Raw genomic sequence first — 62748 nt, 5'->3', positions numbered from 1 at the left:
AAGGATTTTACGGTGAGTACCAAAATCCTATTTTTCTGAAAATGCAGGTTGGTTGGCTTTCATTCTGACCATCTTGCTTCAGTACGTTAATTTACTGACCCAGAACAAGTACCGGTATGCAGATGAGGACATCTGACACCAGTACCACTTTTCTGATCAGCATAATTGTTCAAAGACGGTGACTAAGAAATGCCAAAGTGTGAGCATAGCGGTGAGTCAGCTAAACTTTTTAGAAGGTATTTGGGAAACGCAGCCTTCATTTTTCTCTTTTTACATTAAGGTTAACTGAGTCTACTTACTAAATTTAGCAGTATCCTGGAAGGTGTAGACCTGCGGTTCTCAATCGGTGGGTCGCGACCCCTTCAGGAGTAGAATTACGATTTTGCCAGGGTTCGCCTGAAGACATCTGAACTCTCCCCGATGCTCCGGGAGTCTCCCGCTATTAGTGGCTCCCCGCCGCCCGGTTATTGCATCCGCCCTCTGCTGCTGCCAATCAGCAGAGGGGGACCTGAAGTTCTCCATCAGGTCCTCTTCTAGTGATTGACAGTAGCAGAGGGCGGGTGCAATAGCTAGTTTGCTATTGCAATGTGAAATAGCTAATAGGAATCTAGCTAAGCATTCCTAATCTGCTTTTTTGTATTATTCTGACGGCGTACGCTTTACGTTTTACGTTGCATAACACGGTTCCAATTATTAATTAAATTGTCTACTTTTAAGCAATGGTTCTCAACCTGTGGGTCGCTGTGTGATTTCTACTGTGCTAGGTGAGAGTCCTCCTCAGCCCTCTCCTAACGCAACAGTGTCAGTTCTCCCGCCACGCCACCCAGATGTCGCTGCAGCATCCGCGTCATCCCTAAATTTTACCTTTGGGGGTCACCACAACTTGGCAAATGTTACCAAGGGGTCCCGGCCCTAGAGAGGTTGAGAACCAGTGTTGTAGACTAGGGCTGCAACAGCTAATCGACATAATCGATTATAATCGATTATTGAAAAAGTTGTCAACTTTTTCAATAATCGATTAATCGGCTTCCGATCAGTTGGCCCTGTTCACGGCTCCACGCGCTGCGCGCCGCACCTCACTCCCCAACTCACGCTCACCGCTGCCAGACCCGCCCGCATCCACGCTCTACACGCCGCACCTCCTTCCCGCCTCACACTCACCGCACGCCCACATCCACGATCGGCACAGGGACGCGGGGAGATGTAGTAAGGAGGAGCAGGTGTGGGGGGATGACAGCCGCAGATAGACAGGCCCGATCTCAGAAGCAAGTTGCTGGAAGACTGCTCAGGTAAGCCTGCACTTTCCCACACATGGTGCTCTATAATGTATTGCTGGGATTTGTATTCCTCTATAGCTGATGGTACATTGTGCTGTATATTATACATAGGAATACAAATCCCAGCAATACATTATACACTGTATGTATAATGTACTATTGCTGGCATTTGTTGTACTCCTCTATAGCTGGTGGTATTCTGCACTGCGCTGTATAGAGGACTACAAATCCCAGCAATAATACATTATACAGCGCCATGCGGAATTCCACCAGCTATAGAGGAGCACAACAAATCCCAGCAATAATACATTATACAGTGGTGCAATGTCGAATACCACTACCTATAGAGGACTACAAAACCCAGCAACAGCACATTATACATCGCAATGCAGAATACCGCCAGCTATAATTTACTATTGCTGGGATTTGTTGTATTCCTCTATAGCTGGTGATATTCTGCATTGCGCTGTATAATGTACTATTGCTGGTATCTGTAGTCCTTTTATAGCCGGTGCCATTCTGCATTGATTGCTATATAATTTTACACTTTCCATTTCACTATATTGCACACCACACTTTTTTTTTTTTTCTTTTTTACTTCCACCGCTCCAAACTTGCTCTTGTGATGAACTACACTCAATACAAACTAGTAGTCCCATCACTGGAGCCATTTTTTAAAATGTAATTTATTGTTTATCCGATTAATCGAACTTAATAATCGGCTAACTAATCGATTTTGAAAATAATCGTTAGCTGCAGCTCTATTGTAGAGGTTTGCTTTTTGATTACTATTGTTGCCTAAATTTGATTTTTTTTTTATAGTGATGATTGTAAAAGATCTTTTTCTTGGAGGTCTTTGTAAGGAAAACTAATCGTCTTAGTTAAAGAGGATTGTACTGTGGAAGTTGTGCTACAAAATGGCAGGCAGAAGACAAGGGACTAGTCACCCGTATGGTGTGTGGTCTCTATAAAGCAGATCTTTTCCCTATTGCAAACTTGCCATGTCTTGTGTCTCTGTGTGGTGGTGACCATCTTGGTAGAGGCAGGGCTTTGCTTTCTCATGTCAGAACTGCCTCATTGGTGACAAGTGATTTACTAGCTGCTGGGGTATTAAGAAGTGACAAGAAAGGGCACAGATTCACAGAATCTCCGGTACAGCTTCCTCTTCAGCAAGGAGAACTGTGAGCATCACAGTACTGACCTCACCAAATCTCACTCCCAGTCTGGTGAGACCAGCATTCAGAGGCATCAGTGCCTTAGATGATCTCGCACTGCAATTATATAGCTATGGGGCTAACGGCCCAGGAATTTCAATGATCTATTTTTCAGGAGGAATTCCAGACAAAGGGTAAATATTTTACGATATGATAAACTTCATATGTTTGCTATGAGATGAACTTTCACTTTTTTTTTGTGCTTTAACTGCAAGTGAGTTTGTTCCGAATGTCTCTTACCTGCTGTTGTCATTTGGATGCAATGAGAAAATCAAAGTCCATTGTCTTAAAATTTGCATTAGATGCAAATGATTGTAAGCTCCCACGGACACGACCCTCCTAACCATCTTGTTTTGAATTGTTATTGTAATGTCTTATATTGTAAAGTGTTGCACAAACTGTTGGCAATTTATAAATCCTGTATAATAGATTATACTGTATATGTTACAAGAATGTTTAAAGTGCAGCTGTCCTAACATTATGCTTATTAAAGCAATCCTAAGTCTTTTATAAATTTGAGAAAGACTTGCCAAAGTTCCCTCTTTGTTAACCAATAAGACGTTTTGATTGAACATTTTGAGCCATTGTTGGCCTTAAAATGCTCTCATTGGACAAAGTAGTGATTGTGTTCAGGGCCTAGCTGGACATGGTGGGACTTGGTTCTGAACTCAGGAAAGTTGAGCCCTTGGGTAACAATGGAGGGAAGGGTTTTTCACTAACTCGGATCATAGCAGGTTCCTTGTAGCACCTTCTTATACTGAAATTTAACTCTAATCAGATATGAAACACATTAATGTGGATTGTATTTTTTAGGTACAAGCAGTGATTGTACCTGAATTTGACCTCTTGCAATTCATTGTACAGCAAAGCTCAGAAGCAGCACAAAGAGCCAATCTGTCCTGCATTGCAAAGAGCATGCTGGTAGGACAAGGGAGCAGAGTGATGAGCTCATCGGTCTGCTGCTCCTCCTTTCACAAGTGCCTGCATTTGACTTCGTATGAGCCTCTTGGCTCCCCCTGTACAGCACTGCTCAGAAATGGCAAAATAAACACCCCAATTTAGGCAGTAATAGCTGACATGATTTTTTTTTTCTCTTTACAAGCAAACTTTAAAGTTTTTCACGTCTGCTTTCCTTTTCAGTTCTGTCGACAAGTCATCAGAGTCATTAAGTATAGGAAATGGCGATAACTTACAACAGGTAAGTGACAATACTCTGTTCTGGCAAAAATGGGTTTATGTCTTCCCACATGGCAAAGGAACACCCTTTATCGGCTTAGTGATAAGTTATTAAATTGTCCTCCCAGGCAAAATGGAGATTTATCGCTCACCTATCGTGTTCCTATTGTTTCAAGATGAACCCCCATGGATATATAAATACATTTGATGCTGCTCTGTAGTCATGAGAATGTCAAGTGTATTTTTAAAGTAAACAAGTGTAAGTGCATAAACTTGGATTGATATCAGCCTCTTGCAATCCCCTGTACAGCGCAGTTAATATTGGGAGGGGAGCAGCAAAATGAACTAATCAGGTGTGTTGCAGTGCTCATGTGTTACTAGGAGGAGAGAGCAGAGTGAAGGTGCCCACACACCTTACAATAATCGTACGATAATCACGGGAAATCCGCGATCGTACGATTATCGTAAGGTGTGTGGGAGCGGTGCGCCCTCTGCTAATGTAAGGCCACACGACTTTTATCTTAGGAACATGTTCGAAAACCCGCCGAGAATTGTACGATTTTCGGCGGGTGTGTAGCATGTTCGTAAGATAAAAGCCGGACGGGCCGGTGTACACAAGCGCACACTGCCCGTTCAGCATTGCGGTCATCGGAAGCGCGTCTTGCGATGGTTGTAAGGTGTGTGCCCAGCCTTAGATGAGCTAATCAGTCTGCTGCTTTTCCTTTCAGTCTGCCGGGGGAGAGACTGGGGGAGGTACTAGACCTGTAGATGTTACTAAATTGCAGCAGAGATAAGTCAAGTCTCCTGAAATGGCAGACCGGGTTGTGTTATGTGGCAGAGCTGCAGAAATCTCAGGTCCTGATGAACAGAAATGCAACTAGTTGGTTACAGCTATAGACATTCAAGTAATTAAATATTCTCGTCAAGCTGTACATGCACTTTAAAACAATTCCTCCCTGGCCTCTAGAGCTCCGGTTACTGCGTAGTAATTAGTCCTCAAAGTTCATCATAGAGGCACTGACGTCACTGCCTTCTCTGGCAGCCAACCTACCTTCTAATGTAAACGGAAAGTGCTGTAAACTGATTTCTAAATCTTTGGTGATCTTTAAGGATGAAATATTCCACAACACTGGCAGCTACAGAGGTCATTGAAGACTTGTTTTAAAGTTCATTAACTGCTTAAGAATATGTAAATGCTTAATGGCCTTAGCCTCACCACAGATTAAAGTGTGTGTGTGTGTGTGTGTGTACTGCAAGATGCCCACATAGTACCACCACAGCCTGTTTAATACTTTTATGATACCCACGGGGTTACTTTAAAAATGTCAAAAGACAGATGATTGATATAGTGTAACCGTGGTCAGAACGTAGTATGCTTGTTCTACATTTTTATAACCCAAAATATAGGATTAAAGGAGAATTCTAGACTACAGTTTCCAACAACTTGCCTTTCTGTACCCTTACAGCCATCTCCTAAGCCTCAAACAAGTATAGGGGGGCTTGCGCTTCCCTACGTTTAATTAAAAAAACAAAAAGCTGCCATTTATTATTCAGTGCTCAAGACAAGATTGGATTAATCTACATGGAAGCTTGCATATCTCAGTGCAAGTTCTGATAATCAAAACATAGACAAGAAAGAAATAGAAGAGCACTAGATTTTTTTTCTCTATAGGACAAGCTCTGGGTTTAAAGGAGATCTGTTCTTACACAGTGTACAATTTGTCATGTATATGTCCTTTCTTGAAATTGTATCTTTCCTGTTTATATACAAAAACGACAAGGGAAATATTTGAAGTAAATGTAAATCCTTACATTTAGTTTGCTTAAGGCACTTGTATTATTAACAGTTTGCTGATCTTCCGCAGCCTCTTTGCCTCCATTATCTGTGTTATGGCACTGCATTGGTGGTTGCATTGCATTTCACAGGAATAGTTTCCTGATGGTGACATCAGTGGACCCTAAGGCTGCACTGATTACTGAAATAGCTACCTGTAGTCTCCATCTGGGTAAGCAGGGACAGAGCATTGTCACTTTAACAGGAAGTGCCTAAACAAGGTTAATAAAGTGGTATTTTATTGAAAGCTGCAAATTGAAATGATTGAAAATGACTTAAAATAAACTAACAGGAAGCTTGTATGAAAATGTAGTGATTTGGCTTTACATATACTTTAATTGGAATGGCCATTTAATACACAATAGATCTTCAGTGGAAATCCAGTCTTTTTGTACATATCCTTTGTAGTTATTAGTTGCAAAAGATTGTTATAGTTTTGCTAACGGCATTTTGTTTTTCTCAATAGATATTAACAAGTGACACCCCGTCGCCTCCGCCAGGTTTATCCAAACCCAACACAACCATCCCCACCAGTTCAGCAAATCACAGTGCGCGGTCTCCCTTCGAAGATGCCATGACAGAATCACAGTCTCTGTTCTCGGACAACTTTCGGCACCCAAATCCCATCCCCAGTGGACTTCCTCCTTTCCCCAGTTCCCCACAGACATCAAGCGAATGGCCTACAACTCCAGAGCCACAGAGCCTCTTTACATCAGGTGCCTACTACTTTTAATGCAAAAAATTTTTTTTCTGCTCTAAGGTTTAGGTATCCTCCATAGCAACCAGACAGTCCAATTTGTCAGCCTGCTTAAGAATTAGAAGTGGAGCAATCTGGTTGAATAGTATAAACAGAGAAATGTTTTTAGTGATTGAGCCCATCCAGGTTTTTACTCCTTTAAATTCTTCATCACCTATAAACATCCAATGGAAGTCATGTATTTTTTTTTTATTAGTTTAGAAAGCTTCACTAGGGTCCATTTGTCATTCAGTACAATGTTTTTTCTCTCAATAGTCCTCCTTAATGACAAACTGGACTTTGTACCTAAAAACATAAATTAGCAACAGACTAGTCTCCAGTATTGTCTGTGATCTCCCTGCAACTGCACTCTATGTGTGAAGGTGAGCATTTTGGTTAGAGGCATGTTTTTGCTTCCTCTGTTCAGAGGCTCCAGCAGAGAGAACAGTGAGCAGCATAATAGTGACATCACCAAATCTCACTTCAACTTTCATGACTCTAGCAGACAGAGGCAGTAGTGCCTTAAAGGAGTTACCCCAAGGAGAACTATGGGGAAAAACACTGACCCCATAGTTCACCTTTAAGCTGCCCATACACTGTAATACTTTATTTGTTCAACCCACGGGCTGAACGAAAAAAAAGTATTAGATTTCACCATGGCTTACAAAGAATCGCTAGGTGTTTCCTTTGTATTCTGACAGTACCTGCTCATTGGCTGCCAGGCCTGTTCGCTTAAACATTTTCCGACCGGTTCCTTCAAATAGCTGATTGAGGGATGCTGGCCGAAATGGTGCCAACAGCGGCATCCACTGCGAATTTTAACCCAGCAAATTTTCACTTTCTTTCTAGTTCATTGAGTGTCACAAAAATTGATTGACTGTTGGGCTATACTGCCAGGTAAAATAGTATTTGGACACTGGCTAACAGTACTTATGTGCCAAGAATAAAAAATCAAGAGCTCAGTCCAGGAAAACTCATGACTCCTTGAAGTCCATGAAGAAATCCTTTAGTTACTTCCAGGCCTCAACCTCAAGTCTAGAGCTGCAGCTAACGATTATTTTCAAAATCGATTAGTTAGCCGATTATTAAGTTCGATTAATCGGTTAATCGGATAAACAATAAAATAAAGTTTAAAAAATGGCTCCAGTGATAGGACTACTAGTTTGTATTGAGGTTGTAGTCCATCACAGGAGCAAGCTTGGAGCGGTGGAAGTAAAAAAAAAAAAAAAGATAGTGTGGTGTGCAATATAGTGAAATGGAAAGTGTAAAATTATACAGCAATGAATGCAGAATGGCACCGGCTATAGAGGACTACAAAACCCAGCAAAAGCACATTATACAGCACAATGCAGAATACCGCCAGCTATAGAGGAATACAACAAATCCCAGCAATAGTACATAATAGCTGGCGGCATTCTGCATTGCGCTGTATAATGTACTATTGCTGGGTTTTGTAGTCCTCTATAGCTGGTGGTATTTAGCATTGTACCACTTTATAATGTACTATTGCTGGGATTTGTTGTAGTCCTCTATAGCTGGTGGTATTCCGCATTGCGCTGTATAATGTATTATTGCTGGGACTTGTAGTCCTCTATACAGCGCAATGCAGAATATCACCAGCTATAGAGGAGTACAACAAATCCCAGCAATACATTATACATACAGTGTATAATGCATTGCTGGTATTTGTATTCCTATGTATAATGTACAGTACAATGTACCAGAGAAATACAAATCCCAGCAATACATTATAGAGCACCATGTGTGGGAAAGTGCAGGCTTACCTGACCAGTCTTCCAGCAACTTGCTTCTGAGATTGGACCTGTCTATCAGCTGCTGTCATCCCCCCACCCCTGCTCCTCCTTACTACATCTCCCCGCGTGCCTTGCCGATCGTGGATGGGCAGGAAATGTGAGGCGGGGAGGAGGTGCGGCGTGTGGAGCGTGGATGCGAGCGGGTCTGGCAGCGGTGAGAGTGAGGTGGGGAGGAGGTGCAGCGCGCAGCGTGTGGAGCTGTGAACAGGGCCAACTGATCGGAAGCCGATTAATCGATTATTGAAAAAGTTGACAACTTTTTCAATAATCGATTATAATCGATTATGTCGATTAGTTGTTGCAGCCCTACTCAAGTCCAAGCCTGGCATTCAGTCTGCAAACCCTTTACTTCCAAGTTCCTAAAGCCCTCAGATCTTCATCTAAACTTTCCAAAAGTTGAGTGACGTCAGTTAGCCTTTATGGACATCTGAACAGCCAGCATCTTGGAGGCCTGGGTGCAGGAGGTAGTTTCCAGGGGCTACTAGCTACAATTCCGCCTTCAACTCCCTTCTCGGTTCATGTCTTCTAACCTGCCTATGTCACTGCGAGGATTAATATTCATGCCACCCACGCAAGTCTTGTGGAGCAAGCGGGCCGTTGCCCCAGTACTTTTGGCCAAACTGTTCTAGGGGTTCTACTCCAACCTGCTTACAGTTCCAAAACTATCTGGCCCACTTAGTTCTTAAGGTCCTAAATGTCTTTATTCAGACCCAGAAATTGCACATGGAATTGCATATCCCTGATTTTCTGCCACATCAGCGATTCCTTTGCTGTGCGCTATCTAACCCAGTTTGTGGCCCTGCCATTTGGCCTATCCTCTGCATCTCCAGTGTTCACCAAGGTTCTGCCCCATACTAGGCTTTCTGCGCTCCCAGGGCATCCCCAGTGTGTGGAATATTAGGACGATCACCTGTTGAGGGAACAGCTGGCACAGGTTATAATTCACTATGTAGCTTGAAACCTCCAGATATTGCAGAGGTTCAGTTTTGTCCTGGACTTTCAAACGTCAGCACTGGTACTGACCTATCACTTGGGATATTTGGGTATTATCCTAGACTCCGTTCAAACCATAGTTTTTCTTCCCCCTGAGAAGCCTCTAACTCTTTGTTCACAGACTGGGACCCTTGAGTCCAGAAGTCACCCATCCTTTTGTCTTCTGCTTGAGAGATTTGGGGATGATGGTAGCCTTCATCGAGGCAGCCCCATTCGGACTGATTGATTCACCTGGCACTAAAGAATAGGTTGTGGTGACCCTGAAATCCTGCTCTGTAGTTTGTAAAATCCTTTTTTCTGATCTCTTGGAAGAACCCCACAGCAGGTGCCAGCCTGTTGGGCTGAGAAGGAATCCTGGACACTTAGTTGGTGCAGGGGACTTAGTTGTCAGAGGAACCTAGGCTCCTAATCAACATTCTGGGAATATAGGCAGTTTGGTTGTCCCTGCAGTGCTGGACCCCCAACTGTAGAGTTATCCAATTAGATTCAATCAGCCAATGGCAGTGGCGTAGGTCAGCCATCAGGGAGGAGCCAGAAGTCTCCCTGCAGCAAGTGAGGTAAAAAGGATCCCGTCTTAGGCAGAACTCCACATTTCAGCCTTGTCTGCTATTTACATTGCAGGCGTAGGCAGTTGGCAAGCAGGCTACCTCAGCCAGCAGCTCCGGGCGGCTACCTGGTATTCTGTTTTCTAAAGTTTTACAAGATGGGTGTTGGACCTCCATCTCATGTAAGAGTCTTCAGTCAACTCCCGCTTTTACCACACCCCTTGATTGGACTGCTTTTGGACATCTCAACAGTCTCCTGTATCCCTAAAAAAGAAAATTGTTTTTTTGCACTTATTTTAAATCAATTTCGTTAATTCAGGGACACAGGTCCCACCTTTTCTTTCTATGGTCATGCTTTTGATACTGCTTTTCCACAAAATTAAGGCATGGTGACAGGAGCAGAGCTTATACTGGGCTTTTTTGTTTGCCAGTACCAAATACACTTGTAGGTGGCAGTATAGCCCAACATTCTCTGAATTCCTATGTCCCTCAATGAACTCCAAGAAAGTACAAAAATCCAGTTTTTTTACTTCAGGTCCTCTTTGAAGTGAACCTTGCGGTAAAATGTTTTAGTTTTTAGATTTTTCTTTTGAATTAGATAACAAATTTGCTATAGTTTTTAAATTTAGCCTCCTAACTTTTTGCCTTCTTATGGCTGGTTAGTAGTCAGAACTGAGACCTTGCAGGTATTGGGTTTGGCATTTAATCCTTATCTGGGTTTATTTTTGTAAAGCGTTTTTATGTCCTGCGTGTGTCTGTGGGGTGGGCACTTTGATTTACTCCCACAACTCCAAAAAGATATGGTGACTTGGTCGGCTGGTACACCTGTTCACGCTAGAATGGTGGTTACAATTAAATATTAGGACAGCAGGTAGGCTTCAGTGGAAAGGGACATACATAAGAGATTGCATGTTCTTTTGTAAAGCACTATTGAATGCGTGTACTTTGTAAAGCTCTATGGAATGAGTTAGTGCAACATGGATAAATCCGATGCTAACATTGTCCTTTTATTTTTGCAGAAACAATCCCGGTCTCCTCATCTACGGACTGGCAAGCTGCATTTGGCTTTGGCTCTTCTAAACAGCAAGAGGACGACTTGGGCTTTGATCCCTTTGATATCACCCGCAAAGCCTTAGCAGACTTGATTGAGAAGGAACTGTCTGTTCAAGATCAGCCAGCACTGTCCCCCAACTCTATTCAGAATCCTCACACTACTGCCAAAGGGCCAGGATCTGGTTTCCTCCATCCCACCACAGTCCCCAACGCCAACTCTATATCTAGCACCTTTCCTGTTTTACCACAGCGGTTCCCACCCTTTCAACACAGAGCTGTTTATAACTCGTACAGTTTCCCAGGCCAAGGAGCACGGTATCCGTGGATGGCCTTTCCTCGCAATAACATCATGCACTTGAACCACACGGCAAACCCAACCTCAAACAGTAATTTCATGGACTTGAGCCACCCTCAACACAACACAGGTCTGGGAGGGATTCCCATTTCAGGTACGTTGTGTTAAACCTTATGCCTTTCAGAAGATAGGAGTTTGAGAAACCCAGTTCTTGGTCGGTGAAATTCTTAATAGATCTGAAATATTCGTCAAAATGGTCCTTGGTTACTGAGCTTGGGTCTGCAACCTACAAAGTCACTTATTGCACTGGATTAAGCGGTGTCTTCTCTTGCTAAATTACACTTAACAGGGTTGTGTATTTTTTTGTAGAATGAGAAAAGGCAGAAACGGCCTACTTACATTGTTCCACATAGTATATGGCCAAAAGTTTGTGGACACCTCAAATTTGTCTTCAGTTGTTTTTTTTTTTTTTTATTGAAGGATACTGTTAATGCTACAGCTTACAAAGACATTTTAGACCATTGTGTGTTTCCAAACATGGTAAGTTTGGCTAAGGGCCTATATACACTATATTACCAAAAGTATTGGGACACCTGCCTTTACACGCACATGAACTTTAATGGCATCCTAGTCCGTAGGGTTCAATATTGAGTTGGTCCACTCTTTGCCGCTATAATAGCTTCAACTCTTCTGGGAAGGCATCCACAAGGTTTAGGAATGCGTCTATGGGAATGTTTGACCATTCTTCCAGAAGCGCATTTCTGAGGTCAGGTACTGAATATAGTGTTTTTCAGCATGTGTGCCTCTGTGCAGAAACCCAGCTTCATACAGATATGGTTTGGTGTTGAGGAACTAGTGGCCTGCATAGAACCCTAACCTCAACCCCACTAAACACCTTTTAGGATGAACACCAGTTGTAAGCCAGGTCCTTTCATCCAACATCAGTACCTGGCTTCCTGCAATGCATGAGTTTTTAGGTTATACAACCTCCAAAATGTAAGGTTGAATCACCGGCAGACAAAAGTATTAAGCCAGTCCCATATAACCCCTCTCCCCAGCATGCTTCACTCTTTCTGAATTTTTTTTTCCCCTTGGTGATCTAAATCAAAACTCCTTGAATACCATTGCTTGAGCTTGTCGCCACATAGAAGCTATTGATGGGCAGTTCCTCAGCAGTAGCTTTGGAATCCGTAAAATCACCCCATTGGATGAGTGTGGGGCTAGCATGAAATGTGTCCTTTTGGGTACTGGTTAGTTAGCAGCTTTCCTGGTCCAGAGTTGTGGCAGTTGAGACCCTGTCTTTGAAGACTCACCTTGGGATCAAGGCTGGTCGGACTGAAGCAACAGGAGCTACAACACTGTTGCACCATTGGGTGCCTTTTTAAATATCCTGCCACCAATACTATTTGTGGCTGGTGCACGCTCCTTCCCTTAACGCAGGAGGTCTGTGGAAGAGTGGGAGGAAGCCCGGACTTCTCCTTGCTATCTATTCTATTGCAGCCACAGCACGTAGCACACCTGTAGCTGTCAAGCTAAACCCCAAGTATTGACTCCATACTCGGTGGTCCCTCATCATTCTACCTTTAGGATTGTTTGCAAGTGCTATCTGCTCAGTCCTGTTTGTGCCCCCCATCACCTGGGACCTATGATTCTTCACTTGGCAGGAACTTGCCTTCAAGCATAGTATCCTTCTTCCTCGTGCACTCCTTTTACAGGGGAGTATTTTTAACTTTGGGAACTATTGAGCACTTTGTGGTATTTACCAGTCATCAGTTCTATCCTTTTTGTGAGGGATCCTCTAAACTACAAGGTCAAGAAGAATCAGGTCAGACTGGTTCTTATGATGGTAAGGTTTTTGCCCATTCAGCATTCCCCAGATGTATCTGCAACAGGCCTTATGTCCATCCTAATGCCCAATTGCAGAGCATCCAGGAAACCTCCTCGTAAGAGGGTCTATTTTCTGAACTTTTAAAGTCTGATTCCTTCTGCTGGACTTCACTCCTGCAGGCATCACGCTGATGCCTTTGGTTCACCTATGGGCTAGGTGGTTCATTTTAGAACCTCACTAAAGAGGTCCTCTTGGTGATTTTGTTTTGGGTTTTTTTTACTTTTCTTCCCTACCTGTCAAGGAAATTACCCTTCTACCATGGTCTCCACTTCTCTTGTAGGCTCTTTTAGCCTGTCCTTTTGGTGTCCGGTTTTCTGGGCTCAAGGAGTGACATCCAAATAACCCCTGTATAGTTAGTCCAGAGGTCTCTGGGGCACTTGTTCGCCAGGAGTAGGTCCTCATCTTCTGTTGTGTTTTTGCAGTCTTATGAGGAAGTTCCTCTGAGTTCATTCCTGCTCCCAAACATAAGGTTCATCCTCTATCCTCCCTTTGGTTGTCCCCATCTATGGTGATTTAGAAGTTGCTTCCTTTTAGATACTTCTGACTTGATAGGACAATAACGTTTAGAGGACTGTCATTGGCTGTTTCCTACCCCTCCGTTTGGACGTCCCAACTGCAATAGAATTCCAATGACCCTTAGTGGAAATTATCATTTTTGCATTTACCATTTTCTTGTGGCGCATTAAGAGACACGGGTCCCATTCTTCTATCATCTGTGGCCCTGTGTATTGCTTTCTCCCAAAAATGAGGCATTCTGTGTAGAGGAAAGGTTATTCAGGGGCTGGCTTACATTTTTCTGCCAGTCTCCCAACCTCCTGCAGGCTGCAGTAAAACCCAACTATAATAGAAGTCATGTCTCCTCAATGGACCACAAGAAAAAGATCTTATGGTAAGTAAATCTTATTTTTGGCTGAGACACTCCAAAATCTTGTGCAAACCCTTTCCAGAAGAGTGGTGTCCATTATAACCACAAAGAGAAGGCAACTTCATAAAAATGGATATGGAATGTCCATCAAGCTCATGTTGGTGTTATGGTCAGGTGAGAATAAACTTTTGGCCATATAAGGTATTTAAAAAGGATGATATGAAGGCCAGTCTCCACTATGAGGAAGTTTGTCTTTTCTCAGCACAGTACTCCTAGGAGGGGCTTTGGTAAAATGTGTTGAAGTAAACCTGTCATAAGAGAAATACAGGGCTGCCGTTGCTGACTTTACTGTGAAAAAACTAGCTGCCTAGCTGTTACGTTGACTTTCTGTCTTCATTACTTTTGGGTCACTGAAAAGTTAGCATTATCAACTAGGTCAGTACCTCTAAGCATTGAAACAAGTGTTGGCATGACATAGCCAACCAATATATGTCGAGGGAATGGTGTGCAATGGCAGTCTTCACGTTTTTTACATGACGGGTTTCCTCCAAAGCCCAATTGAAGATAGTTTTTATTAAATTTCCCTGTCTTGGCAACATGCTATGGATAAGGCATGCTTCTCAATATGGAACTCTGCTGTCCTGGTCTTCTGTGGCCCAACACACCCTCCGCACAATGCTTTAATCAATTGCAACGCTCGGGGAGCATGAGTGCCAGTGTTGATTCTTTAGAAGTTGACAGTTGAGTAGCAACTAATGTAACATTTGTGATCGCTTTATAGTGCACGAGTGCTGCCCAGACTATGAACATTTTAGAGCTGCAGCTAACGATTATTTTCAAAATCGATTAGTTAGCCGATTATTAAGTTCGATTAATAGGTTAATCGGATAAAAAATAAATGTTTAAAAAATGGCTCCAGTGATGGGACTACTAGTTTGTATTGAGATTTAGTCCATCACAGGAGCAAGCTTGGAGCGGTGGAAGTAAAAAAGAAAAAAAAAATGTGTGGCGTGCAATATAGTGAAATGAAAAGTGTAAAATTATACAGCAATGAATGCAGAATGGCACCGGCTATAGAGGACTACAAAACCCAGCAATAGTACATTATACAGCACAATGCAGAATACCGCCAGCTATAATGTACTATTGCTGGGTTTTGTAGTCCTCTATAGCTGTTGGTATTCTGCATTGCTCTCTATAATGTACTATTGCTGAGTGTTGTATTCCTCTATAGCTGGTGGTATTCTGCATTGGGCTGTATAATGTACTATTGCTGGGATTTGTTGTACTCCTCTATAGCTGGTGGTATTCTGCATTGCGCTGTATAATGTACTATTGCTGGGTTTTGTAGACCTCTATACAGCGCAATGCAGAATACCACCAGCTTTATAGGAATACAACAAATCCCAGCAATACATTATACATACAAATGTATTTCTGGGATTTGTATTCCTCTATAGCTGATGGTATATTGCTCTGTATAATATACAGTACAGCAGAATGTACCATCAGCTATAGAGGAATACTAATCCCACTATCCCAGCAATACATTATAGAGAACCATGTGGGGGGAAAGTGCAGGCTTACCTGAGCAGTCTTCCAGCAACTTGTTTCTGAGATCGGGCCTGTCTATAGGCGGCTGTCATCCCCCCACACCTGCTCCTCCTTACTTTTTCTCCCCGCGTCCCTGTGACGATCGTGGATGTGGGTGGGCGGTGAGTGCGAGGTGGTGCGACGCGTGGATGCGGCCGGGTGGGTCGACAGGGCCAACCAATCGGAAGCCGATTAATCGATGATTGAAAAAGTTGACAACTTTTCCAATAATCGATTATAATCGATTATGTCGATTAGTTGTTGCAGCCCTAGAACATTTAAAGTATTTGCATATTCTTAACAAAAGCTTTAAAACCATCTCTGGCCTCTCCAGCTGCTTTGATTTTGAAGTATTTCATTCTCAGGCATCCTCTAAGATCACAACAAAAACTCTGACATTGGTTTTAAGTCACTTTCTAACAGCTTAAAAACACCTGCTGTGTGCCGACACCTACCGACAGGCTGCCAACAGTTTGCTGTAGTAGAAATAATATGAAAAGAGGTAAGATTTCAGCCTTTTGTGAATTTTGAAGATGAATTTCTCCACAATGGCAGTATCTACTGAGCTTAAAGAGAATCATGTTTTAAATTGATTTTACTGGCTGCTCAGAATATGTAAATATTAGTGTCCATGTTATGGGCACAGGTTCCCTTTTAATAATGCTGGCTGGCAGTCACCTCATGTGGTTAGAACTACACTGGAGATTCTTAGTAATACATTTGTGCTGTGCTAGCAATTCATCACTAGGAGGTGAAAAAAAATTGCTAGGGCGGGGAGAACTAATGGTTTCCCATGGAGTAACCTACTCAAGCAGCATCTGGTAGCGATTTGTTAGACATGATCGGGGCATTGTGAGCAGTAATTTGAAATTGATGGGTACTACATATCTTCTTTTTTCCTCTAGCATTTAAAGCTGAATAAACTTTCAGTTTAAATTGGTGAAATACATTCCAAGTGCATAAAAAGGGTGTGCAGTCTTAAAAGTTTTTTTCCTTTTAGAATGCAACCACAGCCTCCAGTATAGAAGCCTGTCCCTTGTCAACATGCTGTAGAGAAGGATCTTTGCTGTCTGTGTGGAAGCAGTGGTCTCTGCAAAGGTTTGACAGTCCCGTTCCTGAGTTAGACCAATATCTCTGCAGTCAGCACAAAAATCATGCTCCCTATTGATTAATCTGTGCTTGGTCAGCTTCAAAGCACTGCAGAGGTGACATTAGGGGGTCTTATGTCTGCTTAAAGAGATCCCTGCCCTATGCTATTTTTTTAATAAAGTTAAAAAAAAACACAATTATTTCGATCTAAACACATGCGTCAGTTGCACCTGCATACAAAAACACACATATTGGATATCGCTGTGCACGCTGGAGTGGTAGCAGCCATTCTGGGGGCCATAATTCACTGTTAACTCTAAATTGATGAGCTGCAAAGGTTTTTTAGAAATGTCACTTTTTGGGGTAAGCAATTTTGGGTACCATAGTTTTTTGTCATTTCTTAGGCATGCGCAATTTTAAGGGTTGACATCTAATACTTTTGGGGGTATTTTAATTGGGTATTGTGTTTATTTGCACTAAAATCAAGTTGAGTATATTTTTTATGAAAATGTGAGTTTGATGAACATTTGAGCTAAGATCGTGTAACAAAAATTGCAACTGTTCCCATTTTATTCTACAGCAGGGGTAGCCAAACTCCGGCCCTCTACAGGCTTTCAGAAAATATAAAATGTTTTGGAGGGTTTTAAGTAATCTTCAGGCCTAAAATGTACATTTTTGCATGTGTGCGAAAATGAAAAAAACTGTGGCCCTTCCCTATTCTAGCCAAAGCCAAAATAATTTTCTGACCATACATAATCTTTACATTTTCAAAAGGAAAATAATATTAAAGCTATGTTTGTGGGAATTTTGTTGGCACTTTTCCATTACTAAAAGTTCTGATACGAGTGATTTGATTTAACTTCATGGAACTTTGTAGGATGTGTTAATTTGATTTTCTTTCCTTTTGATCACAGCATTGATTCGACATGTTCATGTCTAGTAGAGAGGGGGTGCCTTGATAGTCGGACATAGGTACTCAAGTTTCAGGAATAAATGTGGAGTATGCCTCTTTAAATTGGAAACCATTCATAATTTCTTCATGTGGTAGATCAAAACAAAAATTTGAGCAGGTGCTGATTAAAGAAACTGAACTTTTAAAGTGCAAGGCATCAAGAATATATATGGATTCTGCCATTTAGCTTCACAACGAAGACCATCTTACCAGTTTTGTCATTTCATTTGCTTGAAAACCACTTTGTTGTATATTGAAGTCATACATGCTTAGATCCTGCAATGTCCAAGTGCCAAACCGTCCAGCACATAATTGTATTCCTTTACACAGTACCTTACTGACAAAGCACAGGCATGTTCTATGTCCAGCTCTGCTCAAAGGGGCAGCCTTTGGAAACCTTAATTCACACAGCATGTTGCACATGATTGTTCCTTTATAGAAACATTGCCGAAACAATGATTGCAAAAATATATATTTCAATTTTTTTTAAATCACAAAACTCCTCCCGTATTTGTTCACAACAAAATGTACAGGACAGTACTGTTTTGTCACATAATTTTTTTTATTTTTTTTGGTATGACAATATCAGCTTTAGGCTGTTGTATGGTTTGACGTTTGTATAAGGGTGACAGCCCTGAATTTGCACCTTTTTAAAAAAACAAGGTGGCTTTTACCGCTAGTAGATTTTCATAAAAAAACAAACTGTCAGAACACTATCGGAGGCCTCATGAATGTTTGACATTTTGTTTGGTTTCAACATTCGATTTTGAAATTAAGTTTCTTGAGCAAAAAAAACACATTCACTGAATCTAGTTCACTCCAGAAAACATTTTTCCATCCTGTTGCTTTGTTTTATTTTTCATCACTGCGAAAACAATTGTCGGCTTGACCCCCATTGACTATTAGAAAATTGAACAGAAAACAAATTTGAATGCAATTCTATTGATGTATGGCCAGCTTTAGACCCAGTGCACTCAGTAATGTAAGAGAGCTGGTCAAACACACCCCTCTCTTCCTCTAAAAGTCTCTGTGATGTGGGGTGTGGCTGTTACTCAGCTCTGCCAGGACAGAGTAGAGTGAGGGCTGGAAGCAGCATTTTACCTCAGATATTTTCAAAGTAGTTCCCAGCAAAATTCAGTCACAAATCATAATGTGGGTTACAGGACTACTAAGCGGAAAGTTTTAGATTGTAAGTTGGGCTTTAAAGCAGAATTATAGTTGCATAGTTAGTCAGGTTGAAAAGAATAAATGTCCATAAAATTCAACCTATAGAGATATGAAAAGAAAAAAAAGAAAAGCCTAAACGGAACGCAATGCCCCCAATTACCCCCTGTTTTTCCAGAGGATCTTCCTTTTATAATGCAACCACTCTGAAATTGCAAGTTAAAAATCGTGCATGCAGATCTTAAACTTTTTGCCCTATCCATATTTTATATGTAATCATAATAACCCTTACAGGAAGTCCTCTGTACAACCTGTTTATTCTTTACTATGAACTGGAAATGTAATAGGGAGGTCTATTCCCATCCATATCTTTGCTGCTTTTTTTTTTTAAATTTGTTTGTTACTTGTACCAAATGCAGCTGCAAGAAGGCAGAACACAGTGTAGGAGTAACCACACTGTTCAGGGATGGTCTCTGTTTTTGGCTTTTTGTTTACACATGTGGGAGCATAATACCAGAGAGAGATGTGTGGGAAGCCTAGAACCTCTGAGCTGTGCAGCCAGTGAATATTCGTTCCTGCTACTATGCCTGCACAACAGCTGGAATCCCTATTGAAAACGTTTTGCTTGCATGCATGCTCTATTCTGAACATGCAATTTAATAATGTTTGCATTACACAAAAAAAACTTTAGTTCTTGAAACGCCTCCCGGCCGTTGTACAAAAGCGGCCAGCTGGGAGCTTCCTGGATGTCACCAGCCATCTAAAGACGGCCGGAGGGCCCTGCTCACTTAAGCAAGCGGGAAACTGCCCAAATGTAAAAACAGTCAGCAATGCCGATTTACTTACACGGGATCGGCTGGCTATAGAGTCGGCGGATCACTTGTATAAGGTGCCGATCGTGCAGCCCCCCTCCGCTGGTCCCGAGCTACTCTGTCCCCGATGCGTTCCCACGACCAGCATGGTTGCCCTGTGACTGGATCAGAGGGAGATCGGTACATGATCTCCCTCCGGTGTCCGAATGCGGAAGTGATGTATATTACATCACTTCCACATTCTTGTGTCACTCTCCAGCTTCAGAAGCTGATGAAGCAGATCTCTGCTTTATCGGCTTCTTTGGGGTTCCTTAGGTGACATTAGGGGTCTTGCAGACCCCTGATGTCTCCATAAAGTGGACATGTCACACCTCTTTGCTATCACATAGAGGATTTCTTAGCCCCCTGTCATGATAACGTTAATTGAGGGGGGAAAAATTAAAGTTGCAAAAAAAAAGCCACCCATACATGCCCGCATGCAAACATGCGTTGGGTGGGCATACGTGTGAAAATGACGATTGCGCCCATTACGGGGCACGTGTTGCATATCACTGCGAACATCTGTGATGAACGCAATTATTTTAGGGCCATCAGTCACCGATGACACTAAATTGATGAGCGGTAAAAGCTTTTAAAGCGTCGCCTATGGTAAATTCTGGGTATGGTAGCCTTTGCAATTTCTCCGGTGCGCACAATGTTTCCAAGCATAATGTAAAAAAAACGTTTTTCTTTTTTTTTTTTTTTCAAAGTTTTCAGTAATTTTTCCTTAATATAGTAGAAAATAAACCCCCTCTTCCCCCCCACAGTGGTGAATAAATACCACCAAAAGAAAGCTCTTATCTGTCCCCAAACAATTGTATAAAATTCATTTTCAATACAGCGTTGCATGACTGAATAAATGTCAGTCAAAGTACCGCAGCGCTGAATACTGAAAAATGGCCGGGACAGGAATGGGGTGTAAACACCTGGTCAGCAAGTGGTTAATGTTTAAAGAAGAACTCCCGGTTTTAGACAAAGTAACCCATGCAGTGGGGCTACCCCTGTACTGCAAGGGTTAACCGCTAGTTTTTCTTTATGGGCGAAAATAAAGGATATACTCACCTGATCCTTGGTCCTGAGGCAGTGACCCGCTCCAGCTGTAATACGGGTAAATGGTCTGTATTAAACGTCATGTCAGTGGTGCTTAGACTGCCGAAACCTGGGAAGAAGAGGCTCTGGGGACCCGTCTAGAGGCCATTTCTTCTTTATTGAGCCTCTAATGAAAAACGAACAGTTAACCCTTGCAGTGCAGTATCCCCACTGCAGGGGTTGACTTCATCTACAACTTAGTTCTTCTGTAAGGTTAGATGTTAGCATGAGGTTAGAGGCATTTTTTTAAATCTTTTCAGGAATTTATTGACATGCCAAAATATTGGATACAACAAAATGTGCTCCTGTAATTTTATTGGTGGCAAAACTTCAAGTCCCAAAACGTTTGCATCATTGAACTCCTGCTAATTTCCAGAATTTACAATGAAATAGAAGAAATCAATCAGTTATATTTCATTAGCATGTTACTTCGTGCAGTGCATACTTAGACTCTGTACTGTATATCTTGATATGATATGGGCACTTAGGGACCTGTATGGCCTCTTGATTTCATAATTGGAAACATTCAGAAATATATACTGTGTGTCTTAGTAAAAGGCCCCCCTTTTAATCTAGTAAAGCAGTAAAGTTTTTATTGGTTTATTCGGTTGTCTTTAACAGAAATGATGTAATCTATTGTCCATGCTACAGTATTTTTCATATGTGCTATAGTTGGGCATTGCAACAAAATGAAATCCGGAAAATCTGATTTTGTTTCTTTTGTAGGCATAAATTACCAGCAGCCGAACAGTAACCCTATTTAACATGCAAATGCTGTCTTTTTACCACCAAGCTTTTTTTAAATTATAAACGTTCACACTGTTATGCAAACCTAATATTAGAAAAAAAAAAAAGTTTTTCTTGAGATTGGTTTAAAGGACAGCTCCTTAAATTTGGCATGGGGGAAAGGATTAGCTGTCAAGTCTTTACTGCAATTGTCCTGAACGCTTCCCCACTTATTAGCCTCAATGTTTCATGTCCTAGTAACAGCATTGTCACTGATTCCCTAGCCACAATACACTAACGCTCTCCACAATCAATTTAGCAGGCCGCGGTTATTGCCCCAGTATGTCTTTAGGTAAAAGCTAAACTGTATAGAGAAAAACCAAAACACAACAAAAAAGTATGCTTACTTTGCATAGATAGTCCATACCCAGGATAGCAATGTTGAAAAGGTAAAAATTTTAACGTGGGTATATAAGTACCTACAGGAGGTTTAGACACACTGCAAAACAACTGGTCAGACCACTACGCACTATGGAGGGGGGTACTTCCTGGGCTTTTAAACACCAGGCTTCAGTTTCCCCAGGTTTGGAAAGTTACCACCTGGTCCTAAACCTATACCTTTACAAAATTATATGGGGTGGTTGCGTTTTCATCGGTGGATGCTAGTTTTGGAAATAAGGTTCTGCAGGCACTCACTTTGTTTCTCTTTGTTCATTTGAAGGACTTGCTCCCCTTTTTTCTTCTGTTGAGTATCCTTGCTCATTGCTCCATTTGGGAATCATATGTTAACTTTCCACACATTGAAATTTGAAAGAATAGCTTGTCCTCCTATGAACTCTGGAGTAAATGGGATGTTGTACTTTTCTTTCTCATTTATTGAGGAACACGAAATCTTAAACCTTTATTTACAGTGCTGCCTACAGGAGGATTAGAGATGCAATCCTTTTCTCCACTAGTGCATTGGAGGACACAGTTCCCTTTCTTCTTGGGTTCTTTTGTACCGTGGCCTGTTGCCACTGTTAAATTATAATTTTCTCTGTGAAATTTTCCCCCTTCTGTTTACTGCTTGCTACAGCTGAGCTCTTAAGCAGGTGTAGAGGTACAGTGTCTACAGGGAGCTAGCCTCTTTTGGTTTGCATTGTGTCCAAACCCCATGTAGGCAGCAGAATACACACACATAGAATTCTAGAATCATTTTGTCCTCCTACAAATTACTGGGGAGAAGGATTTTACAGTGAGCAAAAAGAGTAAAACCCTCTAACAAAAAATATTCTAGGTAGTGGAAATCGGTTATTAATATATCTGGTTTCAAAAATCAGGGTGAGCATAAGGAATTTCAGTGATAAACATCAGCACTTAGTCGACATGTTTATGTAGGAAGCCATATTGCCATTTTACACTGTAAACATGGAGAGATTTTGTTGGCAATGCCTGCTATAAGAAATAGTCTGTCTAGTAAAATATTTCACCTGAAACAAGATCTCGGTCTGTGCCCTATCATGTCTGGATTTAATATAACCAAATTATATCCATTTTAACATCAGCATCACCTTGTATTACATATATGATGCATGCCCTTACTGCCACAGCTGCATTACTTCATGTAGGTTTTTGGGCAAGTTCTCATTTTCATTCCGATCTGTGTCCTAGTGTATGTGAACTTATTTCTTTCAGTTATTTCTTTGTTTTTTTTACTTTTACTATTTTGAAAAATACTCCCTTTTTAATCCAAAACCCCTGTTGCAATCGGTTGACGAATTGAAACAGATTAAATTTAAACCTAAATCTTAAAAAAAAAAAAAAAAATTAATGGAAACTTTTTTCTTTTTTTTTTCCCCTCCCCCTTTCATTTTGGATAAATCTCCCAGACCACAGCAATTCAATAGAAAGTATAAATATGAAGGAATGGCAGGATGGTCTTAGGGCCCTCCTGCCCAACATAAACATCAACTTTGGTGGTCTCCCCAATGCTTCTTCCCCTTCCAACGCCACCCACAGTGCACCAACGTCCAACACTGCCACAACCAACAGCCGGAACTGGGACTGCCCGGCCAGCTGGATGGATCCCGCTATCATTACAGGTAACTGCTTCTCCCTCCTCCCCTTCCCGCATGTCCTTCTAAGATTGACACACACCCCTCTGCCCAGACAGCTACAAGACGGCCATTTAATCAGCATCTGCAACCAAGCCCATAATTCCTTTTTTAGGTTTTGGTTGCAGTGGCAGAGGGACAATTCTGAGGGAATCGTTCTGATTTTATAGAGATTTAATTCTAATTTGGTTCTTTTTGTGTAATTTTGTACAATCACTGGGTAGCATAATGAAGCATCAGTATTTGCCCCAATGAGGCTGGAAAATTGATTTTGTGATCTGTGTAGCAATACTCCACATTTGTTCAGAATGGGATAGACTGCATGGTTTTAATATCCTTGAACAAACATGAAACTGAATCCAACATGTATTAGAAATTGTACATTTTCCATGAAAGTAGATCTAAAAATAAGTGCATATAAGCTGCAATATGTTGAAGTAATTCCAATAATTTGTTATTTCAAATCTACAAACGTTCATTAAAATGCCTGGTGATCCATGTTCAGCCATTTTGTATTATAGGTTAATACTTGTGTCCTAGTTCTCTAGCATTGTCAGCTTATCACATGCACCATGGTGGAGACCATTAGTCCTGTGCTGTCACATTGTGCCGGCATGGTCCACTGTTCTGGATCAGCTTCCTGATGCAAAAAAAGATGTCTAGCGGACAGTGGAGCAAGTAAATGTGATTAGGCAGTGGCTGAAATAGGCTGGAGAAGATCAGTAGCTCTACGATGGGGAAAAATTATGTGAAAACAGTATTTTCCAGGAAATACCATCTTTGGATACAGAAGGCAAACTAAATGTAATTCTATTTGGCATTTAGATCTACTCTGACTTCTATTTTCTCTGTCTGTACAGTGCATTCAGAAAGTATTTATGCCCCCTTCACTTTTCCAATTTTGGTATGTTGCAGCCTGATACTACAGATGATTAAATTCTTTTTTTTTTTCTCATTAATCTACACTCAGTACCCCATAATGACAAAGTGAAAACAGAATTTTAGAAATGTTTGCAAATGTATGAAAACGAAAAAATTGAAATATCACATTGACAGAAGTATTCAGACCCTTTGCAACAACACTCCAAATTTAGGTCAGGTGCCTCCCAATTCTCTTGATCATTGCCAAGATGTTTCTACACCTTGATAGAGTCCGCCTGTGGTAAATTAAATTGATTGGACGTGTTTTGGAAAGGCACACACCTCTCTGTAGAAGGCCTCACAGCTGACAATGCATACTGTATCAGAGCAAAAGTCATGAGGTCACATGAACTGCCTGCAGAGCTCGGAGACAGGATTATTGCAAGCCCCAGATCTGGGGAAGGCTACAAAAAAAATTCTGCTGCACTGAATGTTCCCAAGAGCACAGTGGCCTCCATAAATCTCAAAAGGAAGTTTGGCACAACCAGGACTCTTCTAAAAGCTAGTCGTTTGGCAAAACGGAGCAATAGAGGGAGAAGGGCCTTAGTAAGAGAGGTGACCAAGAACTCTGAGCTTCAGAGATCCTGTGTGGAGGTGGGACAAAGTTCCAGAAAGACAACCATCACTGCAGCCCTCCACTGATCTGCCTTTCCTCAGTGCAAAACACCTGAAAGCCCACTTGGAGTTTGCAAAAAAGCACCTGAAGGAACAAGATTCTCTGGTCTGATAAAACTAAGATTGAACAGTTTGGCCTCAATTCTAAATGTTATGTCTGGAGGAAACCGGGCAATGCTCATCACCTGCCCAATACCAACCCAACAGTGAAGCATGATGGTGGCAGCATTATGCTGTGGGGGGTGTTTTTTTCAGCAGCAGAGACTGGAATGCTCCATTCAGCTTTCCCTAAACCAGTAAGGTACAGAGATCCTCAGTTAAAACCTGTTCCTCAGGACCTCAGACTGGGCCGAAGGTTCACCTTCCAAAATGACAACGATCCCAAGCACACAGCCAAGACAACACAGGAGTGGCTTAGGGACAACTCTGTGAATGTCCTAGAGTGACCCAGCCAGAGCCTTGACTTGAGCCCTGTGCTTGAGAGGATTTGCAAAGAAGAATGGCAGAAAATCCCCCAATGCAGGTGTGCAAAGCTTGTCGCGTCATACCCAAAAACACTTGGGGCTGTAATTGTTGCCAAAGGTGCTTCAACAAAGTATTGGGTTAGGGGTCAACCTGATTATCGAATCTACCGATAATTACGTATTTTCGAATTATCAGTATCTGTCAAAGTGTTCAATATTACCGTCGATAATAACTGCATATTTTTAGCCAGTTGTTGAGGATCCGAACGAAATTTGCACAGTGGGTGCCCCTCTCTGGCTGGCATCCCTCGTTCAGTAGCCAATAGGAGCCCAGCTATTTATTCCCATGCTATCTGTTGTTTTTTTTCTTTACTCTGACCACGGCCACTGTCGGAATACACAAAAAAAACAGGGACTAGGCTGAAATAGGGCGACTGCCTGCTGTTTACATTCAGCTGCTGGCAATAAGCTGGATGTAAACAGAATATCGCTACCTGATATCGGTTATCGGCCTGAAAGGTGGCCAATAATTGGTATCGGTATGGAAAAATCAATTTCAGTCGATCCCTAGTCTGAATACTTAAGTACATGTGATATTTACATTTTTTATTTTTAATAAAAATTTACATTTCTAAAATTCTGTTTTCAATTTGCCATTATGGGGTACTGAGTGTAGATTAATGAGAGGGGAAAAATGAATTTAAACACCTTGTAGTATCAGGCTGCAACTGAAAAAAGTGAAGGGCGTCTGACTACTTTCTGAATGCACTGTGTGTTGTGCTGAAGACATGCCTGCCAGGTGATATAGCAAAGCTTGCGTGACCATCTTCCTCCACTGCATTTAAGCAGTACTGCTTGGTCATCAGTCTGCACGTGTTGCTCTCCTTCTGTTGACAGCACTGTGCAGTGCAATAAAACTGATTTTGTAGTGCTTTCATTCAACTGTGCAAAGGATTAAATGAAACCACTAGAGGAGAGATTAAGATACCAAAACTAGCTGTAAATTGTATTAAACAAAATGCTTAACCAGGTTAAATTGTGTATTTTTATTAATCTGTTGGGAGTTGGCCTTTTACTGTTGGTTTTTCTTGGGGGGAGGGGGGAAACTTCCAAAAAAATTACAGTAATTGATCTGAATTCTGTTGCTTAAGCTATTTCTTCATATGATCAGCTTAATTAGCTACATGAAGAAGTAATGATCTACTTCCTTAATTGTTTTCTTCAAAAAATTCTGTTTATAAATTCTGTTGTCATTTGCTCTGCAGCCTTCTAATGGTTCACACTCAGCTGGTTCTGAAACCATGATTTAGATAAAAATTAATTTTCTCCACCCTGTTCTTTACTCCTGTTGCATTCTCCATATTTTAAAATAAAGATCCAACAGGTAGAGTAAGAACTCCTCATAGTAGCCATAGCAGGTGTGCTCGCCCAGTAAGGAAAAAGAAAAAGGAAATGTTGTGTGCCTTAACTCTCCATCTACCACAAACTGAAATGGGGTGATCCTTTGGTTCCCGCGGGGGGGGGTTCAGTCACACAGGCTGGGCATCTTATTCAGATATATAGATACCTGAACTCCATTTTGGATGGTATATTTCCAGTAAAATGTACTGTTAATGCTACAGAATATGAAGATATTTTTTGACAATTGTTTGCTACCAGCATTGTGGTGGGTAACAGTTTGGGGAATGCCCATTTCTGTCCCTACATGACTGCTGCTGGGCACAAAGCCAATTCCATAAATACATGGTTTGACCACTTTCGTGTAGAGCAAATGGAGTGGCTGGCAGAGCTGTGACCTCAATCCTAATGAACATTGTTGGGATGAATTAGAATGCCAGTTGCAAATGATGTCTTCTTGTCCAACATCAATACTTAACCTCACAAATGCGGTCTTGGTTGAAGACCAAGACATATTGCAAAATCTTGTGGAAAATCTACGAATTGTGGAAGCAAAACTCCGTATTAATGTCCACAATTTTGAAATAAGATGTCTAACAAGCTTCTATCAATGTGAGGCTTACATGTTCTCAAACCTTTGGCCATATAGTGTAGCATACCTCCTTTACTAAGCTGCACAACTTGAATAGAATAAGAAATGTTTGCTGCTATTAAGTAGCCCAGAAAAGCAGTGTTCAAACAGAAGACAGATGATCACCAGCACACTCTATAGAGGAACTTCTTTTTCCTCTTGCTATATTTAATGGTCACATAACACAAGAACAAGGTTTCAGGGTCATACAGGACCCCTTTATCAGGTAGACACAGTGATAACACTTGTATACACATCACCCAGTGCACCCTGCAGCCCTAATGACGTCACCCCCAGCACGAATTCAAAAATATACCATCAAAATGCAGAAGAACCGAATCCACAATGGCAACCAAGATGCTGGGAGGCAGGTTTACCTTACCCACACATTCACAGTCTGTGCACAGATCCCCATGGCTGGGGATGGATTCTGATGTACCGTCCCACTCTCTCCCTGGGTTGCTGTGCCAACGAGGAATGCCATGTATCCAGTATAACTGATGGCGGTCCCTCGTTCTACATGATTTCAAGTGACACTTTACATTTCTTTAGTTTGTTTTAGTGTCGCATACTTGGGATTGTGTATACATTTCATGGATGGTATTGTGGATTTGTTTCTTATGCATTTTAATGGTATATTTTTTTAATCGTGGCGGGAGCTAATGTCATTGACGTCATTAGGGCTCTTGGGTGAACTGGGTGATTGTGTACTGCATATAAGTGTTATCCATTTTGATCTTATTGTCACTGTGTCTACCTGATGAAGGGGCGCTGCATGACCCCGAAATTGTTTTTCTTGTGACAGTTTAATAAAGCAAGAGAAAAAGAAGCTTGTCTACAGTGTGTGCTGGTGATCAGCCTATCTTCTGTTTGAAGTTCTGCACGGCGCCAACCATGGTATCACTGCGAGCACCACCATGTTCACAGTTCTCAATGCTGTATGGAGTGCAGGTGATTATTGGCACCACAGAAAACCACAATTTCTCACAATTTTAGGTGATGCTCTAAACCTTGTGTGACTTGCAGGGATGTTTTGAATCACTTATTACACTGGGATATCTTCTAACCCTTTGAAAGGTTTAGAAGGATTTTATTGCTGCCTGTCTCACCTCTGTTTGCCTTGGTGGCTATTGTCCATGGGAAAGTGATGCGAAACACACACCTAGTCAGTGGAACAGGAATAGAGTGGATATCTCCTAGTAAGGTCAACTGTTATACAGGCAACTGTCTAAGAGGGGAATTATCATACTCTGTTGTGTCTCCAGCACAAGAAGTGAAAGGAAATGTAATAGGACACTATTTCAAAATTGCTGAAAGCCAGGTATACATACTTCAATATCCGGCTAGTTCTTGATGAACCAGCTGAAATGCGGCTGTCGGCATCTCTCCGACCAGCATCTCTCAATCAGCTGATCGAGGGAGCATGTTGGAAAGTTGGCTAGCAGCCATTGACCTGGTGGCCGCTTTAGATAGGCTTACAGCTGACTGATCTTTCTGACAGCCAGGAAACATGCAACTTATGAAGGTCAGATGAAGGCACTTTTGGCATTTCTCTTATGACAGGTTCTGTTTTAAAATATGGCTTATAATGTAGACTTTTTAGCCTGTGAATTTAGTAGTAAACCGTACATTCATCTGTTTACGACATTACTGTTTTCTCTTTTCCAGGCATCCCGTCATCCACAGGAAATGGTTTAGAACCTCTGCAAGATGACAATCCACCACACTGGTTAAAGTCCCTGCAAGCTCTGACAGAGTTGGACGGCCCCAGTAGCAGTATACCTCCCCACCACCCTCATAACAACCTCTTCAGCACACAGATCCCCCTACACAGAGCAAATTGGAGCCCATACCCTCCCCCCACAAACCCTGCCAGTTTCCACTCTCCACCCCCAGGTTTTCAGACCGCCTTCAGACCCCCTACCAAAACACCTACAGATCTACTACAGAGCTCCACCCTGGACCGTCATTGAGAAATAAAGTATATGGGACTGCTAGAATTTGGGAATTCCTTTCCCCCCTCTCAACAACCCAGTTTCAGTCAAAATGAAACCCTCAGTGTTTCCCCCTCATATAATTCTCCTCTAACAGTTTCCAGAATTATCAAGAATCTTCATTTAGGGGATCACCAACCCCTTCTCCCTCCCCCAAAAAGTTGGCGTTTGAGAGTCTGTCATCATTATGAAGCTTGTTATTAAAGGTGGCCAACATCAAAGAGCACCACAAGTTTCCTAAAGAAATTTGAGATGGAAATTCAAAGAAATTTTTTTGTTTAAAAAAAAAATTGCTATAAAAAAAGATCATTGGTCTGCTGCATGATATATATTTTTGTTAAATTTAATAAATGTGAATTAACAGCTCTCAGATCTAGCTAGTGCAAATAGCAGGAAACATAATCTTAAAATCTTTAGGGGAGTAGTATTCTAACATGATCAGTAAGTAACTACTTGTTTTTTCTTATCGAAGAGCGCCATTAGAATGAAATGCCATTCGTTTCATTGAGAGTTTTTGTAATTCTTTAAACAGTTCGAGGGCTGGCAAACAACCATTTCATTCCTCGTTTTCTTCAGGACCAAAGGGTCAGGATTTATCCACCTTGATTTTCAGGCCCTCTGGAATTAAAGGAGTTTGGGTGAAATGAATAAGTAAAATTGTCTTACTCATTGCCAATTGTTTTTTTTTTCTCGTTTGCCATTTGTCAGCAGTACTTTCAAAGTTCAGTACAGCAGGCTTTTTCAACTGCTTATGACATGATTAAGCCATGAATTTTTCAGATGAAATAACCATCCACTGATTCTTAGTCAACCAATCTCTCTGTGATTTTTTTTTTTTTGGTTTTTTTAATTCATTCGAGACCTGGAAAGGTGTTGGTGTAACTGCTTCCTGTTGTTGAGTCGCACTCTGTCATCGTCAGCCGTGAAGATCCAAACAGTTTAATCATCATGAATAATCTACCTTACCAGACCCGTGTTTCATTTGCAAAATCAGGCAGTCTTTGCACTTACACGGATATGTTGCCTTTTGCTTAAATTGGCACACGTGTCTAGGTATTAGGAAGAGACGGTTGTGTTTTCTGGGAGGGAGGGGGGGTTCAGTGCTCTTTCTGCAGCAGATCAATCAGTTTTGCTTTTTCTAAACGTGACCAGGAGATCACAAACCCAACAGCTTTTCCATATCACTGTTTTCAAAGTCGCACACAGGAGTTTGACCAGCCACTTGGCTTATTGACCTAACTTCACTATTTCTGGAAGTTCTACATCAGTATTGAAGATCGGGAAGAGGAGAAGCCTACAAGCGGGGGGGAAATAAGACAAATTAAAACATGGTTATAACCTGACGCTAAAACTAAACCAAGAAAATGTACCTCTGTCTTCAGAATTAAAACTAAAATCTTAAATAAAACAGAAAACTTGATGATAGCTTGTTTTGTTGGCCTTGCTTTGTGTGCAGATGTGGATTGTGGATGTCACCATTGGCAAGCTTTGTAAGTCAGCCATTGCACACTTATGTCTCAGCGGATTGTCTAAAATTTTTGTTGTATACTGGTGTTACCCAAACCGTAGTTATGTTGCACTGCCCTGACCTTTAGGCCCCGTTCACATTGAGCGATTTATCGCGCGGTAATTCCCGCGATATCGCAGCAATTTACCGCGCAATATCGTTCTCGTATGCTTCTCAATGGGGCAAAGGGTCCTGCTGTCGCGGGTCGTGTGTCGCTAGCAAGCATTTGCGCGATATCGCGCAAAATGCAAATCGTGCGACAAACGCTCAAATCGTGCTCAATGGGAACGGGGCCTCAGGGTGTGTAAAAACTTCCTGTAATTGTATAGATTAGAATTCTGATGGCCTATCACCGGTCTGCTTTGTGGCACCTATATGGTTATGTTTCAGCTGTACTTGCTGTCTAAATCTCTCCTTCCAAGAACATTGGTATTGATAACATTATCTGCCTTCCCTTTTTTTTTGAAAGATTCATTATGTATTCAAGTTACTGGTCCAGTCTACAGTATACATTTCTATGGACCTTTTATAGTGGTTGGTAGGTGTCATTAAAGGGACAATATTTTTACTGTGACAGCTACCAGACAGCAGAGGGATCACTAATATTTAAAGTGAAACTCCAGGCAAGCATTAAAGTGTATTTAAAATAAAACATTTAATATATTGCAGTAACACTTTCTGTCCTAGCTTTACAACACTCACTGTACTGTTTCTTTGGAGGAGCAGCTTTAGGGTTGCACAGATACCAAGTACAGTACTCGGTACAAGTACGAGTACATGTACCGATACTTTTGAGCTCCAAGACTAGACTAGAGAAAAATTAAAAAAATTAGGAGGCCGCTGTCATTTGTAAGGAGCACACGGAGCTCGTGGGATTTGTACATCTGTTTTAATGTATGATTTTGTTTTTATAAATAAAGGGATGCACAGATACCAGTTTACTAGAGAAAAATTAAAAAAATTAGGAGGCCGCTGTCATTTGTAAGGAGCACACGGAGCTCGTGGGATTTGTACATCTGTTTTAATGTATGATTTTGTTTTTATAAATATAAATAAAGGGATGCACAGATACCAGTTTTGCGAGTACGAGTACTGGTACTTGCCGAGTACTTACAAGTACGAGTACTGATACATTTGTGTTTATTGTCATGTGACAGTTTTTCTAAAACAATACAGACTAATGATTTCAGGACAGTGGGGGAGCGCCGGAGCCAGGTCCCAGCTGCAACCCTGGTTGTTCTCATGAAAATGCCAAGTATCAGCACTGGTACTCAAAGTATCTGTGCAACCCTAGTTATTACCCTATTACAGGATTATAGAGCACCTCATCTCCATAACACAGGGAAGGTGTTCTGTATTACGCAGTATTGAACTGAGCAGTGCTAACTACAATGCTTGAAATAAGACTGAAGTGCGAATAGGACACAGTGACAGGTCTGGATTTCTGGCAGGATCAACTGGTATTTTACTTTCAAATCTATTAATGGGACGCGGAAGTCATATTCTCTCAGGTTATGCTGCTGCTGCCTACAGGAGGAATGAACAATAGGAAACAAAATATTTATAGGCCGGTCCAGGATCTACCCATCATGCCTCAAATGTTTGTTTTAGGAGTAGGAGTAATAATGTCTTGGCTCTGCTCAAACAAATCTTTTGCTAGCTTTTTCTTTTCAGACTATATTCCTCGCTACTTTACAGGTCTCTTTATGGCAGCTGTCTAGATTAGCAAGCCCTCCCCCCCCCCAGCTTAGATATTCAGTGCTATATCAAGACTTTCGGGCACTGGGTTCCACTTTAGTTGCATTCCATTTTCACGCTGGTACCAAGTTGGCTGCGAAGCACTTTTGAGCTCCAGTGTTGGCATTGCCTCAGCACTTGCCCTGTCTCAGACTTACTTGTGGGTAGGCTGATTGGAATGAGCACCCAGAGCCTACCTAGATATTTGCACTACTAGACACCTTTATTCATTTCCTGCAACCACCATGTTTCACCATAGAAGTGGTAACACTGAGACATTGTGCACGGAAGTCAACTGCTGTCACTCGCGCCCTGGTCTCTTTCTCACCACTCAGTGTCAAAACATAGTCCTGCTGCTCCTGCGTTGCAAGAGAAACACATGGAACTCAATCTGCATTATGTTCCTACTGTCCACCTACTGTGACTTTGGTCATCACTGGCCTCCAGACTTTTTGTTGGCCACAGGCTGCCTGGGTTTGTGACTGGAGTACTTGAGGCCTTGCCTCATACCCTGAGCTTGGTTGCGCTATCGCCACACAGTTGTAACATGTTTAAATCCTTCTGTAACAGGTGGCCCCAGCTCAAATTCTTCTAGCCATTCAGAAGGTACATCTAGAATACAGTAAACCTATGGTTATGTATACCTCAGTCCCCACACTAAGGACATTTTTTTGGGCATGGAGGAGAGGATCTCACACACCCAGGTGTGTTTCATACCCTGCATTATAGGTGAAAGATGTTGGAGGGCCCCATGTCTCACTGGGCTGTTTACAGGCAGAACAACCTAATCTGCTGCTGGTATTCTGTCAGGACCATGGAATGCCTTAAGAACTCCATGGGACCTGTGCGCTTAGGGTTAGGCCCCTCTTCCTTGGCCAGTCTGCATATTTTTGAAGGACCTTCTAGCACTTGTCCCTGTTCTGGATTCACTTGGGCGAATGTTCTTCGATGTCCTGATCAGTCTCCTGTCCATTGTTCCGGACGTGCTGCTGCTTCATTGGTTCTGGGGAGTCTGGCGCATTCTTGGTCCTTTTTGACTCTTGGTGTCAAGGGTAGGTAGGGTTGCTTTTCAGCAAGATTCCTCTTGGGGAACACCCAGAGGTGTTTTTTGCATAATGGTGAGTGTACCCAGCTTTTTTTTTTTTTTCCCCTCTCCTCCATCAGGGTGGTAACCCATCTCACCTGTCCTGGTTGCACTAACTTTAAAGGATCAAAACCTGGCTTTTCAGCTGGACCTGGGAGGAATTTTCCAGTCTATTCCATGTTTCTCTGTGGTGAGCCTCACCTCAGAGAGGTGATTGTCTGTCCATTCTGACAATCTCTTGAAGTACAAAGTTTTTCTTTTGAACCTTGTGGAGTCAGGTGAGTAGAGTTTTAGGGCCTTCCTACTCAGACCTGCTAGTCTTGCCCTTACAAGGTACTTCCTTGTTAACAGTGTTGGTTTTCTTTTAATAGGAATTTTATTGTAGCATCCCTTGGTGTCAGCACTCCTGACACTTACTGAAAGCAAAGCATACAGAGCACAGTGGGTCTGATGTGCGTAACTAAAAACTGTGTGCAGCAGTCTGCAGGATGTGATTTACAGCATGAAACCAATGGTCTGGAGTATAGCTGGTCATACACTGCTCAAATTTCATCAGAAAGACTAATCTGAAATTCAAGCAGTGTTTAGAGCTGCCGGAACCACCAAAAGTCGATTTTATTCAATCAACAATCCTGGTGGAAAATTGTTGGCCGAACATTGACTGCAGCCAATTGGCTTCAAGGGAGATTCGTCCATCTATACAGTTTTTTTTTTTTGTTTTTTTATCCCTAGCATGTATGACCACTTTTTTATGTGTAGGATAATGTACTGTATGTTGTACGGAGTGCAGCAGATTATAGTAATACACTTTTTCTAATATGTAACAGGATTCCCAATGTATTTCGTGTTAGCTGAAGAGAGCGCAGAGCAATTTGTTTTTCTTGTGACACAAAAAGTAAATCATACCAAAACACTAATTATCCCAACTGACCTGAGGCCGTTGTAATCTCCCTCCATTAGACCTTCCATCCCATTGAGGCCGTTGTAATCTCTTTATTTTCACCTTCCCTTCCTTTAGCTCTCCTTTCCCCATTGGCTGGAGTTTTTGTTTCTTGGTTGATTAATTTACCATGTCTCCCATTTAAGTTATGCCAAACTCGAAATGTGACAGTTTCTTCCATCTCTGCTGCTCCTTCATATTTACCATTGGTCACTGAGTCTTCGTGCACAAGCTACTTTAGACGGGCAGTTGTGCTATAACCTTTGAGAATGGTTGGTGCTTCTCCAGAACCATATCCACCATTGCTCACTTACGATACTTAGATGTTATTTAAATCCATTTTTTAACAAACTGCGGGGCCAAGTGGAAACAGGTTTATTAATTCTGCAACATGTGATTTTTCTGAGGCCAGTTTGTTGCGCTATAGCCTATTTACCAGATTAACCCCAACAAATGGGTGAATGGACTTTTAACGCCTCAATACTTTTTTGTATACCACCATGTAGTAAAAGGAAAATCAATGTAGAGAAGTTCACTGTTTTGTGGAGAAGGCAGAACACGCACACAAGTAGCCAATGCACTCGGGAATGACTGTGATCGAGCTGTAATTGGACAGCTCAGATCACAGGCAAAATGTACAGAGCCAGTCAGAGTGGTTCTGTACCTTGTGGTCGCTGGGAACCAATTACAGCCTTCACAAGTGTAAACATTACCAGTATTTACAAACGTGCAGCCTGTTTACAACTGAGGAAGAGGGGAGCACTAGGGGCCTATTTGCTGCACACCAACACACAATACTGCAATCTCATATGTTTTTACTGTGTGGTGAAAAGTAGCAGTGCATGCATTCCTTTTTATCAATGCACTCTATTGCAGTATTGGCTAGTTCTCTAGATGTTAACGTGAACCCGTGATCTGGGTATTGATATTCAACTATTTTACATTTTCTTGGCATGCAGTAGGTGAGCTTTAAAAAAAAGCCCCCGCTGAGCTCTGTAGCTGATGGCACCCTGGATCATTTTATCTGCAAATCTCATAGCAGGTTTTTTAGCTCTGCTCCCCTTGCACAGCTTAGCTCACCTTGCTCCTCCTCTCAGTAGTGACTTAGCAGATGAGCTTCCCTTGCCAGCAGTGATTCAGCATTCTTGTTACCTTCTGCTCTCTAATTTTAAAGAGGGGAGCTTAGCTGCAAAGTCACTGCTTGTCAATAGGGGGGTTGCAGAGGGAGATGAACTTCTGAGAGAACTACTTGAAGGACTTCAGTGCAAATGTAAGGGTATATTACTCCCCAGTACTTGCAGCTACAGAAGTAATTGAAGGGCTTTTTTTTAACACATTTATCTCTTGTTAAAATGTGTGAATACATAAAGACCATAGCCGAGCCAAACGTTTAGTTGGTGTATTTAACTACTTGGAGGAAATTACTAGCAGAGATTAGAGCTCTTTTCCCCTTTCCAAAAGGACATGTCTGGTTGGCGTTGGGCTATGATGTCTTGGTATGACCATGTGTAAAATGTTTAAAGTATTACTTCTCCTCATTCCAGTTGTAGATTGTGTTCTGCTGTACTACACGACTCCCAAGCAGGTAAGTGTTGGGGAATTGTGTGCTGTGGCCGCCATGTTTGCATTTTGTCCAGAGATAGGGTAGGAGGGTTCCAGAATATCAAACATACATCGCCCACTCCAGCTCCCATACTGCTTGGCCAAGTTGCTTGTAAATAGCTAACAAATACACAGGTCACACCTAGTTTACCCGCAGTGTCTCATTAAATCTGATGAAAGATTTCTCCATCTCCTTTCTTCCATCACTAAGACACTGAAGGGGGGGCAAGGGATTTTATCACTTACATTACAAACTGCATATGGTGTCGTCTCACCACAAATTGGGCTGCTTCTTTAGCAAAGAATTTTAAGAAGTTTTAGTTTAACTGGGCTTGTTCACACCATGTCCGGACCAGAACAGTTTGTTCCCAGACAAAAAAAAGCATCCCAATGGTATTTCTGGACTCTGTTCACACCAGTCCATTCCGGTCCAGACAAAAAAAAAAAAATACTGCCTGCCTCATTTTCTCTGGTCCAGAACGCATGCAAATGCACTGGCCTGCACCTGAAAGCCCATTTTAGGCTGAAACAAAAGCCAAGACATGCGTGAGCACAGCCTATACCTGCAGTCCTGAACTGCTGTCTAGTTCAAATTCCAAGAGAATTATCTACCTGCAGAAATGCATAGCCTGCCATTGCTCACCTACATCTGGAAATGCTAGGTGTCTGATCAATACCTTGAGGGCTTGTCAGAGTGCGATTGGACGTGTGGCAAAACATTGCTTGTGTTCCATTCCACTGCAATGTTTTGCCACGCGTCCGATTGCAGTGCGGGCGGGGGGGTGTGGCTGCGGTGCCATTGACTTCAGTGCACCACCACGCTTCCTCCCGCCTCAGAACACAGGGGGGAATTTTGTGAGCGATTGCTGTGCGTTCCAGCAGCTACGGTTATGGAACGCACTGCATTTCTTGTGAACAAGCCTTGAGCCACTAACCAGAAACAAGAATACTTATTTCTCTCATCACTTGTTTCAAAGTGACATGACACTCAGGAGTTAAATCTTAAAAATATATTCAAGTACCTCAACTATTAACAAAAATTTATCTTATTTGTGTATCACTCGGCTGTAGATCCTCCAATCATCTCTGAATTGGTGCTGACACTGTCCTTCCTTCTGGAGAGTGGCTACTTTTATTCTCCATGGCTCCTGTGCGTGTTGTAAAGTAGCTCCAAGCTTTGCTCCCGTGATTTATTTCATGCATCGGCGGGGTAGCTTACAGACACCAAGTCACCAAAGGTGTGGTGAGTATAGTTCTTCTTTAAGGAACAACGGTAATGGATTTAGATTTAGGCTTTATTGTAGATCTTTCAAACTTTCATCTGTTTTATGTTTCTTTATATAAAATCACTGTTTTGCAAGATACAATTAGTACAGGATGCATTCATGACCCCTTCCAAACTGTTGCCTTCATGTTTGTTGGCAGCCCGTGTATGACTGATTTAGATAACCTCAGCAGGGAGATGAAGTGCCCCTTACTCACTGTGCACTCTACTTAATCTGAACTCCCTGCTTTTAAGGTCTGTATCAAAACAGCAGCAGGCTTCAAACATGTTGAAAGCTGCTGTTCTAATTAAAGAGGAATCCAGGAATGTTTTATTAACCCTTGCAGTCGGGCTACCCTTGCACTGCAAGGGTAAGTGCTTGTTTGCGTCTGGTTGCTAAAATAACAATGATTTAGTCACATAAAGATCCAAACCGTCCAGCTGTCACGACGTTCCCTCCAGCCTGTCCCTTCCTCTGCAGCACATTGAAATGTTCCTCAGCGTCTTGACACCTATGCACAATGTATAGACGTGATGATTTACTGGACCTTGGACCGCTGCAGAGGAGCAGTTTGGGTGAGTATAGCCTTTTTTTTACCTAGACACAAACAAGCAGTTACCCCTTGCCGTGTGGGGGTAGCCCCCCTGTAAGGGTTAATCACAAAAAAAATCCTGGAGTTCTGCTTTAAACATTTATATGATTATAATAAGATTGTCGTCCATCACGGGAGTGAACTTGGAGCGGTGACTACTTTACAACACCCACAGGGACCATGGGGAACAAAAGTAGCCCCCCTCCAGAAGGAAGGACAGTGTCCGCACCAATTCAGCGATGATTTGGGGATCTACAGCCGAGTGATACACAAATAAGATATTTTTTTGTTAATAGTTAAGGTACTTCAAGGCATTTTTAGGATTTCACTCGAGTTCAATGTCACTTTTACCCTTTCATATCCTAATTAAGACCACATCTAACAGATTCAGCCTGCCTTGGATCACTTATCAATAATAAATCCGTAACTCTGACTAATTTTGTCTGTATTTTTCCTTAAGACTCAGAAGACCTTTTATTTGGCACAGTTTCAATAAATGTCCTGGTCATGTGAGGTCCTTTAGGTGGCTCTGAGCTGCAGACAGCCCCTCATTTAAAAAAAAAAAATGTTTTGTCCCTTTTGCGCTTGTTACCATTTGTTTCCGGTCTTGCCCATCCTTCAGATGGACAGTTTTTGGTCATCCCCTAGGTCAATTTCTTCCTCTGTTCCTCGATGGACAAGTAAGAAAAAGGAATTTTATGGCAAGTCCAAAAGTCCTATTTGATTGTTTGGCCAATTGAAAGCTGAAGGCACCTGTCCATATTAGGGGGGTGCCAACTTGGGCTTGATTTAATTATACTCATATGACCATAATTATATAATTCACAGAAGATCAGACTGCTAATAAAATAAATAACACTTAGATTTTGACCAGGGGCGTCCCGAGGCTGGGTGACACTTGGATCGGTTACTGGGTGTCACCCCGGTGACACGGCAATCTCCTGATAAGCTTTACCGTCGGGCGTTCGGTCCATGACGGAGCGCCCGACTTTTCAGAGGGGGTTGACACCAAAATGACCGTCAGTCATTTTGGTGTCACCCCTCCAATGGTGTCGCCCGGGTGTGGGCCGCACCCCCCTTGTGACACCACTGATGTTGACCACATTGCAAACAAATGTGGTATTTTTCAGCCTGTGTCTTCGCTTACTTTAATGTAGACTTTTTTTTTTTTTAAATGAGTTGGATGTGAATTCAAAATGTTCACGGATGGTTTGATCTTTTGAGGATGGGATCGGATTAAAGCAATAGGATATTAAATACACACAGTAGATCTCAAAGGTTTTCAGACTGTTTTATTTAGATATATGGAGAAAGTGCTCTATAAATGCAGCCCAAGAGGAAAAAGCTGACTGCCCTTTGCTGCAAATGTTTAACATTCCTGCAAAGTGAAGATACTCCTTTACGACTATGTGCATTGGGGTCAGTCTTAAAATGGTGTAGGTTTACAAGGCTGATATCTGGCTTCTTGTTTATCTTTCGCTGATGCTGACTTGCTTTAGATTTCAAAAAGGAAGTCTAGATCCACTTTGGCTTCAAACTTGACACCCTGTTACACCAGAACAGGTCTGTGCTGCATTCTGTAGTTTAACCAGCAGATGGCATGGTCACACCTACGAACAAATATGTCTGACAAAATGTACATTAGTGCCCCAAAGACTTTCTGGAAACTCTTTGCAGACTTGTATGGATGTGGATTCCGGTTTGCCAGTGCAGGTGAAGACACTGGTACTGTGGTTTGTTGAGACCTTAAACACCAAAAGACTTCACAGTTGAACAGAAATTCAACTGTGGGAACAAGAACACACAATGGGAAGCAAACTCAATGCTTAGTGCAGTGACAACACAATGTATGATATATAGAATATGACTGATAATTCCAGACATCTGTCTGTCATCTATGGGGGTGGTGTGCCATAAAGTGTAACTCTGACCATCTGTCAAGATAGTATTCCTCTTTATCCTTATTGAGGAGATGCCTCTGCACCTAAAAACACAGCAGGAAAGTATAAATATCTCCCACATGATGGTAAGTGTCTCCCATTGAACATTTCTCCTCTGGGAGCAACTGTAACATTTTGGGCTTCCCCTCACCATTCATGTAGGTAGAAAATTACATGTTGGCATTACCTAGGGAAGTCTGAATGCATATAGAGCCTGCCTAGGAAGGCCCCATTCCTCCAGACTGACTACACCCATCAAGACACTTACATTTTTTTTTTATAACTCCTCCCAAAAGCCAGTCCACTGCTTGCATCAGGATATGGCTCTTGATGTTATCAGGAAGCTATATACAGCACTCTGCTGACTCCTTCCACCGGGCCATGATCTACCTGCATTGTATAGAGACTTCATGGGTATGAAATGGCTTATGGCACGAAAATAGAGATGTTTTAATTTAAGATTTTCAGTAGCATGTTGATGAGGGGGCAGGGAGGAACCATTGAAGGCAAAATACAAGTAAACTTTAGCATTTATTGTTTTTGTATGTTCTTTATTTAGGATATAGACGTAGTCACAACAATCGTGAAAGCCATTTATAGGCATGATTCATAACATAACTAGTAAATTGAGACATGGTAAGTAACAGCTTGAACTTGAAGCCTACATAACACCATCGTAAAGATCTGAGATTATAAACTGGCAGTTCCGTGGCAATATTAAATACTGGGATATCGCCATCCAATTTTGAACCATGAAAAACATTTCACAGCAACAAGAAATAAAGGGGTATGTAGAAAGAGCAAATAGAGAACCGTTTTTAGTAACAGGAAAGTAGATGTAAAAGAAAAACTGGGGGGCGGGGAATTGGGAGCAGATAAAGAGGAGGAGAATGGAGGGAAATGCGAGGGGTGGGTGGAAGATGCTCTACTAGTTTCTAGTATCTGATGCAATCAGATCCTCATTTACCTTGGTCAACCACATAGCTATGGTGGGGATTGTTTCCCTAATGCCGGGATATAGCTTTTCGTGGCATTAAGCAGATGCGGGAGAATTGATTTCAAATATGTAGATTTGGGTAAGGAATTATGATGTAACAAGAAAAAGAAGCCTCCGGAAACCAGATGGTCAATAAACTTTTTCAACAACCTACTTACTTCGGTCCAGAACGGTCTGATCATTTTGCAATTCTAGAAGACCTGTATCATGGTGCCTTCAGTGTGACCACATCTCCAACATGTAGAAGCACATGAGGCCAGAAGAGGTTACAACACTGCCGAGGTACGGTACCTTTGAGAAAGTATCTTATAACGTAATTCTTGGTATTAGGTACAGATGGATATCTTATGAGCAAAGGTGAGTGGTCATTCTTGTTGATCCAGGAAAAACTGGATCCCCAAATCCTGCTCCCATTTACAAAAAAAAAAAGGCACAAAGTCTGTTGGTGGAGAAATCAACAGATTATGCATCATGGATACCGTATGTCTGAGGGGTAAGTCGGGTTCGAACTCTGTCAAATGCCGTCCGAGGACGAGCTTTGCAGAACGTATACAACTTAGAAAATTAGATCGTTGTACCTTACTCCAAAATCGCAATTGTGACCCCTGGAGATCATAAGACAACGTTGCTAGCTAAACCAAATAATTGTTAATGAGAAAATGCATGGCCTGAATTTGCTATCTAGAACCATAGAGCAAAAAAAATGTCCTCTAAGCTAGGAGCAAAGCTCGTGTTGCCCAAGATGGGGAAACAGGCGATGGGGATGGTGAAATTTCCTTCCCAGTAAAGAATTAACGGCAAATGACCCAAGTAGGGGAAACTGTAGGATGAGACTTCACGTAAGAGGTAATATCGCTATCACACCAAGGGGCGGCTAATAGTGGCATCCTAACATCGGCTTTAATCCTTTAGCTTTAAAGAATAAGTGCACGTCCAAACAAAGTGCACTTATCCTTTTTGCCCCCCTTCACAGATATACTTACCTCAATCCAATGCCTCCGGGTCACAAGTCCTCTCTCTCCTAACTGCACCTGCGCAGTAAAGCCCTATAGACATTTATTGGGTTTGTCTACCTCTATCTCCTGGTCCGGATATGAGCCCCATGGGGAGATTTCCAGTTGTTAGGGGACATCTATTGCTCAAGTGATATTTTAAGGGTTATAACCCCCAAACATTTAGTGTGAAATAATAGATCTGGACATCTAGCTCTTTTTTTCAATAGATAATGGTATATTTTAGTATTACATTGTGACATTCTGTATAAAGAATGATGTATTTAGCAGGAAGATGTGTGGGGATGCATCACATTGTAACATCCTCCTTCATACCTCTCAATGACAAGCATGTGCTGTGCATTTCCTAATCCATCTTCGCTTGTAAGAATTGCAGTCACATGTTAATCAGATCCCAGGCTGTGCCAACCCTCCCCAATGTGATAGCATTTAACAAAACTGCTATATATAAAATTTGGAGATAAATATGGAGCAAAGGCGATACCACACCCAAAGGGGAAATGTATAATACAGCAAAGATAAGGGCTTCTAAGGTATCAAAAACACACTTGATATAGCACAGAGGTAGGTTAAGATTACATCTTTATTTTATACAAAAACTTAAAAGAAAATTTGATTGTTCATAATAAAACACTTAAAACAGTGATCCTTCCTTTATTTTGTGGCATGTAATCATGATCTCCCTTGTATAGAGACCAGCAATATTGTTTACTTATCCAAAGACCATAGAGTCCACAAAATGCGATATTATCATGCTGTCATGTTATCAGGGGGTGCCAATATTCCTCAACATGTTTTCATGCGCAATATAGGGGCTTCTTTAGGAGGAAGGAAGAGGATGCTCTGTTACATTGGTTTGACCGTTTGAAGGAAGAAGTGCATCTATAAAAGCCAACTAGATTATGTGGAGATCACAGCAATATTCAAAAGCAAGGACCTGTGTACCTCAGTTCTCATCTCCAAACGGCTGCCTAAACTGGTGACAACATTGCAGGGATTTTCCCTTTGGCCTTTATAGACGCAAATTTTCCTTCAAACTGTCACACCAACGTAACAGAGCATCCTCTTCCTTCCGCTTGGCATGGCATGATGGACACCATTGATCCTGACTAAATCTCCAACTTCATTGGCAGAACTTGCAAGGAACCTCCACCATGCTTCACTGTTGCTGAAGACACTCATTGTACCACTCTCCCACCCTTCGACGAACAAACTGCCTCCTCCTACAGCCAAATATTTCATCAGTCTAGAGCACCTGCTGCCATTATTCTGCACCCCGGTTCTTATGTTTTAGTGCATAGTTGAGTCACTTAGCCTTGTTTCCAAGTCAGAGGTATGGCTTTTTGGCAGCAATTCTTCCATGAATACCACTTCTGGCCAGACTTCTCTGGGTCCCGCTGGTTTCCACCAGTTCGGTGCTGATGGTACTGCTGGACATGTCGAAGGGAAGTAAGCATGATGTTTTTTTCTTCTGCTGTATTAAGATTCCTTGGCCGACCACTGCGTCTGCGGTCCTCAACGTTGCTCGTTTCTTTGTGCTTCTTTAAGAGCTTGAACAGCACATCTTCAACCCTCAGTCTGCTTTGAAATCTTTGCCTGGGAGAGACCTTGCTGATGCAGTATAACTACCTTGTGTCTTATTGTGGTGCTCAGTCTATGACCTGTGACATAAAACGGTCCTCTACAACCTCACCTTAGTAGCAGAGTTTGGCTGTTCCTCACACAGTTTTAAGCCACCTACACAGCTGTTTCTGTTTCAGTCATTGACTGTGTTTCAACCTACATATGAAATTGATGATCATTAGCACCTGCTTGGTATAATTGGTTAATCATGCACCTGACTCTAATCCTAAACAATCCCTAACTTTGCAAGTGTAAAGGTGGCCATACACTGCTCGATTCTTGTATGATCACGGGATTTCCCGCAATTCTCCTACGAGAATCGAGCAGGGTATGGGCACCTTTAAGGAGTCCATACACCTTGCGATTATCGTACGATCATCGCAAGGTGTATGGACTCCTTAAAGGTGCCCATACCCTGCTCGATTCTCGTAGGAGAATTGCGGGAAATCCCGTGATCATACAAGAATCGAGCAGTGTGAACGAAGACGTGCGACCGTACAGTAGCAACGGTCGCACGTCTTCGTTCACACTGCTCGATTCTTGTATGATCACGGGATTTCCCGCAATTCTCCTACGAGAATCGAGCAGTGTATGGGCACCTTTAAGGTGTCCATACACCTTGCGATTATCGTACGATCATCGCAAGGTGTATGGAAGGCGTGCAACCGTTTCTACTGTACGGTCGCACGTCTTTTGTCTTATGTGCTTATATATATAATGTGTATTTATTATAATTGTAAAAATATATAATTGTTTGGGGGTTTAGAGGGGGTAAAGAGGATGAATCTCCCCACTGGCGACACAAACATCAATATTAAAAAAAAAGTTTTGGCCATGCATGCACTTTATATGTTCTGAATGGTTGAACTTCTCCAGGCTCAGGACACATTGGAGGGCCACTATCGTCCAACAACTGAAATTAGATAAACGTGACAGATTTCTGCCTCGTCTGAATCCCCCATGTGATCTGTGAGATGCTCTGACTTATAAAAGAACTCTCTAACCCGGGACTGTAATTAGATAACCATAAAGATATTAGATAAGCAAAGCACTTCCTGCAGTTTTCAAAACCTTCATTAGTTAATGAGGAGTTAAATCTTAAAAATACATTCAGGTACCTTAACTATTAACATAAATGTATCTTATATGTGTATCACTCGGCTGTAGATCCTCAAATCATCTCTGAATTGGTGCTGACACTGTCCGTCCTTCTGGAGGGTGACTACTTTTTTCCCCATGGTCCCTGTGTGTGTTGTAAAGTAGTCACCGCTCTAAGCTCGCTCCCGTGATGGACTACAATCCCAATACAAATTAGTAAACAAAACATGAGATTGTAGTCCATCACTGAAAAAAGTAAGTATAGGTGTTTTAAAAATACCAGTAGGGGAGGGAAATCCCGGAGTTCCATTTTAACTAATCTGTCTATCGCTATTTGCTGATAGTGAAACCTGTGTTGGCAGTAGCAGGGCCGTATTTAGCTGTCCTGTTCCTGGGCACCCTCTTTGTCTACAGTCTTTGCCCCTTGTGTCTTGTAAATATTTTAGTAAACACTCCCACAAGTGAGACTAGCATGAAGTCTGTTTTCTATACACTATACCAGATTATATGCACCTTCATCACATCTCTTTTGCTGAATTTAGTCCCAAATCTCCAGAGCTGGTCAGAAGAGGGAAACAAAATCAAGGAAAAATGATTTCAATTTGTACATTGTAAACATCGGTGCTGGGCACTGCCAGCAAGTAGCAATGTGGTTAATGCAGCCCTGGGGAAGTGTTAGAAAAGCAGATTAACCTTCAGTCGCAATTGAACAGCTTACTGTATCATCAACCCTGTGCTAGGTTCCACGGGGGTTTGGCTACTGACTTGGACAGAGAAGTGGATCGGCACAGGGAGTATTAGTGTAAGTGGGTTGGGAGGTAGGATAGCAAGAGACTCGGTCCCTTTGCCTTGACGGATTAAAACTGTCCTATTCTGAATCAGCTTCCTGTGCACTTTGTCAAAGTGAGCTCCTGCCAATGGGTGGCTCTACCTGAACACTGGCCTTGCCCACTGACAGATACTAAGTTATTATATTTCATTTAGTGCATAACGTGCAACAACCCTCCAATTATTGCCAATGGGTACATCTCGCTCCAAGCTGATAACCTTCATTTGTATAATGTTTATATCACAAGAGCCGCGGCCCTCCGGCAGGGGGAGGCCAAACCAAGTACTCGTCCCCATTCATATCACTGTACCTACAAAGCCAAATTCCGCTTCCACTATAATTTGCTGTATCATTTAATCAGAGCATTGAAAGGAATGTCTGTCTTCATAACGAGCTTGCTTCCTGCCCTATAGACTCAATAGTCACATCATAATCTTCCAAGCAGAATACAACCCTTTACTTAAAACAAATTAAATCAAATTCATCTGAGAACTTGAAGCCTATGGCCTCCCTTGAAGATAGTACTAGAGGAATGTTCTGCCAAATATAATTTATAAAGATAAAATCAAGGCCAACTTAATTCAATAAAAAGCATTTTCACTGCAGAGAAAGGACAGAAGACCAGATGTATCTTCTAAGAATTGACTTTTTCCCCCTCTGTGACCAATCCGAACCCGAGCTGCCCTGAACGTTTAAATTTGATTGGTGGCTTTGAGGACACCATCTTATTTCTTAGGAGGAAGCTGAACATGTTGCTACATCAGGTACAGGTTGGTACAATTATACTCTATATCTAGGTATATATAAGTAATTAAAGCAAACCTCGAATTAAGTGCATGATCAGCGGTCAGGTCCTCCCCTTCAGCAGAGTTCATATGTCCAGATACCTAGGGCATTACAGATGTGGCCAGCACTGAAAGGAGCCAGGAGCAGCATTTTCTTCAGAAAAGAGATTTCAGCCTGTTACATTAGTCTTTCTTTTTAGGCCAGCTAGCTTCATGTTAACATTTTTCTGTACAGATTTAAAGTGACACTAAACTCAGGAGTTAAATCCTAAAAATCTATTCAAGTACCTTAACTATATACAAAAATGTATCTTATTTGTGCATCACTCAGCTGTAGAGCCTCTAATCATCTCTGAATTGGTGCTGACACTGTCCTTCCTTCTGGAGGGTGGCTACTTTTGTTCCCCGTGGTCCCTGTGTATGTTGTAAGGTTGCCACCGCTCCAAGCTCATTCTTGTGATGGACTACAATCTCAATACAAATGAGTGAACTAAACATGAGATTGTAGTCCATCACAAGAATGAGCTTGGAGCGGTGGCAACCTTACAACATACACAGGGACCACGGGGAACAAAAGTAGCCCCCCTCCAGAAGGAAGGACAGTGTCAGCACCAATTCAGAGATGATTAGAGGCTCTACAGCCGAGTGATACACAAATAAGATACATTTTTGTTAATAGTTAAAGGAGAACTATGAGAAGAGTGATTTCCACTCATCCTCATAGAGCCGACTTGTGACAAAGAAACTGTCACAGGTCGGCTCTATTGATCGCTCACTTCCCGATCATCTCCCTGCAGTGAGCGGTGACTGTCGGTCACGGCACCCCGTAAGGATTGCCCCCCCTCTCTGATCCTCCAGAGCTGAGTGGAGGAACGAACGGGAAGGGGGCGGGCAAAGCCAGCTGTCACTCGCATAGCTGGGTGGATCTCGACAGTATTGTCGGGATCCGTCCCGGCTGCGGCGCTCTCACTATAACGCGGGCAATAGCTCGCTATATACTGAGCTTTAGGGTCACGGGAGGACATATACTAACCTCCTCCAGTGACCCAAAGAGAGCTATGGGGAAAACACTTACCCCATAGTACTCTTTTAAGGCACATGAATCAATTTTTAAGATTTAACTCCTGAGTTTAGTGTCACTTTAAGCAGGGCCAGATTTCCAGCACTGGAGCCTTTAGGCACACAACTTATGACAGCCAATCTGCACCTATGCCGATCTTCTCTCTCCTAGCCATTAGACTACAACATTGTAACTTTTTAGCACACAGCTTTAGCAGGGGCCGATCTGTGTCAAAACACTTGTTAATAATACCAAGAACTTCACAGACACCAAGATTTACAGCATCTCAATCCAGGAAGTTAATGATGACCCTGGATGATGCCTGAATAAAGATGGTCCCGTCCTCCTGGCAGTTGACGACATTGTCAGGAGGTGTACAGTGATCGCTGTACCTGGAAGTGTTAAGTTGGCCATACACCTTACAACTATTGCACAACGTTCGTTGTGCGATGGTTGTAAGGTAATTAAAATCTAGTACGACCTGCCCATCTTGGACAAGCAGATCGTACTTGCGATCATTGCAAGCCCTCCCCGCCGAGGGGCGGGCTTCCGATGATGCCAATGCTGAGTGGGCAGTGTGCGCTTGCGCACACTGGCTCGTTCAGCATTTGTCTTCCGAGCACGGCACTAACCCGCCGAAAAAAATCATATGATTCTTGGTGGGTTTTCGAGCGTGCTCGGAAGACAAAAGATGTGTGACCGTACAGTAGAAACGGTCGCAAGCCTTCCATACACCTGCCGATTAGCGTACGATGGCGGGATCACCCGCGATTATCATACGATAATCGGCAGGTGTATGGGCACCTTTACACTGACACATTACTTAGCACACATGCACCTAATATACGTATCTGATGCAAGGTCCACTTTAACCACTCCAGCCAGGCTATTCTTATCATTTTTCAATGGCTGATAAATGTGGAGCTGTATATATAACACTAGTTAGGGATTTGCGAAACGCCCTTTTAGCGTGTGGCCCCCACTTATTACCATAGAAGAGGCTTTTCCCAGTTCTAGTTCTAATCAGATCGGGATAATTCTCTTCACATGAGCCTCAGCCCCCACGCTCATAACTTTTGCGGTGTGGAAGAGAAGGTTCCCAGTTAAGGTCGTGCCGCGCAGCACAATGCAAAGATGAACATCAGCATTATTCAGCCTCAGGACGTATGTCAGTCAGCTGCCTGCAAAATGACGGAAGGGGTGAAGATCTGCAATGGGCTGGACAATGCCGTCTTCAAGGCAAGTTTCTTCATTCTGAGTACATTTCATGGGAAAGGGATGAGGGGGACTTCTTCAGGGAAATAATAATATTCCCAGGTGGGGTGGGGACAGTGTCACATTTTCAGAGAATGGAGCTGTCTTGTCCCTTTAAATGCTCTTGAAGTTTCTGTTTTACCCAGTTAAAGGTGTTCTAGTTTTACTGGTCGGGAATTATGGTGACAACTATTTGCCATTTGTAGTCTCCTGGTATGTGTATACCCGGAGGACATAGGAAACATTTATTAGGTGCTTCTGCTTGTTAAAGGATTGAAGTTAAATTTTTAAGCTATTTCAAATGCAATGGATGCTGCTCCTTGATGTTTAAAAGTTTTAGTTTCCTGCAGAATCAGCTGGTCCTCTGAGCACTGCTCCTGATATGCTGTTTTAGGGTGGCTCCTTTCCCTTGCAGGGTCCTGTGGAGACACCCTTATGTGTGTGCTAGTAAGCTGTGTGTGTCCCAACAAACACACAGGCACAGCAAGGCAAGTCATTCCCTGTTCCCCACTCCTCTCTCCTTCCTATTCCCTTCTCCAAGCTAGCAGATAGATGACTTCTGGAAGCTGCTCTCTCTCTTGTGATCTTGTACTGGACAGGAAGTTCAGGGAAGCAGAGCTAAGAGAGCTGGAGCCAACTGTTTTGGAAACATGATGAATGTAAGTGCTTGGGGAAAAAACATAAAGAAATGCTTTGCTGGATGATGTATATTTGATTTAGATTCATCATTGATAAAAAGCTGAATACTACTTTAAGGCCTCGTGCAGACAGGCAGAAAAAACACTGCTTTGAAGGCACTGTTTGGGATGTTTTTATGCCTCTGAACGGAGCTGTGTTTTAGCCAATGTGTCCATTTACATTGTGACGTTAAAGAAAAACGCCAGGAAAACATTTTATTACCCTTGCAGTGACTAATAAAAGTTTGGGCGATTTTGATGCACATTTTTCAGTGCTGATATTTTGTTGCGTTTAGACACCAAAACCTTCTATGACATTATTGATATGACAGTATCAGGGTTGCCGTGATAATAACCCTTGGTCGCCATAAATGTGTAACATTTAGCTGAGGTTTCTGGTTAGTGTTAGGGGTCAGGTTAACGTTCGATTTGTGAATCCGTTGCAGTGTTTCTTACCTGGAGATCCTGCAAGTTACAGCTCATCCTGTTGCACACTGTCAACATTAACGAGCTGATGGATTGCCACCACTAGATGGCGGTGAAGAGGAATTTCCTATGCTCCTCAGTGCCATCTAGTGGTGGTAAAGCCATGCGAGTGGCATTCGTCCAGCTTTACACCAGACAAAAGGTTTATACATCACCCCCCTATCCCCTGCCTCCCAATTATCAGCAGTGTTGTCAGCTTGCAATTTGATTGCTTTCACTTGGCTGTATGGCTGGTTATCAAGTCTATCAGATAGGCAGTCGAACGGCCAACTAAAGGTGCTTGTATGGCACGCTGACAGCAATGCTAATTGCAAGCTTGTGACTCTACGACTAAGCCTGTGACTGGGTCAAACACACCAGAGGGGTGGACCTTGGGCAGGACACCAGTGATGTGGAACAAGCTTCAATAAACTGTCCCAGAGAGCGGTCAGCTTTTCTTCTGTGTTTCGTTTGGCAGGATCTCCAGGTAGGAAACTTTCCAACTGATTCACCGCTGTATACAGGGACATGGAGAAATGATGCCTAGCATGTTGAAAAATAGATTTTTGGAGTTTACATACACTTTAAATTCAAGTGCCTGCCATTTTCTGAGTCAGGACGGGTTAGAACTAGGGATGCACCGATATATCGGCCGACGAAACATATCGGCCGAAAATGGCACTTTTGGCTGAATGCCGAAACTGCCATTTTTCTGCCGATATAGCTGTGCACCCGTTCTTTCTCTCCTCCCTGCTGGGCGCTGCTCTGTGTCCCAGCGGGGAGGAGAGAAAGTGTCACAGGCGGCCGAGCGATGTGAGTGACCGTCGTCTCTCCTCCCCGCACCGCACAGATCGGCAGAACAGTGTGTGGGGGGAGACAGCCAGCGCTGTCACAGGAGGCTCAGCTCTCCTCCCGCACCGCTCGCTCGCTCAGCCTTCTGTGACAGCTATCAGGATGGAGAGCGGTACAAGCGGTCAGTGATCGCTGAGTGTTTGTACATAATTGAGGACATGGTATGGTTACTATATCCTCAATTATGAATGAATGGGAAGTGATCTACATCACCTCCTGTTCATTCATGATTGTGGTTATAGTAAACACACAATGTCCTCATGTTATGAATGAGCAGGAACACTCAGTATAGAGCAGTGGTTCTCAACCTGTGTAACCTCAGGACCCACATGTGTCCTCGGTCATTAAGTCACGACCCAAGTCGCACTGCAATAAAACGCACACATTAGGTACCACTTGTTCCGGTGGGGACGTACAAACTGGGTGGGGTACCATTCAAATAAATGGCAACACAACACACCTCCCACACCACAATGCACGGTAGTGGGATTGTATGGTACAGTGCGTTAATGGCACGGTACTATGCAATTAACACTCTGTACTAGTATGAACGTGGTCTCAAAACACTGACAGACGCAATCTCACACACTCACAGACATTCTAACACACACATACACACTCCAAAACATATTTTTTTTTTTTTTTAAGATCCACCCAGTCTCCCTACCTTACGAGAACTGGAGGGGATCCTCAGCCTTGAGTCCAGTGTGTGCTGCTGTGCTGTGACGGAGCTCCTACAAGCTTCAATAAACTGTCCCAGAGAGCGGTCAGCTTTTCTTCTGTGTTTCGTTTGGCAGGATCTCCAGGTAGGAAACTTTCCAACTGATTCACCGCTGTATACAGGGACATGGAGAAATGATGCCTAGCATGTTGAAAAATAGATTTTTGGAGTTTACATACACTTTAAATTCAAGTGCCTGCCATTTTCTGAGTCAGGACGGGTTAGAACTAGGGATGCACCGATATATCGGCCGACGAAACATATCGGCCGAAAATGGCACTTTTGGCTGAATGCCGAAACTGCCATTTTTCTGCCGATATAGCTGTGCACCCGTTCTTTCTCTCCTCCCTGCTGGGCGCTGCTCTGTGTCCCAGCGGGGAGGAGAGAAAGTGTCACAGGCGGCCGAGCGATGTGAGTGACCGTCGTCTCTCCTCCCCGCACCGCACAGATCGGCAGAACAGTGTGTGGGGGGAGACAGCCAGCGCTGTCACAGGAGGCTCAGCTCTCCTCCCGCACCGCTCGCTCGCTCAGCCTTCTGTGACAGCTATCAGGATGGAGAGCGGTACAAGCGGTCAGTGATCGCTGAGTGTTTGTACATAATTGAGGACATGGTATGGTTACTATATCCTCAATTATGAATGAATGGGAAGTGATCTACATCACCTCCTGTTCATTCATGATTGTGGTTATAGTAAACACACAATGTCCTCATGTTATGAATGAGCAGGAACACTCAGTATAGAGCAGTGGTTCTCAACCTGTGTAACCTCAGGACCCACATGTGTCCTCGGTCATTAAGTCACGACCCAAGTCGCACTGCAATAAAACGCACACATTAGGTACCACTTGTTCCGGTGGGGACGTACAAACTGGGTGGGGTACCATTCAAATAAATGGCAACACAACACACCTCCCACACCACAATGCACGGTAGTGGGATTGTATGGTACAGTGCGTTAATGGCACGGTACTATGCAATTAACACTCTGTACTAGTATGAACGTGGTCTCAAAACACTGACAGACGCAATCTCACACACTCACAGACATTCTAACACACACATACACACTCCAAAACATATTTTTTTTTTTTTTTAAGATCCACCCAGTCTCCCTACCTTACGAGAACTGGAGTGGATCCTCAGCCTTGAGTCCAGTGTGTGCTGCTGTGCTGTGACGGAGCTCCTTCTATATGTGCATTGTACAGCTCCATTGGGCGCCCTGCAGAGGTGCTGGGAGCCAGAATGTGATGTCACTCCGGTCCAGGCACCTCTACAGGACACGCAAGGGAGCTGTATAAGCAATGCACGTATGGATGGAGCTCACTCACGGTTAAAGCTCCAATCCCAACCCCCCTCAAGCTGACACTCGGTTCCGGGCAGCATATTTTGAATGGCTGCTTGGCACAACTGGCAGTGCTGCGCTAGGGGGAGGCTGAGGAGTTACTCACCTAGAAAAGTAGAAGGCACGCGGCGACCCACTGAAAAGTCACTCTGTGTCCTCAATCTCTTTTTCTATTTTAAAAGGGAAATATCAGGGGTCTGTTTAGACCCCCAATATTTCCCCAAAGCCCCTAAAAGTATAGTAAAACATTAAAATAAATAAAAATTAAAAATTTCAAAGTTTATAAAAATTAAATATTTGAAAAAATTGGAAAAAAACATTTTCGGTTTGACATTTTTTGTCATTTCGGTTTCGATTTGGTTTTAACATTTTCATTTCGGTGCACCTCTAGTTAGAACCTATGTCAGGTTTTTATGCTGTCTATGCCAAGAAAGGATAAGATTTCCCCTCTCCTCTAGTTCACGTTAGAGGGGGAAATCTCCCCAACAAGGACACAGTAAGCAAAGCAAGAAATACCTCATGGAGGTTCTAACCCTTCCCTAAAACTAAACATTAGGGCCAGTGTTAGGCTTTAAAACTTAAGAACTCAGGGCAAAGCTTATTAACCCTTGCACTAAGGCTACCACCGAACTGCAAGGGTTAACTGCTCGTTTTTGTCTAGGTGCTAAAAAAAAAAAGGTTATACTCACCTGACCTGCGGAGCTTACTATTTCTTGGACCGGTCCTTCCAGCCTCTCTCTTTCTCTCCTTGCACTGCAGAGGTCTAAGGTCCCATAAATCATCATGTTCTATACACAGTGTATAGACATGAGGACGCTGAGGAACATTCCAATGCTGCAGTGTTTGGAGAAGGGATTGGAGAAGCCGGTAGGTGGTTCGGCTGAGTCTAACTTTGTTTTTAGCACAAAAACGAGCAGTTAACCCTTGCAATGCGGGAGTAGTCCCATTGCAAGGGTTAATACGTTTCTTGAATTTTAACTAGGGTTGCACAGATACCAAGTACAGTACTCGGTACATGTACAGATACTTTTCGCGCTCCAACACTACACTAGAGAAAAATTCAAAAGTTAGGAGGCCGCTGTCATGTGTAAGGAGCACACGGAGCTCCCGGGATTTGTACATCTCTGTTTTAATGTACGATTTTGTTTTTATAAATATAAATAAAGGGATGCACAGATACCAGTTTTGCGAGTACGAGTACTGGCACTTGCCGAGTACGAGTACTGATACATTTTTGTTTATTGTCATGTGACAGTTTTTCTAAAACAATACAGACTAATGATTTCAGGACAGTGGTGGAGCGCCAGAGCCCCAGCTGCAACCGCTGATACCCTGGTAGTTCTCATGAAAATGCCAAGTATCTGCACTGGTACTCGAAAAGTATCTGTGCATCCCTAATTTTAACCTGTTTTTTGTAATCTGGGTCTCTTTGCTTGTCTATGCAATGCAGGTAGATCATAGCTGGTGGGGAGGACCCAGTAGGGTGCTATACATAGCTTCATGAAAACATCACAGTACTCTCCTCAAGACCCCCTTATCCCTGGTGCAAGCAGTGGGCTGGATTTGGGACGGAGTTATGCAAATATTAAAATGCTTTGATGGAGAAGTGGGCATTCCAAGGTCTCCATCAAAGTATAAGGGCGCTTTGTCTGAAAACACATTTATTTTTTAATGGGATGGGCAACTTGTTGTTTATTAACAAAAATGTTGCCTGGCCAGTTCTGTATGCCAGGATTGTTTTTGTATCCTGTATGGTTTATGTGCCATATAAAGAGTGATTGTTGTCCCTCAGCCATCAGAGGTGTCCAATGTCGGTGTTATTGTAATAATAAAGAGGGATATTCTGCAGAGTGTCTGAGGTGTCACCGCTTGTCTGCCTTGAAAGTAACAATTCTTTTATTATCATAAGGGAGAGACAATATAAGTGACAGATTCCCAATAATGTTCACATAACCTCAATTTTGTAAGACTGACTAGCGGGCCACCCCACAACTTGACACTACTTGTTCAGATAGTGAATACCATGAAAAACCGCGCTGGAAAAAATATATATGCACAATATATTGCCAAAGGTATTGGGACACCCCTCCAAATCATTGGATTTAGGTGTTCAGTGAAATGTCCTTGCTACTAAATATTCCACGGTCACCTGTTAGTGGTATTATAACAAAGTGGAAGCAACTGGGAACAACAGCAACTCAGCCACAAAGTGGTAGGCCACGTAAAATGACAGAGCGGGGTCAGCGCATGCTGAAGCGCACAGTGTGCAGAAGTCGCCAACTGTCTGCAGAGTCAATAGCTACAGACCTCCAAACTTTGTGTGGCCTTCAGATTCGCACAACAACAGTGCGTAGAGAGCTTCATGGAATGGGTTTCCATGGCCGAGCAGCTGCATCCAAGCCTTACATCACCAAGTGCAATGCAAAGCGTGGAATGCCGTGGTGTAAAGCACGCCGCCACTGGACTCTGGAGAAGTGGAGGCGTGTTCTCTGGAGTGACGAATCACGCTTCTCTGTCTGGCAATCTGATGGATGTGTCTGGGTTTGGCGGTTGTCAGGGGAATGGTACTTGCCTGACTGCATTGTGCTAAGTGTAAAGTTTGGTGGAGGGGGGATTATGGTGGTGGGGGGTTTGTCTTTCAGGGGTTGGGCTTGGCCCCTTACTGCCAGTGAAGGGAACTCTTAAGGTATCAGCATACCAAGACATTTTGGACAATTTCATGCTCCCAACTTTGTGGGAACAGTTTGGGGATGGCCCCTTCCTGTTCCAACATGACTGTGTACCAGTGCACAAAGCAAGGTCCATAAAGACATGGATGAGCGAGTTTTGGGTGGAGGAACTTGACTGGCCTGCACAGAGTCCTGACCTCAACCCGATAGAACACCTTTAGGATGAATTAGAGCGGAGACTGCGAGCCCGGCCTTCTCGTCCAACATGAGTACCTGACCTCACAAATGGTCAAACATTCCCATAGACACACTCCTAAACCTTGTGGATGCTTTCCCAGAAGAGTTGAAGGTGTTATTGCTGCAAAGGGCGGGCCAACTCAATATTGAACTCTACGGACTAAGACTGGGATGCCATTAAAGTTCAATGGAGCTGGGATTCTCCCACAGCTTAAGCAGAGCTGTGGGAGAGACCCAGCAGTCCCCCCCAACCAGAGCCCTATGTTTATTATAGCAAAAGGGTCTGGTATGGGATGCAAGGCATTTCCTCCCACTGCCGGCACACAGTGAATACCTCCCCCACACGCTGAGGGCCTTGAGTGAAAGGCACAGTGCTCATGTGTTTAGTGCACACTATTGCACAGCACAGTGCAAGACACGCTAGATGCGCTATTGCATTGCCATTCATTCTAAATGACACCCCAACGCTGTAGGGCTGCAATGCACAGTACCACAATAACATGCATTGTGGTGCTGCGTCTTGAAAAGAAAAAAAAAGATGCATGAACTTTGGTTTGTTTGGTTTTTTTTACTGCCAGGCGTGTTACTGCATAAAACGTAAATCTGCCAAGGAGTGCCATCCACAATGGGATGTGATTGCACATTTTTGGCCCAAACAGACTTCAGTAGGATCACCTGAAAAATGCCTGATAGTCCTCTCCTACTCCTCCTGGTGACTAGCTTTCCATTGGCTCAGGGCCCATTCACACCACATCCAGATCATCTCCAGACCAGACCAGATTGTTTCCGGACCCAAAATGCATCCCAATGTATCCCTATGCTATTCCTGGCCTCTGTTCACACCAGCGCAGCCCGTTCCAGATCAGATCAGACCAGACCAGAAAAATACTGCATGTCTTATTTTGTCTGGTCTGGAATGCACTGGAACTGCGGGCAGGTTCATACCATTTTCCGGACCACATCTGGAACATAGTGCATTGCGTTTTTGCCACGTTTTTACCACGATTGGAATTTTCATTTTTTTTGTAGCTTAAAATCGTCTTACAGGTGCGGTCCATGCGTTTTTGATGTGTTGCTGTGCATTCCAGACCAGACAAAATAGGACAAGCAGCATTTTCCTGGTCTGGTCCGGAACGGATTGCGCTGGTGGGAACAGAGGCCAGGAATAGTATAGGGATACATTGGGATGCATTTTGCGTCCGGAAACATTCTGGTCTGGTGGTAATCTGGATGTGGTGTGAATGGGTCCTAAAACAATAATGATCAAGCCTGAAAACAAATGAAAAATGTGTACAAACGCATTCCTGTAAAAAGGAAATTCCTTATTTCACCTGCATATGATTAGGTAATACATTGGGTAAATATTCACCCTAATTATGCGTAAATCTGTGCACATGGCAGCAGTCATTATTTCTATTGTTCGTTTTATCTCGTTGCAAGTCACCCACACATGGTCTAAGTGCATACAATAAACTTTTTTTTTTTTTTTACTTCAAATAGCAATGTGATCTAATTACCCTGACACATGCCCTATTATTGCAGTGCTAGGCCAACTATAAGGGTCCATTTACACCCCATGCATTGGGGCCACATTGGCTGTTTTTTCCAGTACAGCCGCAATGCAGGGCAAGGCAATTTTCCTTGCTTCAGATGGGCTCAGTTCACACCAAATGCTGAGCTTCATACTTGTTCTGGATGAATTACTTCAGTACACATTTCCTCAAGGGCTGATTTACACTAGATGCGTTGGGGCTACACTGGTCACCTTTTCCAGTGCAGCCCCAACAACAGTGCTGGCATTTCCGGCATGGCTTCCTGATGTGAATCAACCCTTGAACCTTGGCTGTCCTTGACCAAGCAGATCAATGCAATAGAAGAGATTATATACTCACCTCTCCAACAGCCCGTGCCTCCTTCCTTCACCTGAATCCAACACTGCAGCTTCCATCAGACTTTTCAGCGTTCTACATGTCCAGGACGCCACATACTGTGGTCTCAACCCCCTGCCCACATTATTACCGCTGTGTTCTGCAGTGATGAGGAAGAAAACACAACACATGGACACACGAGGCATATTGTCCTGACCCCTCTTCTCTTAAACTGGGTGTACACAGAGCAAATGCAGATGATTGTAAAGTGGAGTGTACACAGGTAGACTTGAACAAACTTTTGTAGGAACGGTTGATAATAACACCATCAGGGACTTGGCGATTGCTGTTTGAAATTTTGTTTGATTTTCGTTTTCATTTAACATTTGATTTTGGAATGAATGGAGTTCCCCGAATAAAAATCGCATCCACTGTTAGAATTTCGTTCCATCACAAAAAAAATTCCAACATGCTCCTTTTCAAATTTGTTCATCACTGATTGACCCCATCAGCGATTTGAAGGTTGAACAAACGTTCCAAAATGAATGTAATTTGTTAAAAATTCCAAGTGTGAATACCCTACTTTAATAAACTGACCAAAATTCGCTCAGTGGCTGGCTCCAGCCCGACATCCTTGAATATTGAAGGAGTCAGATGGAAACGTGTCGCCCGAACAGCACCTGTATCCAGTTAGGTGCAGGCACTGATCAAGTACTTTGATAGCCAGTGGGGCTGACTGTCATACTATAATAGTTGCATTGGGAGATTCCTCCATCCAGCATTAGCATAGATGGAGGAATTTGTTAACTTTTTTCCATTCAGCCTGAAAGCTGAACAAAAAAAAAATCAAATAGTGTGACCCAACTTCAAAGCAGCCATACACTATAAATTATGATTGTACAATCTGCTTTAGCTCTAGCAACAGGTATGTATTGGAAGGACCTGCCTGACTGGATACAAAGTGAATGGATTGTTCAGGGCTGTCTTCATATTACATAGTTTTGCTGAATGTAAAGTAAATTGTATGGATATTCTACCATCAGATTGCATAGTTTATGGTCAGCCTAACCAATGTCAGGAGTGAATCAGGCGCCGCACTATCACAAAAAACACTCCTAAGAACAAGTTTTGTGGCTGTAGACATGCCAAGTCCGTGCAGAGTTATTTTATAACGGATCAGATCACAGCATTAAAGGGAATAACAATGTATGTCTCTGCGATGCATTGAGCATAACGCATTCCAGAGTGTGACACTCATCCCTATTCTGAGCCTGATGAAGGGGACACCCTGTGGCCCCGAAAGCGCTTGTATTGGATGGCAATGTGCCATTAAAATGGATCATTGATTTACAAAAACGGTGTGCTGGTGACATTATTCCTCTTTACTCATCCCTATCCTTCACAATTCGTTTCTTTTCTCTATTACTCATTGACTGGTGTTAGGTAATCGGAGGCAGACACACATAGCACAGAAGGGATTAATCTGGGAGGGGTTCACCTGACAATGGGCAGATAGATCAGCCCTTCACACAGGAAGCCACCACTATCACCTGGACCTGCAGCGAGATGGAGAAAGACATCAATGGTCTGGACAACCCCACCTTTGAGGTCAGAACTTATCATAGTAGATAATTCTGAGTATTTGGAAGTTTTTGTTGTTGTGCATTTTTTTTGTTGAGTGTGTAATTTGTGGGCATTCGAAGAAATCAGTGCTGAGAAAACATCTTGGATACCACTGCTGAGCCCTTGCTTTGAGATCCTATTCACACCTGTGCTAAAATGCATGCTGCCCACATGCATGTCAATATGCACTAAAATACATATTGCATGCCAGTGCACCAGCTCTGTGGCCAGTGCTGTTCACAGTGTCGTTGGTTGCAAGGGTGAAGATGGGCACACCATAACAACCAATGAACTTCTGGTCAACCTAAACCGAAAGCTCATCCCTAGTCTTAGCAGCTCGACAAACAGGCAAACAATTTAGCCAGTTTGCCTCCATCTGTGTCCTAGAAACTAATAATGCTGCATGGCCTGCACAGTGTCATTGGTTAACTGGTGGCTGAGCCACACGGCATAATTGGGTGGTAGAATGCAGGCAGGGGTGCACCAAGCCAACCTATGTCTCTTCTGGGTCTTAGCAAACAATAACGCTCAGCCACCAGTCAACCAATGACTCCATGTGGGTCGCACATTGTCCATGGTTGCTAAGATGCCAGTCACTCCAGAGCGTCATTGGTTGCTATGGTGCACCTGCTAGCATCCTAATGATCGATGCGGGTTGCACAGTGTCACTGGTTGCTAGGGCTCAGATGGCCCCGGTGTGGGTTCGGAGAACATCCAAGCAAACCGAACCCAGACTAGTTCTCTTATCACCAGTCTTAGTCTGAAAGTTTTAAAACAGTAATTGTACTTCCTATTCTTATTTCTTTTCACTGTAGGTTTTACTGTGTTATAGATTCTTTTTTTTAACCTCAATAAAAGTTTTAAAAAAACATGCTTCCTAACACGGAGCCTTTTCATAGCATGAATGCAGCCTCAGTTTGCTCCAGAGATCTATTATGTAGTAGTGACATGAGAACACTTGCTGTTAATGACATGTTAGACTTTCTGGATCTGCTCTTATGGCTGAATTTTCACTAATGTAGTAGAATTGGAAAAGTTTTGTAAGAGGGGCTAGCTGTGAACATGTACATATGTGGCTGCCCATAACCATGTACAGCCTGAAACGGGGAGCGCTGACTTTTAGGGTGCCCATCATAGTAAGCTGAGCATGCAGACTTTAAAAAAAAAAAATTTAGCTTGCAACTGGAAGTGTAAAGAACATTAGGCAAGATTCATAAGAAATCTATCAAGTGTCTACAATACACAGCACAGCAGACTATCACATATTGCTAAATGTCTTCTGAAAGATGCTAAACGCAGCAAGGGAGTGACTTTCCCTTGCTGTGTTTTTGGAGACACACACAGCTTACTAGCGCACACAAGGGTTGCTCCATAGGATCCTGCAAGGGAAAGGAGTTACCCTAAAACGGGGTATCGGGACCAGTGTTCAGCAGGTCTGCTAATTTTGCAAGGAACGGAAACATTTTAAACATGAAGGAGCAGCATCCACTGTAAGTGATTTAATCAAAAGTTGAAATGGCTTAAAACCTTTTTTAACTTTTGATATCACTTTTTAAAAACAAATAAACCTCAAATGTCATCACTTTTGTAGCTGAGAGGCCACTCTGAGATATTTCAGTCCCAAGAATACCACGTTAGGTGTACCATACACGTAAAGATTTCTGGACTGAATGAGAGAAATCACCCAATTTCCCCATCCAAGCTAAACAGCATAGAGCAGGGGTGCCCACAATTTTTGTGTTAAGATCTACTTTTCAAATGACGAGCTACATGAGATCTACCAACGGAAAAAAAAAAACTCCCTCTCTCTCCTGGCTCATCATCCTGGCTGTCTCTCCTCTCTGTCCTGGCTGTCATTCCTCGTTTTCTCTCCTGGCTGTCTCTCCTTGCTCTTTCCCCTGGCTGTCCTCTCTCCTGGCTGTCCTTGCTCTTTCCCCTGGCTGTCTCTTCTCTCTGTCCTGGCTGTCATTCCTCGTTTTCTCTCCTGGCTGTCTCTCCTTGCTCTTTCCCCTGGCTGTCTCTCCTCTCCCCTGGCTGTCTCTCCTTGCTCTCTCCCCTGGCTGTCTCTCCTCTCTCCTGGCTGTCTCTCCTTGCTCTCTCCCCTGGCTGTCTCTCCTGGCTGTCTCTCCTTGATCTCTCCCCTGGCTGTCTCTCCTCTCCCCTGGCTGTCTCTCCTTGCTCTCTCCCCTGGCTGTCTCTCCTCTCCCCTGTCTCTCTCTCTCTCATGGCTCTCTCTCTCATGGCTCTCTCTCATGGCTCTCTCTCTCTTTCATGGCTCTCTCTCTCTTTCATGGCTCTCTCTCTCTTTCATGGCTCTCTCTCTCTTTCATGGCTCTCTCTCTTGGCTCACCTTGCTGTATTTTGCAACAGGCTGAGTAAACTAATATTCTTTGACTCAGGATAATAGGTAATCATGTGTGCACAGCTAAATAAATATACCAAAATGGAATAAAGGGGCCGCCATTCACACCCTTCGTGATCTACCAGCATCAGCTTTGAGAGCTACTGGTAGATCACGATCTACCTAATGGGCACCCCTGGCATAGATGGACAAATCTCTCCCTGACGGGTAAAGCATGTAGAAAGCCGGCTTCCAAAGCTGATTGGCTGCAGTCACTGTTTGGCTGACAATTTTTCAATTGATGTATGTTGAGCCGGGTGGTATCGACATGACCACCTATTGCTTGAAATTCAAATGATTCCTGTGAATTGGAGCCGTGTATGGCCAGCTTTAGGCATACGGGGCTAATATCCAAGGGCTGGCCAGCATAACCAGAAGCTCAGGAGGTAATGCATTTACTTACAGATGGGGAAATAAAAAGGACATCTTTGACTAGCAGCGGCATATTTCCAAAGCACCGGTCCAGTGCATCTGTGGTCAGCTCTTCTGGAATTTAGACCCTTTCCACCCTCGGGCCCCATAGCAGTAGGGTGGGCTGCTATGGATATAGTTATGTCGCTGCAAACAAGAGGCAAGGAAGAATATTCTGGGGACATCTGTTAGATGACAAATGTTTAAGGGGGTTTTCCCTCACTTTGGAGGGATTTTCTCTTCCCTCCTGTTGAGAGCCTACAGCCGAAAGTGAAGAGAAATCTCTCCAAAGGGACACAGATGGCCTGACGAGGGTTCTCCGCCTTCCCCACTCTATCAAAAATTAAAACAAAAGATTTTGGCTTTAGATGCACGTCCTTTAATTTAAGTATACATGTTGATTGAAAATGATCTAGAACTGGAAGTCCTGTGTCATGGCCTCATGATTGGTGCAATGTGCATTCATGCCATCTGGATGGTGACCCAGATGGACAAATCTAATCAGCTGCTAAGTATTCTGAACTTTTATTGGTTTGAATAAAGATAAAATGTAATGTTATCACCGATTGAAGTCCTCTGACCTCTAATCTGCTCTCCTTGGCAGATTGAAGATGTCAACCACTACAACATCATGTCTTCCTTTAACACCAAAGACCCCGAAGAGAAGGAGAGCAAGAAGATCAGTCCTGACGATAATGAGCGGAACAAAATAGCGTACTCGGTGACAGACGTGCCGCCGTGGTACTTGTGCATCTTTCTTGGTGTCCAGGTATAGGAGCAGTGGCGGACCTAAGGAATAAAGGGCCCTGGGCGGGAGCGGGTTTCACTGTAGCCGCCCCCACCGGCGATCTCTGCACCATAGAAGTTTAAACTCTAATGCCCCCC

The 62748-nt window shown here is 42.9% G+C and overlaps 2 protein-coding genes across 2 annotated transcripts in view; both read left to right on the top strand.

Annotated features, from left to right (window-relative positions):
* Positions 1 to 3304: 3304 nt before the first annotated feature.
* On the top strand, positions 3305 to 29512 carry LOC108796414 (CCR4-NOT transcription complex subunit 4-like; the record flags this gene model as incomplete). The annotated part of the gene is made up of 6 exons (XM_018567887.1): positions 3305 to 3412; positions 3594 to 3689; positions 5968 to 6217; positions 10609 to 11091; positions 23023 to 23235; positions 28945 to 29512. Coding segments are annotated over 6 exons (1455 nt in total), but the record flags the coding sequence as incomplete, so codon positions are not given.
* Positions 29513 to 58940: 29428 nt separating this feature from the next.
* Positions 58941 to 62748, top strand: part of LOC108796416 (solute carrier family 23 member 1-like) — a 26564-nt gene continuing 22756 nt past the window's right edge. Inside the window, exons 1-2 of the mRNA XM_018567889.1 lie at positions 58941 to 59036; positions 62468 to 62632. Coding sequence (XP_018423391.1) covers positions 58995 to 59036; positions 62468 to 62632 — 207 coding nt within the window. The 5' untranslated portion in view covers positions 58941 to 58994. The remainder of the gene's footprint in view (positions 59037 to 62467; positions 62633 to 62748) is intronic.

The sequence above is a fragment of the Nanorana parkeri genome, unplaced genomic scaffold (genome assembly GCF_000935625.1).
Source record: "Nanorana parkeri isolate BGI_ZX_2015 unplaced genomic scaffold, ASM93562v1 scaffold1111, whole genome shotgun sequence".
NCBI classification, from domain to species: domain Eukaryota; kingdom Metazoa; phylum Chordata; class Amphibia; order Anura; family Dicroglossidae; genus Nanorana; species Nanorana parkeri.
This window is presented reverse-complemented; position numbering and strand designations above follow the sequence as displayed.